Below are 72,089 nucleotides of genomic sequence, written 5' to 3' on the forward strand. Positions count from 1 at the left end.
GCCGCAAGGCGGGATGGACTTGCTGCGGCAGGCGACCCCCAGGTCGCTACCCCTGGCTTGGTTGCTGGTGTCGGCAGGCGAGGCGTGGCTGGAGATGGCACAGGCAATAGTCTGCAGATGAGAGAGCACGTGACAAGCTGGACACAGGAACAGGTGGAGTGACAGGGGAACAGGAACCAGGAACAGGGACTAGGGACCAGGTAACGGACAGGACTCAGGAACAGGGACTAGGGACCAGGTAACGGACAGGACACAGGAACAACAGGGAGCTGGGCCAAACGCTATGGGAAGCATGTAGAGGCTCCAACACAGGGGACAGGGCATGCTGGGATTTATAGGGGAGTGATTAGGTGCAACTACCAATTAGGAGCGCACTGCCCCTTTAAATCTGAGACAGCCGGCGCGCGCGCGCCCTAGGAGGCGGGGACGCGCGCGCCGGCCGGCACAGCAGGAGACAGGAGCGTGGAGAGGTGAGGCGCCCCCCGGGGCCGAGGTGATAGCAGCGCCGGGTCCCCGACTATGGACACCGGCTGCTGCATGGGGCAGGAAGCGGTCGCGGCGGCGGCCCGGAACGCGGGACGCCGCCGCGGCCGTGACACACTGCCACTTCAGAATTACAGAATACCAATGATGTTGTATGAAACTGACAGAATTTATAAGTGTCTAGCCGATAGGAATTTTTTTTAAATAATTATTTTACAACATGTGCCCAGATGAGAGTTAACTAGTTTTAGTAGCCCTGTTTAATTTTAATTCAAGAACTGAAAGAAATATTCCCTTTTATGTGGTTCACAGCTAAAAGATTCCTACACAACACAATACCCATTATTGTGTAAGTCCTAAGAATGTTTCACTGGTCTCTCTACAGTGAGTTAGGCTGGGTTCAGACTACGGAATCCCCGCAGATAAGTTCAGGTGGATTCTGTCGCCTGTACCTGTTCACTGTATCCGCTGGCTCCATAGACACCATTCTATGGCCGGGCGGATTCCGCATTCCACCAAAAGAAGAGACATTTTTTTCGGCGGAATGCAGAATTTAGTCTATGGGACGGGCTGAGATGCGCACCACCGTGAGCAGGTACATGCGACAGAATCTGCTGTAACTTATCAGTGCGGATTCCGTAGTCTAAACCCAGCCTTAGAGAGAAAAAGCTTTTTTGTGAGAGCCGTACCATTCCTCCACTATGAACACACACTCAGCTCACTTGCGCTTACCCTTGGAGAGTGGTGATTTCTCACCTCTCTATCCACACAACACGCAAAGTTGATTTAGCATCTGGTCTTTTCGATCCTTACGGCTTTCAGAAGTCCTCACTGGCATAGAATATATATATATATATATATATATATATATATATATATATACTGAAAAAACAAAGAGAGAATTTCTTCTTCACAGAGTGAATGTATCTATCAGACACCAATAGTTTCAACTCAAGCTGGGCACTCACTCTTGGAGGGGAGCACAGACACACTCCCCCTTCCAGCCCAGAACACTTGCTTCCGATCCTCCTTTGACCCGCCAGCTGCACCATCTGCCTGGGGATTAGCCTGGATTCAAATGCATCCTTTTTGTAGTCAACCATAGGTTTTTGTACGATAAAAGACACGGATGCGTTTTGATCCTGGAAGTTAATAGAAAAAAGGATCAAAACAGGTTCACACAAATGCATCCGTTTTACATCCATTTGTTCATCCGCTGTTTGTAAAAACAGGTGAAAAAACGGATTGCAAAAACATAGCGTGAACCCAGCCTTACTGGTGTATTTTCCTCCACTGTGGATCCTCCCTCACTGGACTCATTGACATTAATGTTGCATGGGACCATGGTGGCTTAGGGACATTTCTTTGTTTTCGCTATGGTTTTGATATAGAAAAAAAATGTAAACTGTTATCAGAACTGTTTCTGTGTATTTCAGTAAGGTGTGCAAAGAATGCAATGTTTACATGTGTTTTTGTTTCTATAGATTTGAAGATCTATGAAAATGACTAACTTCCTATACAACTACTGAGCCTTTCTTATCTAATGGCATTAGCAACTTGTGGGATAACAAGCAACATCTTGAGTGGCGGAAATGGCTCACTAACAGAAAAATGAAATATTCCAAATGCAATATAATATACACTTGACTAGACTTGACTTAGTTGTAGTGACATGAAGACAGTGATGGATTTATGGCTGGTTCGGTGTAGTGGGGCCCTGTCTAGACCCTGAGGTTCCCAGTTGTGAGGGCTTCAGTGAAGAGTTACCTACATCCATGGGTATGAACTTACGCCTAATGTTGTCTGTGGGCATGAGTGACACAAAACCAGTGATGTAGGCCCCACCTTGTGGGTATAGCTAGCCATCGGGGCGACCCCTTAGGAAACCTAGCAAGTTACATTTGAGTTTTTGGTTATGCACGCTTATCTAGATATTGTTTGAATCCTGTAATGATAAGGATGAAAGAAGAAAAGCTACCCAGTGTAAACAGGGTTGTTCCTTAATCCCTTTTACTGCAGCCTCAAGACCTTTAGTCACTTACCAGACATGGCTAGGAAGATAAGGCTTGTGGAATGAAATATAATCTTTTGCATTAAGTCTCGCAAATGGGTCCTGGCCTCTGGCCAGGGTCTGGTAAAATCTCTGCAGCAGACACTCTTGGATATAGTCTTGCTCATACACACCTCTGACTAGAATCACACTAACAGAACCTCTCTTCCAACTAGTCCTAACCCTACTATATGTATAGACTACTTCAGGGGGATCTAATTGGGCAAGGGGACTAAGATAACCCTCCAGGATAGGTTGGTGACCTCTGAAGTAGCTAACACCAGAGGTCACCAACCTATCCTGGAGGGTTATCTTAGTCCCCTCTCTTCCTGAACAGAGTACTGCATTTATGCACCCACATCTGCCCTGCTCATTCCTTCATGATCCCTGAAGTCTCTGTCAGCTCTTGTGTTTCCCATCCTCTCCATTCCTGCTATAATGTAACTGCACTTACACTCAGCCATTCACACTGCTGTATAGATAAGTTTCTGTCACTGTCCTCCTGCACAGCTCTGTGATTCTCACTTCCTGATTGGTCCATGCTGAACACTCACCCCTTTCCAATTGCTGTCATGTGACCACACAGACCTCTGACAAACTGATGCAAATTTTTGAGGTTTATCCACATACTATACATTATACTCCACATGCTGATTGCTATACTGTACAGTAACTTATAATATAAAATATTCAGCTGTTTCTGAATGTTTGTTTCATTTGTTTTACCACTGCATATATATAACTATAATTATATACACACAGTGCATGAAAAATTCATCTGAAATAACACTAAGAAATAATAATTCATAACAATAAAAAATGTAAATAATAATAATAATAATAATAATAATAATAATAATAATCATAATATACACATATTTGATATTTCCATCACCTTAACAAGATGTTCAGTGAAATAATAAGGTAACTTATAATTAGTGAAAAAGCTATTTTTTTTAGTTAATTTTATTATAAATTGAACTGTAATTCATATAAACTAAAACATTTACGTAAAGCCCAACTTTTTTTTTTTTAAATACTTCATATATATCCACCATTAAAATTAAATTGTTATTGCCACTGTAATACAAAAAGGCAAAATCAAAAGATGTTTATGCCCTGAAGGGTTAAAATTGTCCTCAAAGAAATTAACATAAATCAAGTTAGGCTTTTTTCTTCAGTCCGACAACATTGCCCACTATACAGCAAAGTGGGTTCCCGCTACATTTCCCGATTCTCCTCCAAAAAGCTGATTTGACATCTTTATTCTTGAGGCTGTATATAAATGGGTTCAGCATGGGGACAATTGCTGCGTTAAACAAAGAAAACCATTTTTTGGATACATTACTTGGTATAATATACTGAAAAGTTAAGGTGGAGTAAAGTAACATGATGACTGTAATATGTGAGGAACACGTGTAGAAGGCTTTTCTTCTACCAATACTGGAACGGATTTCCATTATGGATCGAATTATAAAGATATAAGATATTAAAATGAGAAGGAATGGAATAACGAAATATATCATAAGTCCTTCTGTATTGGACAGTATTTCCAGTATTGTAACGTCGCTACAGGCCAATTTCATGAAGGGCACAAGGTCACAGCAGAAGTGGTCAATAACATTTGTTGAAAAACAAGAGATCTTGGATACAAACCAGATAAAGGGAATGTATTGCATAAAACCAAATATCCAACAAAATGAGGCCAAGAGAAGACATATCTTATAGTTCATGATAATTTTATAATTCAGGGGCCTACAAATAGCTACATATCGATCATAGCTCATGGCCACCAATATGTAAAGTTCATGCGCTTGTAAGACTGAAAACATATAGTATTGGACCATACAGGCCAGATAGGTCACCTTCTTATCTCCAGTGATAATTGTTAGAAGAGTCTTATGTAGGGTGACAGTGGAAGACATCATGTCCACTATAGACAAGTTAGCAAGGAAGAAATACATGGGAGTGTGAAGATGAGAGTCCAGGCAGACCAGGGTAAAAATACCCATATTCCCCACAAGAATAATGAGATAAATGAGTAAAATCAGAATAAATATCGGAGCCTGGAGCTCAGGAACATCAGATATCCCCTTTACGATGAAATATGTCACTGTTTGATTTGACTTCATGTTTCTCACTCATATGACCAAAAAGTGCTGTGATGTTAGCTAAGGAAAAAATTATATGAGTATGAGATCTCCACCATGTAAAAATGGCCATACACCACCGATAACTGCTTAGGCAACAGTTCTCTCTCCCCCAACCTCCCCATTTGCATGGACATTCAGCGTGGCCTAACATTTATATTTCCTTTATGGGGTGGAGGGTGGTAAGCCCCAGCAGACAACTCTGACACCGGCTTATCTCAGTCATTTCTCTACATTAACACAATCTGCTAGGTCAGGAGTCTGCCATACATTTCAGAAAGTCAGGCCAACCCACCAAAGTCTATAGGTGGCCACATACCTTCAATAACTATGAGCTGAATAATTGTTTAGCTGACAGTTGTCTCCGCCATCCTCCCCATATACCTTAGGTGCTTTACACCCACCTACAGTATGGGGAGTTCAGCCTCCATAAGCATATTGTCGGACTATATAGATTTAGTATAAAGTAAGCCTTTTTGACTATTTGTCTGCTCTATGGGAAAGTATAATTAGAAAATGACCTTATGTTTAAATCAAATCGTTATGTTAAAGATACTTTTTAGGTGTTTTGGGGGTGTTTTTTTTTTTTTTTTTTTTCATTTTACTTTCTATATTTTAAAATAATTCAGAAATCCAGTTTTTTTTTTTATGCCACTAAGTCTAAATCTATGCTGAGCAAAACCCTGAGTAATATTTGCAAAATTTAAAGAGAAAAAGTAATGTCGAGTCATATATATCTATATTCATCCGCAGCTTATTTTTTAAAAAGCTATATACAGAAAAAATGTTAAGTCAAAGACACTGAGTCACTTACTATATAACTGTGGTGCATTTTGTCTGTTGATGTCATATCATGATAACAATTGGGAGCACTGAGGCTTTATATAGTATATTACATTACTGTAATTATTCCCATTGATCTTCCATGGTCCATTAAGGTTCATTACGCTTTTTTTTAAATTTTTCTGAATTGACTGTAACATTTATAGTTATTAGTTTATTAATATCTTCTGCATAAACATCTGGTGATGCCTCATTACGTCTCTTGCTTGTAGTTTTTGTATCTAGTATATGGGGCAGGTAGAGGCCTGTGCAATGTTCCGGCTACAGTCAAAAACACCATCAGATTGTTACTGCTATTTAACTCCTAAATATTTGTTCATCCAGTAGCCAGATACACCATGCCACACAGTGTCCAGATAAATGTCGTACAACTCGCCCAGAGAAATCACAGCAGCCCTAGAAATTTCCGTGCCTCCAAATTTATCATGCTTGGATGTTTGTAAAATAGGAAGGTGATGGTAATTTCCCTTATGGTCTAGGGTAGGTATTAACGGTCAGAGGGAGTTAAAGGGAACCAATCACCTGAAAAATCGATATGAGGCCAATAATCTGTGCTAATACACCCACTAACACACTTTCCACACATGTATGTATAGCATCTGCCCCTGCCCCACACACCCCAAAAATCATACTTTGATCATGTCCCCATTGTATGCTTATTCCAGTAAGGTAGTCATGTGGGCATTTGTTCAGGCCAAGAAGTCACGGCCTCGGGGGGTGGGGTTTGCCTGTAATCACGCCTCTATGGGTGTCATTTACAGCCCCCTGTCACTGCAACATCACCTGGTGGGCGGGGCTGGGTGAGCGTAGCTGAGATCCAGCACAGTAGCTCCCTATATCCCTCTGTACTGTATATGTGTGACCCGGCCTCTCATACAGGCAGCTGCTGCTTTACACACCCTCTCCACATGTGTTTCTGGTGCCACTCAGTCTCTGATGCTGAGAGGGAGATGGGAGATAAGGAGTGCAGTGGCCACACCGGAGGGGGGCAGGAGGAGGAAAGGAGAGGGGAGGGGGGGTCACTGCTGTCACAGGGTGATGGAGCAGCAGGGAAGCACATGCGGAGAGAGAGGAGGGGGAGGGGGGATAAGAGCCTCCCTGAATAAATCATTTAACCCTTTTGCAGCCAGCAGCACAGGAATAACACTGCTTTGGTTTATGCGTTGGCTGCAGCTGGGCTAAAATCCTTCATTCAGGGAGGCTGTGTAAAGCAGCAGCTGCCTGTATGAGAGGCCGGGTCACACATACACAATATAGGGGGATATAGGGAGCCGCTGTGCTAGATCTCAGCTACTCTGTCCCAGCCCCGCCCCCCCGGATGATGATGCAGTGAAAGGGGGCTGGGAATGACGTCCATAGAGGAGTGATTACAGGCAAAGCCCGCCCCCGAGGCCGTGACTACTTGGCCTGAACAAACACCCACATGACTACCTTACTGGAATAAGCATACGGCGGGGACAGGGTCAAAGTATGATTTTGGGGTGTGTGGGGCAGGGGCAGATGCTATAGATACATGTGTTAGGCCCCCTCTTGGACCCTATATATTAAAATTTTTAGTAATGGACCCCTGTCTTGCCCCGTATATTATTTAGCCTCTTTATGGCTTCATGTAGTAATAAAGTCTCTCATGTAGCAGGAGGCCTTCCTGGTAGTTTGTATCCCCAAAGTAGTCATCTTTCCTATAGGTTAACCTCTATAGTTAGCTACCCATTAAGTAGTATTCCCCACATTGGCATCCCTCTGTAGGTAGGACCCTGAAGTAGTTTTACACACCACTAGGTAGTATTCCCCATGTAGGCATTCCCTTCTAGGTAGTCCCCCACGGTAGTTACACCCACAAGTTTGTAGTATCCCTCATGTGGGTAGCTACCTAAGGAGAGCATAGCATTTAACTATAAGCACTTATTAAGTCCAGCCCTGTGCAGAATTTGTTGCATGGTTGATGGAACCTTTTTTTTTCATCTTCTGTCCTGTGCCACCTCTCTCCTGACAGTAAGGGGCACCGGCTGAGGCAGTCACTTCAACTGGCCTCATGGCAGAAGCCCCTTTGTCTGGTGCATACGCAATTGACACCCATAAGCATTTAGCTCTGTTTATTGTGTCATGATGGCATCAACTTAGGCCAGATGAAAAAGAAAAGGAAAAGTGAGAAACTTCAATCACAGAGAACACCCCCTGTGTTTTACTTAGAAAATACACCCCCTGTGAGTCACTTGAGGTTACTGCACTGTAATTACTTATATGGTGTGCAGAACTTGTACAGAGCTGGGATCTACCTTTATATTGTCACTCTATGATGTTGTTCTTAGGACGGGGACGACAAATAGACAGTGCAGTCCCTGCCGATGACACTCGCCCCAGCTGTCCCTGCCTGATTGCCACACTCTGCCCTAGGCGAAAGCGGACAACTTGGCGGCGTTCCCTCACCTGCAGTAAAGTGAGGCACACAAAACAAGACAAGACTAATACACACAATAAAGGGGTAGTCAGTAGTCCAAGTCAGCAACGTTCTGTATACTCAGGTACAAAATAAGAGTCCAAAAGAATAGTTGAGGTCCAAAAGTCAGAGGTCAGGAAAACAGGATAAACAGGTCAGAGGAATGCTAGATCAAGATACACTAGGGTTACTAGGCTCTTTCACAGGCAAGGAACTTGAGGCAAGTGATTGTACTTATAGGACTAGAAGTCCCAGCCCAGCCCAGATACTGACATCTGACTGGGAGAGTCAGCTGTCAGTTAAATCACTGAGATCACAAACACCCAGTGCTGATCTGCAGAGGGAATGCAGCACTGGACACTCCTACATCCAGGAATAGCAGAGCAGAGAAGAAAAAAATCAAAAGCAGCCTGACTGCTATGGACGCCGTGCAGAATGCACGGCTTGAGTCCTAACAGTTGTATTAGTCTTTGTACAGTGGATTTTATTCAGTACCAGAGAGGGGGCATTAGTCAGCATGTGCATGCCTCCAGTAATTAGTAGATCCTATGTTGGTAGCCAGGTGCCTCCCTTTTAGTATACCTACTTGGGGGAACTTGGCTACCTACTGGAGGCTAATACCAAGAGGGGCAGTATTACCATTTGTGGCACGTTGGCTGTGGGTAAAGTTTAATATGTGTTGAAAAGGTGGTGAGACTAAGATTTTTGCCTCATAGATTCTGTGGATAAAAGTCATGGATGGGAAAAGTCACCATGGCCACATGAGATGGAAAAAGAGTAAAGGAATGCCTGAGGTCTGAGAAAATACCTCTGTCAGTCACTGGCTGTAATAGTTTCTTATCACTTTTCCAGTCTGTAGAACCTGTGTATCTACTGCTATATTGTCACTGCATGGGGTAATGTTGGTTTGTGTATGAGGTGTTTTATTCAGTAACAGTATGGCAATATATTTCATAGTCATGCAGTATTATTGTCCCCGTATAGTGCCATTATTAGTAGGGATGAACTTGATATACTTTTAGTTTTGTTTAGTAACAGGATAGTGGTGTTATTCAATAACTGTGTGACGGTCACAAAATGGCTGGATTAGGTGTTATTATTGGTTAATCTTAGTATATTGCATTTGGTAAGTAACAGTATGGCCGTAATAAAGTACACACAATGGCCAATTCTAAAAATTCATGTGAAATAACAGTTACAGTTTAAAAAAAAAAGGAATATTAAATTTTAAAATGTAATTTAAAAAATAAAAATCTGTAAACAAAAACACTATTGCACATTTTGTAAAATAAATAAAGTTTAATATGTCCCAATAAACAATATTCATTATCTTGGTTATTAATTAATAAAATTATTCACAATAATTGGTGGACACAGTCACAGAATTGCTTTATTTATTAAAAAGATTTGCCTAAACTCTAATGATTTCGCACCAAAACATTATATTCACATAAAAGAAAAACCCTAAAAACTTACATCGACCATGAAGTAAAAAAAAAAAAAAAGTTCTGAGCACCTGAATGCAAAGAGGCAAAAAAAAGCAAAAAATACCCAATGAGGGAAATTTATCAAGGGCTTTGCACCAATTTTTAGATGAATAATTTAATTTTTAACCCATTTTTGGTCTGATTTATGGAACAATATTCGACGGGCAAATATTTTGCCTGTTTTGAGTATTTACCCAAAAGTTTGCATAATCCAGGATTAATGCCCAATTTATCATTTGACACTTTTCAAAAAGTCGCACAAACTGGTGCAGGATTATGTCTGGTTAGCACCAGGTGAATATGTTTACAAGATATTGGAACAAAATATACCCCAATCCTCATTTGAACAATCACACAAATAAGACTACTAAGTAAACGCCCCCCAATGTCTTCAAGACTGAAAAAAAAAGGTCTCAATATTCCAAGAAGCTAACATTTTCTGAACCTCCTTCTAAAAGCTGATTTGACATCTTTATTCTTTAGGCTATGTTCACACTATGTATGTGTGCGGCTGTATTTTTTATGTGCGGATGAAACTACGGCTGTGGGAAAAAATAGACATGCGGCTGAAAACATACGGTCATTTACTTTGAAATCTGGTTCAACTAAAAATAACAAATAAAATCTTAAGAAAGTGATGCAAACACCTCTGGATGCATCTGGGAAAGCAGGGAAACAGTTTACATGAATCGCTATTACCGGGGTTTGCAATCCTCTGCAGTATGCCGATGCCGATGCCTCTCATGGTTAATATATTGAATTAATAAAACACATTTTCGTTGTAATAAAGTCCCTTTCATTGTTCAATAATTACATTTAAACGATTCCATCATTTTTCAATTAAATATACTGTTAAAATAAATATATATATATATATATAAATAAATGTATATTTATATATATATATATATATATATTTTTTGACAGTATATTTAATTGCACAATGATGGATTTGTTTCAATTAAATTATTGAACAACGAAACTGATTTTATTTAAACGAAAATGTGTTTTATTAATTAAATATTAATTAGTACAGGAAGCTCCAGTAAGCCGTTAATTCATATTGCCGGCAATAGAGCATTCTGTACTAATCATCACTTTACTTTAATGAAAACATCAAATGTTTCTTCTAATTATGTTATCACAATAGCATTATTAGAAGAAACATTTTGAATTATATGTGCGCTCAGCTGATTGGCTGATCGGCTGAGCGCACATATAATTAGCGGGTCTGCAGCACAGTGTGCTGCGGACCAGCGATGAGACAACATCGGGGTGAGTATAGAGCTCTCCCCACCCCCTCCCCAGCACTGCACCCCTCCTAGCAAGGAAGGGGGGGTCACTTAACCCCTTGCTTGCTGGGATGGGTGCAGTCTGACATCAGTCTGGCCCCCAAGGGGTTAAGGGGGATGCAGTACATCCTCCCTTAACCCCTTGGGGGCCAGACTGTAAGCAGCGATCTGTAAAGATGCTGCATACTGTAAGGTGCACAACACCGCTCACAATGATGGGTGTTGTGCTCCTGTTTGTGTGTTTTTTGTGTGTTTCTCCCTTTTTGTTTTTCAGATATCGGTGTCCTGTGGATTACGTCGGATTACGTGGACTACGTCGATGACCAGCGGTTGTTTTTTTTTGTTTTTTTTTAATAAAATGGTCAATGAGGGGTGTGGGGGTGTTTTTATTTGAATAAAAAAAAATTTCACTTGTGTCTTGTCTTTATTTCTTTACTTTATAGTCTTAGTAGTGGAAGCCGTCTAATAGACGGAATCCATTACTAAGGCGGGGCCTAGTGTTAGCCGGTATAAAATGGCTAACACTAACCCCCCATTATTACCCCAGTACCCAATGCGACCAGGGCAAACAATGGTTATAAAAATAGGGGGGACCCTATGCGTTTAGTTTTTTTAAAAATAAATAAATAATTTAAAAAAACGCATAGGTTCCCCCCTATTTTTATAAACAGCCGGGTTAAAAACCAAACGATAGCAGCCTGGTAACACCAGGGTGGGAAGAGCCATTGGTTTAGGCCCTCCCCAGCCTAAATCTTACCAGCCTGCTGCCGCCCGGTCCAGGAGCGCCAATTTTGACGCTCCGGGACCACTGGCACCCGGCTCTTCCCAGTACCCCTGGTGGCATTGGGTACTGGGGTAATAATGGGGGGTTAGTGTTAGCCATTTTATACCGGCTAACACTAGGCCCCGACTTAGTAATGGATTCCGTTTATTAGACGGCTTCCACTACTAAGTCTATAAAGTAAAGAAATAAAGACAACACACAAGTGAAAAAATTTTTTATTCAAATAAAAACACCCCCACACCCCTCATTGACCATTTTATAAAAAAAAAACACCAAACAACCGCTGGTCATCGACGTAGTCCACGGAATCCGACGTAATCCACAGGATACCGATATCTGAAAAACAAAAAGGTAGAAACACACAAAAAACACACAAACAGGAGCACAACACCCATCATTGTGAGCGGTGTTGTGCACCTTACAGTATGCAGCATCTTTAAAGATCGCTGCTTACAGTCTGGCCCCCAAGGGGTTAAGGGAGGATGTATTGCATCCCCCTTAACCCCTTGGGGGCCAGATTGATGTCAGACTGCACCCATCCCAGCAAGGAAGGGGTTACGTGACCCCCCCTTCCTTGCTGGGAGGGGTGCAGTGCAGGGGAGGGGGTGGGGAGAGCTTTATACTCACCCCGATGTTGTCTCTTCGCTGGTCCGCAGCACAATGAAGTCACTGTGCTGCGGACCCGCTAATTATACGTGCGCTCAGCCGATCAGCCAATCAGCACATATAATTGAAAATGTTTCTTCTAATAATGCTATTGTGATAACATAATTAGAAGAAACATTTGATGTTTTAATTAAAGTAAAGTGATGATTAGTACAGAAAGCTCTATTTACCGGGAATATGAATTAACGGCTTATGAAGCTTCCTGTACTAATTAATATTTAATTAATAAAACACATTTTCGTTGTAATAAAATCAGTTTTGTTGTTCAATAATTTAATTTAAACTAATCCATCATTGTGCAATTAAATATACTGTCAAAAAATAAATATATATATATAAATATACATTTATTTATATATATATTTATTTATTTTAACAGTATATTTAATTGCACAATGATGGATTTGTTAGAATTAAATTATTTTTTATTACAAAGAAAATGTGTTTTATTAATTTAATATAATAACTATTAGAGGCATCGGCATTCGGCATTATTGCAGGCTATTTTTGAAGTACTCCGTACGGACCGCCTGTCAATCCACGGCCGTGAATTTGCACATTTCCAGCCGCAAACAATGGTCTTGTTCATTTTTTACGGGTCCGTTTACGATAGGGCCGTAGGTTCATACATAGTGTGCACTGTGCAGCCGTATATCGTATACTTTCAAGCGTACGCATCAACCTCAAAACTATGGGCGAATATTCGCGGCTCGCAATACAGCCGCACAGATACATAGTGTGAACATAGCCTTAATCTGTCAAAATGTTTTGGTTCTGCAAGGTTAGCCAAACCCGAATGCCCTGCGTTTGATTCGATTCAGCTGCATACAGTCTGTGGCTTTAACTATGTTTTTCAGAACTCCATAGGGCAGCATCCAACTTACGCAGCCCCAGGGAATCAAACACAGAGTGTTCAGGTTCGGCTAACGTTGCTGAAACCAAACATTTTGACAGGTTAACACAACACTACCTAGTACTCAAAGGGGCTAACATAAAAAAAAAAAATATTCAGATTTCAATAACACTGCCTAACAAACTTGAACAGAAGACATTATCTTTACACTTCCCGATCTGCCTTCTAAAAGCTGATTTGACATCTTTATTCTTCAGGCTGTATATTAATGGGTTGAGCATGGGGACAATCGCCATGTTAAACAAAGAATATAATTTCTTGGAGCTTAATATATCATTTGGTATTAGATACTGAAAGCCCAATGTGGTATAAAGCAACACGATGACTGTAAGATGTGAGGAACACGTGTAAAAGGCTTTTCTTCTTCCGCTACTGGAACGGATCTTTATTATGGTTCTAATTATAAAGATATAAGATGTTAATGTGAGAATAAAGGGAATAATGATAAATACCATAAGCCCTTGGGTATTTGCCAGTGTTACCAACATTGTGATATCACTGCATGCAATTTCCACGAGGGGCACAAGGTCACAGCAGAAATGGTCAATGATATTTGAAGAAAAACAAGAGATCCTGAACAAAAACCACATGAAGGAAATATGTTGTGTAAAACCAAATATCCAACAAAATGAGGCCAAGAGAAGACATATCTTATAGTTCATAATAATTGTATAACTCAAAGGCCAACAAATAGCTACATATCGATCATAGCCCATGGCTGTCAATATGAAAAGTTCAACTCCTGTTAAGGCTGAAAATATATAGACTTGTACCATACAGGCCACGTAGAGCACTGTGTTATCTCCAGTAATAAATGATAGTAGGATCTTATGTAGGGTGACAGTGGTAGACATCATGTCAACTATAGACAGATTAGCAAGGAAGAAATACATGGGAGTGTGAAGATGAGAGTCCAGGCAGACCAGAAGAAGAAGACTCATGTTTCCGACAAAAACAATGAGATAAATAAGTAAAACCAGAACAAATATCGGAGCCTGGAGCTCAGGAACATCAGATATCCCCTTTATGATGAAATATGTTACTGTTTGATTTGGTTTCATGTTTTCTCTCTAGTATAAAAAAAAAGTGCTATGCAGTTACCTAAAACAAAAATTGTCATCTCCATGATGTAAAGGTGGCCATACACCATTAATAACTGTTTGCATGACAGTTATCCCTCTATCCCTCCCGACCTTCCAACTTAAACACGTCATTTATGTTTCTTATATGGGGAGTATAGTCATCTGCGAGACTGACTTGTATTGGCAGTGACAGCCCACTCAGCTAATCACTTATACTTTATGAGCCCAGGGAATCGCTGTAGCACTACCATGCACAATTCTGCCGGGGACTGGAGAGCAGCAGTGCTACGGCACAGAAGTCAGCACAGGGATAAGTTAAAGCGTAACTGTCATTTCAGGGCCATTTTTTTGAAAACATTAAATATCAACAGTCCAAGCGATTTTAAGAAACTCTGTAATAGGTTTTATAAACCAAAAGAGTTTCCTTCTGGACTGGAAAAGCAATCTCCCAGCCTCCCCCCTCACTGCAGAAGAAGCAGGATTTCTGTCTCCATTATGTGGCTATGGAGAGGGGAGGGGCTGTTAGGAGTGACTGAGCACGGAGCAGTCCTGCACAGCACAACAAACTGCAATCTTCTCTCAGTAAGTTTATGGATAAGCAATGACCTTTCTGACCCCAGAATCCTGAGTTTTGGGTGCCCAGAGAGTCTACAAACAGCTGACCTTCATTTCACCTCTTCCTGCTCCCTCATCTCCCTCGGCCCCTCCCCCCTCCATAAGGATAGAATGGAGAGAGCATAGCCCATCTTCACTGGCTTCTCTGTAATGAAGACGTGTTTGCCTGATAATGCACAGATAAGAAGTCAGGGGGGGAGGCTGGGAGATTGCTTCTTGATTACAGAAGGAGGCTTTTTTGGCTGATCAAACCTATTACAGAGTTTCTTAAAATCGCTTATACTACTGATTTCTGCAATAAAATAAAAATATGACAGTTACGCTTTAAGTTTTTCACTTTCCCTTAAAAAAAACCTGGCTAAGGTTGAATAGGATATTTATCTGGAGGAGTTAGGCCCTATCCACAAAATAGGGCATAACTAAAAGATTTCTGCTTCACCCCACCCTGACTGAAGGAAGCTGCGTGTCACTGCTCTATTAATTCTCTACGGAGCCATCAAAGAAAGTCAAGGATGCATTCAGCATTATTCAGAGGCTCCATAGGGAATAATTGTTAAGATTTCTCACATATTAATGGATCTTAACAATAATGGGTCGGTATAAAGGGGCATTTAGGAGGTTGTGCAGTGCCTCTCTCTTCTGCCTAATCTGACATTGGGCAAGAGGATGAGGTGTTAAAGCAAATGTACTACTTCACAACCAGACGTGATTCTGAAGGAGGCACATCACCAAGAAGAAGTGGTACATTCCCTTTAAGGGGGGATGTTATTAAGGTGGCTCCAGTAGCACGACAGCCCACAGCCTATATGTGATGACACTCTGATTGTAGCAAGGCTCACTCAAAGACTCTGCAGTCTGCTGCCAGAAAGCTCCTGCCCCTGATTCACACTTATCACATTAGCCTAGGGGGGCCCCAGGGGAGTGGGGGCCTTGAGCAACTGCTCAGTTTGCCCATCCTAAACAAAAGCACCACCCACCTAACAGCGGCTCTGATTATAGAAACAGTATTATGTCAGTATACAGTAATTTCCATTGTTCCTCTCTGACATGGAAATGAGTGACACATGGTCCTTTGCAAGTTTTAACTGGCCCTGTATTAAAAAAAAAAAAAAAAACAGTGCGGACGATTTTTTCTTTTTTTTTCTTGTATAAAAGTCATAATAAAAAATATTAAAAACTAAGCAACTTCCTCGAAGTTAAAGGGAAACTGTCAGCAGCTTTTCTTTTTTTTTTTCTTGAAATAAAGCTGGTGGAAGTCACCAAGTCACTGAATATCCTTTCTATACATGTGTTATATGTCCTCCCAAGTAATATGTTTTTAGATAGTAAACTGTACTGCCTGTATTGTATGTAAATGTAAAATACCTGGAGTCTCTGGGATGTTATACAGCAACTCAAAAGTCAAGGAGTCATCTCTCTGCATTCATGTCTCCCCCTGAGTAATAGCTGCAAAATATCACAAAACAATGGAAGATCCAGTTATATATATACGTTTATATTCACATCTGTACATGCTCATCCACAGCTTTGTTTTACAACCCCGCACAGTATAAAGTTAACAAACTGGCACAGTTACAAGCACCAAATCACTTACCATACAAGTGTGCTGCATTTCTGTCCATGGATGTTATATCACAGCAACAACTGGAAGTAATGAAGCCTTATATAGTATACGACATAAGAATAATTAATCCCTTTACTCTTCCATGGCCCATTGGGATTCATTACACTTGCTTCAATTTTCTGAATTGATTCTTATATTTATAATTACTATTTTATTAATATCTTCTGTGTAAACATCTGGTGATGCCTCATCACGTCTCTTCCTTGTAGTCTTTGTAGACAGTATATGGGGCAGTTTTGGGCCTCTGTATTGTTCAACCTACAGAAATTTGAGATTCAGAAGACTAATAATCAAATTGCATTGCTTTGGAATATGAAAATACAACTGGGGAGAGGGCATAGCAGTGCACATCACTCCTCAGCCAGCCGAACATCCAAAACTTTTGCCTCAGAAACTGTAAAGAAGTAAAAGTGTTGGATTGATGGGACCATCAAGCAACAACGGGAAGGGAATTAAATATATACTCAAGGCAAATGGGTTGCTAAATCTGTTTTTACCAGTGGCACCACTAATTATTATTTTATTTAATTAATTTTTTTTCCAATTCACTTTTTTATTATTTTAAATATATAAGAACAGAAATACAAGTCAAACATAACTGTCAGCTTACAGAGGAGTAACAATATTGACTTGACATATAATGGGTATTGAAACTGCCCAATCAGAGGAACAAACAAGTCTAAAGAAGAGTGCCAATGACCTGGTGCCTAAAATACTGAAGCCGATGTCAGATCACGGTGCTGGGAGACATCAGCTGAAAAGTAGCATGCACTTATAAAACTAAGATGTAATAATGATCCAACGGTCGCTCAGTAGATGTTAAATGAGCATCTAGCCTCTTAGGCTGCTAGAACTGAGAGCTGAACACACCGGGGGAAAAAAAAAGGCTAGGCAAGGATATAAGTAGGGGTGAGGTGGGGTTGAGATAAAGAGGAGAAGTAAACTCTACATCAGCAAGTGAGGAAGAAAGGGAGAAGAAAAGGGAAAGTGGGAGAGCAGAAGATGGGAAAGAAAGAGCGGGTGAGTAAAGGAGAGGGGGAGGTTGGAAGTAAAGAGTAAAAGGAAAGGAAGGGTAGATGAGAGAGGGGAACAAGAGGGGGCATGGAAGGTAGAGTGGTCCAGGGATAATGTCACAGGAAAAACATCAACTTTCCAAATGAAACACAACAGCGTACACTACAACTCATTTGTAAGTGAGGCAGAAGGTTGAGGACTTCTTGGCGGTGAAGATGGGGGAGGAGACCATGCCTGGTAATATTGTGATCGTAGCCATGGTTGCCATATTTTAAAGAAACTGTTGTGTGTCCGACTGGCCCAACTTGAGAGCTCTTTGAAACTGCAAATTTAGTTTACTTTCCCCGTCCAATCCACTAAGGAAGTGGGTAACGTCTGCAGCGGCCAACATATGGCACAACATTACACTTAGGATATAGAATTCACTACTACTTTGTCCAAGTCAGGACTAGGTTCAAGGAAGTGACCGCATTTATGGCCTTTTCTATCTGTGTGCAAAAGGAGACTATAGCAGAGCAATCCCACCTGAGAGAGAGTGCCCCTGTGGGTAAGGCATCTCCAGCATCTATCAGTAGATGAGAGTTTGTATGTGTAAAGCCATTCCGGGTTTTGTACCATCTACGAAGTAATTTATAATGGTTTTCCTGCAGTAGCACACAACATGAATAGCCATGTGAGTGTTGAAGTATAGTTTTATCTTCAAGATCCGTGGGAGTGTTTAATAAGGAGCTTATATAAAGCCGAGATAGAGCGCTGTTTAACAAGGGAGGGCTCCTACAGATCTTCTCAAAATCCGTTAGTGCCCTAGGTAGCTTTCGGTCAAACAGCAGTGAGAAGCATTGCAATATATGTGCTTTGTGTAAGAAGGACAAATTTCATGGCTCCAAGAGTGACCATAGATGCTCCTCTTTCAGGGTTGAATCTGGTATGATCAAATCAGATAAGGGGACATTACCTAGGTATTCCCATATGTTGGTGTATATACTGTAGGTTGTACGGTGGAGATTAGCTTTGGGACTAGAGAGGTCAGCATAATAGGAGAGGGTGAAGGAGCCAGTGTGGGAGAAAGGCGGTGCCAGACCATGAGAGTGCCAGCAAACAGTGGGTGGGAAGAATTACCCGTATACAAAGGTTGTGCCGGTAACCACCAATCTCCCACAGGAAATTGGAACGGCAAGATCATGTTTAGAGGGAAGAGGAAAGGTGTAATTAAGCCAAACGTTCAAGTGAACCGCTTTATAATAAAGATGAATATCAGATAGGCCAATTCCACCTTTCTCTCTGTGTTGCATGAGTAACATGTGGGCAGTGCGGGACCTCCTGCCCTTCCGAAGGAAGTGCGAGAAAAGGCTACAAATAGAATTGTAGAAGGTGACAAAAAGCTTATTTATTATTATGTGCAAATTCAAAATTTTATACTTCCTTACAATGAGCCTTAATTTTTGATATTATGGGGTTTTGCCTAATTTTTCGTAATAACGTCTCAACCATTAGAACAAAAAGCGTGGGGGACAGGGGGTAACCCTGTTGAGTGCCATTTGAAATTATGAAAATAGGGGACAGGAAATCATTGATTTTTAGTCTAGCTTGTGGCCTATCGTATAGTGTGAATATGGCAGAGATGAACGTGGGTGGGAAACCAAACTTCTCCAGTGTGGCCCTCATAAAGCTTAAATCTACTCATCTATGCCGAGAAGGATTGATGATTGACAGTTAGTATGAGCTGCATGCAGAGCCCTGTATAACTTATATATGTTGTGGTGACCTTCCCTCCCAAAGTCATATCCTGATTGGTCATTTCTGACTTACTTGGGGACAAGCTTCTTTAAATGAGTAGCAAGGAGTTTTGCCCAAATTCTAGGTTAAGGAGGGAGATCGGCCTGTAGAGCAGAGAAAGCCCCATTGGGCCAGGACTCTTCCTAAGTGGGAAGCTATTGATAATATTGAAGACTTCCTTGGGGGTGATTGGGGCTATAAACTGTTCTACATCCATCACGTCTATGAAGGAGAGATTCAAATTGGTAGGTGAAGGGGAAAAGGGAAGAGGAGATAAAAGGGGAGGAGGGATGTATGTTAAGGTGAGGAGATTAAATCGCCAAGGGGGGGGGACAAGGGTAGTACTTAAACTTAATATCTGGAACAGCAATCAATATGGATAAAGAAAGGCAAAAAAATACAAACAATAGGAGAAGTCTAATGCAGTTGGGTGCAGGTATTGGAAGAGGGGGCCATTCCGCATAGGCTGGTTGCTGATATACAGACTGGTCGAGTAATGCTCATGCAGGAGTGGCCTCTTCTGACTATAAGACATAAGTTAATTCAAATGAATAACATCAAATAACAAAGAATACCAGAAGTATGTGAGCTATGCTACCGATTGGTGGTAAGTGGTAGCTATATGTGCATAACAAGGGTAGTAGGTCACCCTTGTGCAGCTCTCTGTATGCACATAAAGAATGCGCAAACCAAAGATTGTAGAAGGAAAAGTAACAGGTTGCTGAAAGGCGCTTCGGCTAAAGATAGGCATTTTAAAGCATAGCAGCAATAACATAGTCCTTAAAGTCCATGTAGGTTTTAGAAGAGACAGATGGAAGAGGTCCCATTAGGAATGAGCCTGGCAGTAAACGTGTCCGCTCAGCGCTGACAAACAGAGTATACAGTCTGGAGGTAATTTCTGGATAACCAGGAACAATAAAGAAACAATCTACACGAACTTAGAATCAGATTATGAGACTCAGCTATATACATTACAAACCAGGGGTCTAGTGAGAACCAGACCAGGGGGATAATCTCCAATCTTGAAAGGGGACTGCGCAAGTTCCTCAGAGGGATGTATCCACAGTTGGAACTCTCCCATCAGGGGTGTTTAGTTGGCGTCTTCTTGCTCTTCTGTGGTTTTGAACGCGTGGTTGTCACCCAGGGAGAGAAGGTTGTTAACTCGGGCAAGGGCTTCTCATCAGTGAACGGTAGCCAAGATGGAATGTCTACCTTTTGGAGCTCAAAGGCAGACAATGCCGCTTCCAAATCTCTTGGTGTATGAATCCCTATTTTCTTGCCATGTCTATTGAGCACATGACCAAAGGGGTATAGCCACACATATTGAAGATTATGTGCTCTCAGTATGTCCAACAAAGGCAGCATGGTTGGCGTTTAGCCAGGGTGGATGGTGCAATATCTTGGTAGTGAACTATTTTGTCATCCCGATGCTCTTGTGCGGCAGTTAAAATGACTGCCATATCTACAAAGGATAACAAGCCACATATCACATCCCTGGGAGGGTCTGTTGGTTTTGGCTTCGGCCTCACTGCACACTGGATTCTCTCTGGTGATTATGGCTGCACGACCAGCTCCCAGCAATCTGGAAAATATGTCCAAAGCAATCTTTGGAAGTGCACCAACAGCCCAAGACTCAGGTAGCCCTTTAAGCTGTATGTTCTTCCTTCTGCTCCTATTTTCTTGATCTTCTAGGAGGGTAAATGTTCTGTTGATCTGGTTTGCGTGTGAATTCAGGGTGTCCGCCATAGCTGCAGTAGTAAAATCCGTAACAGAGTTTTATAAAGTCTCGACCCTAAGCCTAGAGCTTGTACTTCAGCTTTTATGTCAGCTAATTCACTCATTACAGGCTTTAGAGCATGGGATAGTGTTTTTTTCATAAATGTCTTAAGAAAAGCAGAGGGAAGTGGCTCACACTGATAACTGTAAGCCACACTGTCCCGATCAGATTCATCTGTCCTATGTCCCATGTTGTGAGGCAGGGTCTGGCGCCATCTTGTGTTGCTCTGCTGTAGAAAACATGCCTTTCTTCAGAAAACTGGTGAGATTTCCTTGTTTGCCTTTCCTTGGCATGATATAGGGTTCCCAAAACAAATCCCTGCCAATGCTTCTCATATCGGGGTCTGTTATAAGGCTCTAAACGGCAACATCCTTGCACAAGCAGACGAAGCATAACTTACATGCGTCTGCCTTGGTGTGCAGCCAGGCTCCAACTGTGTCACCTGTAATTATTAAAACTTACAGTGTACCAGTCATTTCAGGTGACTTTTTTAGGAGAATGTCCTGTGTGTGTACATGAGGAGCTACACTTTATGAAATATCTTGCATATGGCCATGAAATATCTTGCATATGGCATTTTACAACAGATTATAGCTCCACAAGTATTACTTAGCAGGAATTAGAGATAAAACACATTACATGAATAAGGTAAATGGCAAACTGGAACATGGGAATAGAGGATCCAGCCAGTAGGGGCTTACAATCTACAAGGCAGAGGGAGGGAGATAGTAGGTAAGGCAGCTAGTCAAAGTGTGGTGCAGAGTTATTGTAGGATGTAGCCTTGTTGCAGTTGAGGTACAAAGAAGTGGGGAGTACAGAGGTCATGGTAGGTCAGAGGTTTCATGAAGGACAGTAGTAGGATATTAAATTAGAGATATGTGGAGGCTGTGGAAGACCTTGGTCAAGAACTTGAAATTAATTTGTTGGGCAATGGGGAGTCAGTGAAGTGATTGGCAGAGGGGAGAGGTGAAGGCAGAGCGAGAAGATAAGATATATTAATATGTTTTTCTTATATTTCCTTACACTTTGCAAGTTTGTTAAAATAACAGAACCGGTTTATTGTCTCTTAGCAAATGTTTAGATTTAATTTAGTAAAAAGTGTGCTTGTGGGTGTTCTTAAAGAAAGTCTGCACTAAAGGAGCCAGACATTATGGTAACTATGATAACAACTCACCTTTTTTTGTTCTGTAACGCTGCAAATTCATCTAAAATGGAGGTCCGGCTCTTGGGCAGTAGGTTAAGCATTATTTATTCTGGAGCAGAAGCTAGGGTCTCCTCAAACTGTCCTTGACTGTCCTCCCCTGATTGTTCCACCACACTCTTTCTCATCACAGAGGCTAACTCTCCCGTGACATATCATCATATAAGGAGAGCCTAGACAAAACCTCTCTTTCCTGTTCTCCTCTGTAGAGAGACTGAAACTAAGCAAACATCTTCTTTCCCTTGGGAATGTCCCAAGCATTTGAGTTAATATTTTATATATATATATATATATATATATATATATATATATATATATATATATACACACACACACACACCTTGGTTTAAGAGTAACTTGGATTAAGAGCATTTTGCAAGAAGAGATCACAGTTTTTTTAAATTGTAACTTGGTTTAAGAGCATTGCTTTGGTTTAAGAGCTCCCTGTACTGAGTGGGAGGGGAGCGTGGGAGGGGCATGGTTTGCATAGCGGGGTCTACAGCTCTGTACTCTTACCCAGAAAGTCTCCCTTAACTTCCAAATCATAGCAGATCCACTTCAGGCTGGGGCTTGCATCAGGGGACAGCACTGTAGAGGTAATCTCTCCATAACTGTAACCCCTCTCTCCCCGGACAGAGAGTGCTGCTATACTGAGCGCACATCTGTCCTGCTCATTCCTTCATGCTCCCTGCAGTCTCTGTCAGCCCTTGTGTTTCCCATCCTTTCCATTACTGTACAGTAACTTATAAAATCACATATTCAGCTGTTTCTAATTGTTTGTTTCATCTGTCCTACATGTTACTCAGAATAAAAAAAATATTATTTTGGGGTGTGGAACCAATTTTCTACATTTCAATAATTTCTTATGGTAAAATTTATATATATATATATATATATATATATATATATATATATATATATACACGCACACAGTGGCTGATTCTGAAAACCCATCTGGAATAACAGCTACATTAAAAAAAAAATTACATTTAAGATAATTGTTTTAAATATAAAATCTATAATAAAAAAAAAAAACATTTTTACAATAAATACAATTTATTAATAAATATTTATCAATAAATAATAGCCATATATTTGGTATCCCAATCACTATAGAAACATGTACTATGAATTAATAAAATAAATCATAATGATCAGTGGACATAGCAGCAGTATTGCTTTATTTCTAAAATTTTGTCAAAATTTTAAGGATTTTCTACAAAAACATAATATTTACATAAAAGGCAGATAACAAAAGCCTCATAAACCTACATCAACTAAAAATAAAAAGGGTATTACAATCCATATACAAAAAGGTAAAAAAAAAAAAAAAAGTCTTCTTGGCCTAAACATTGCTCAGCACTCAAAGGAACTAACAAAAGAAAGTTAAATCTCTTCTTTATTTATATTCTATTGATACAGCCCACTGTACTAGAGCAGAAGGTAGTCCCTTTACATTTTTTAATCTGCCTTTTAAAAGCTGATTTGACGTCTTTATTCTTGAGGCTGTATATACATGGGTTGAGCATGGGGACAATCGCCATGTTAAACAAAGAATATAATTTCTTGGAGCTTAAAATATCATTTGGTATAAGATATTGAAAGATGAACGTTGCATAAAGCAAAGTGATGACTGTAAGATGTGAGGAACACGTGTAGAAGGCTTTTCTTCTGCCAATACTGGAACGTATCTTCATTATGGCCCTAATTATAAAGATATAAGATGTTAATGTGAGAAGAAAGGGAATAATGATAAACACCATAAGCCCTTGGGTATTTGCTAGTGTTACCAACATTGTGAGATCGCTGCAGGCAATATCCCTGAGGGGAACAAGGTCACAGCAGAAGTGGTCAATGACATTTGTCGAAAAACAAGAGATCTTGAATACAAACCACATGAAGGAAATGTATTGCGTAAAACCAAATATCCAACAAAATGAGGCCAAGAGAAGACAAATCTTATAGTTCATAATAATTGTATAACTCAAAGGCCAACAAATAGCTACATATCTATCATAGCCCATGGCCGTCAATATAAAAACTTCATCTGCTGTTAAGGATGCAAACATATAGATTTGTGCCATACAGGCCAGGTAGGTCACTGTGTTGTCTCCAGTCATGACAGTTTGAAGGGTCTTATGTAGGCTAACATTGGAAGACATCATGTCCACTATAGACAAATTAGCAAGGAAGAAATACATGGGAGTGTGAAGATGAGAGTCCAGGCAGACCAGAAGAAGAAGACTCAGATTCCCGACAAGAACAATGAGATAAATGAGTAAAACCAGAACAAATATCGGAGCCTGGAGCTCAGGAGCATCAGATATCCCCTTTATGATGAAATATGTCACTGTTTGATTTGTCATTATAATTCTTATTGATGTACATAAAATGCTTTGGTACCTACAAACAAATAATAGAACATGAGATCTCCACTATCTAAGAGCCTCCAGTACATTATCATGACCCCAGGCCCATTTCACGCCAATCCGGCGCTTCGTCAGGCTGACGCATTCAGGCGAAGCACTGGATAGGCGTGAAACGGGCCGTTGCTGTACGGTGTACTATGCTCTTTTTGTACTTATTGTGGGCTGTCAGAATTATTATCCCTAAATTCTTTTCTTCCAAAGTCTTAGAGCTTATTCCCAAGTCCCGTAAATTATGGGCACTATGGACGGGGAAGCCCAGTAATTGAGTGTTTCCCCACCCAGCATGATGTATCAATATCATTCCGGGAGCAGGAAATGTTTGAATCAGAGCCTTGGCATACCCATTCTTTCTTTCCAAGAGAGTAAGGGTCATTCTTATCTGGTTAACCTTAAAGAGAATCTGTCAGCTGCATTTCAACTTTTAGGCTAGGTTCACACTATGTAACTGTGCGGCTGTATTTTTTATGCGGCTGTAAATGTGCGGATGAAACTACGGCCGTGGGAAAAAATAGACATGCGGCTCAAAACATACGGTCATTTACTTGGAAATCTGGTTCAACTAAAAATAACAAATAAAATCTTAAGAAAGTGATGCAAACACCTCTGGATGCATCTGGGAAAGCAGGGAAACAGTTTACATGAATTGCTATTACCGGGGTTTGCGATCCTCGGCAGTAATGCCGATGTCTCTCATGGTTAATATATTAAAATAATAAAACACATTTTCGTTGTAATAAAGTCCCTTTCGTTGTTCAATAATTAAATTTAAACTAATCCATCATTTTGCAATTAAATATACTGTTAAAATAAATATATATATAAATAAATGTATATTTATATATATAATTATTTTTTGACAGTATATTTAATTGCACAATGATGGATTCATTAGAATTAAATTATTGAATAATGAAACTGAATTTATTTCAACGAAAATGTGTTTTATTAATTAAATATTAATTAGTACAGGAAGCTCCATAAGCCGGTAATTCATATTGCCGGCAAAAGAGCATTCTGTACTAATCATCACTTTACTTTAATGAAAACATCAAATGTTTCTTCTAATTATGTTATCACAATAGCATTATTAGAAGAAACATTTAGAATTATATGTGCACTCAGCTGATTGGCTGATCGGCTGAGCGCACATATAATTAGCGGGTCCGCAGCACAGTGACTTCATTGTGCTGCGGACCAGCGAAGAGACAACATCAGGGTGAGTATAGAGCTCTCCCCACCCCCTCCCCAGCACTGCACTGGGGTGGGGCAATGATCGGGGACCACCCGATGTGTAAAAGTAAAAGCGATCAGCGGTATATACTATATACCGCTGATCGCTTGTTCCAAATGGTGCCAGCACTTTTTTACCCCCGTCACCAAAGTCAAGTTACCCAGATTACCTGTCACCCCAGATTGCCCGTCACCACCCCAGATTGCCCGACACCACCCCAGACAGCCCGTAACCACCACATATTGATAATGTTACTTACTAACTAATTTTTGTCATGTGACTTTCTTTTTTTAGAAGCAAAGAATTTAAAAGTTCATAAAGTGCAAATTTTTCTAATTTTTCATGATATTTTTATGTTTTTCACAAATAAAACACACAAGACAGTGACCAAATTTTGCCACTAACATAAAGTGCCATATGTTAAGAAAAAACAATCTCTGAATCGCTAGCATACGTTAAAGCATCACTGAGCTAAAGCGCATAAAGTGAGACAGGTCAGATTTTGAAAAATGAGCCTGGCCATTAAGGCCCAAATAGGCGCGGTCCCTAAGGAGTTAAGAGCTTGGGAACACCTTTATGGCTCCAGAGAATAAAATAATAAAAAAAAATGTTTATGCTATGGAAGCGCAGACAGATACATGAAAGGTGCAATGTGTTTCTTCAACTTAATAGCTATCTAATAGTTTAAGCCATTTGTAATTTGAATTGCAACTGACAGATTTTCTTTACTTCCTTCACAATTTCATTACAGCCCCCATTCGACAATTTCTTTGAAATTCCTCAATTAACAAAATAGTTACTTTTATAAAAATTAATAAAAATAAATAAACATTAAAAATTCAGATTTTTTTTTTAAATTGTTAAGATAATCTACCAGAAGTTTCATGAGTATTAAGTTGCCAATATTATTAATTAAATACATTTACATGATAACCTGGAACTCCTGGTAGGCTGGGATACATGGAAAACTGACCCAAAATCTGAAAGTAACAATTTTTTCTGTAATTTGTCTGTTCCAGAAGTTGAGATCTCAGAATGTACCTATTAAATGTTCCAGAGGAGTCTAAAAATGTAATAAATTATTCAATGTTACAATAAATATTGTTAATTAATAGGGGTGACCTGTTTATCTGGCCACAAGATACTGGCCTCATCTTATATAGGTTAAAAAAAAAAAAAATATATATATATATATACATATTTTTTTTATTTCTGATACCTAGAGAGTAATTATACTTGCAATCTGTTGCAATCCATTGGTGTCCATTGAAATAGACTGTGCTCTGTTTATCTGCTCTGTATGGAATCTGCAACCGAGCTTCTACTCAAATATAAACCTAAACCTAGCCTTAGTTTTTTACAATTATTGAATTATGGAGTCATATAGGTTATATAGAACTGTGTACACCAAACAGTCATCAATCATGGCCATGTAGGTTGAGTTGCTCTATGTCATATTTTAGGTGCATTATAGCAATAAAAAGAAAGGAAAAAAAAAAACAGTAACAAATCATACATAACAGTTATATACAAATAACCTCTTTAATATTTTAGGGAAAAGGTCAGCCGTGACAAATGTAAAGGAAAAGAAAACGGTAACTATAAGTGTTGCAGTGATAGCGGTGACACCAGGGCTCTGTTCCCCCTCTGGCACTGCTGATAGTATGTCTTACAGATTCTACGTCCGGGGGCCCAGAAACTTCAGGTTACACCTTTGCTTGTCCTAATCAAGGTAACGTTATAATGGTTTGTGTAATATTAAACAGTGCAATAAAAAAAAAGTTTTTTCGAGTACTACCTAAAACATAAAACTTTTAAAATGCAATCATACTGTGTATACATTTTCATATTGACATCCACCCATGTGTTCTTTTTAGCCCCACACAATTATTGACTTATGAACCTGGAAAGAGTCCCTTACCGTATAATGGCAGTACAGGATAGATAGGATATAATTGTAAGAATTAGGAGCTCTGCGGCTTTATATAGTCTATTTTATGACTATAATTAATCCCTTTGCTTTTCCAACGTCCACTGAGACTCATTACACTTGTTTGTTTTGATGAATTGTTCTAACATATATTTCCAGTATAATTAATATAATCTTTATAACCACCTGGTGATGCCCGATGTTCCCACATCTGTGTAGTCTTTGTAGCCAATGAATAGGGCAGTTATTAAAGCAATACTGTTACTTTTAAAAATCTTTTGACACGTCCCACAGATAGGCTTGACCCAATGCCAAAGACCACAGGTGTCAAAGTGCGGCCCTCCAGCTGTAGCAAAACTACAATTCCCATCATGCCTGGAGGGCTAAAACTTTGGCTCCAGAGTCATAATGGGAATTATAGTTTTGAAACAGCTAGAGGACTGCAGTTTGATATCCTTGACATAGATAATAGAGTTCATCTCCTGCAACAAGTCAAATTAGTAAAGGACGCAGCCACACAGTTCAGGACTTGTGCACTGTTACTAGTATCAAAAGTATCATATAAATGGGAGAGATTTATCAAAGAGGTGTAAAGTAGAATTGGCCCAGTTGCCCCTAGCAACCAATCAGATTCCACTTTTCATTCTTCACAGATTCTTTGGAAAATAAAAGGTGGAATCTGATTGGTTGCTACGGGCAACTGGGCTAATTCTACTTTACACCAGTTTGATAAATCTCCCCCATAGGATCCAAATAATCTCACATGTAGGCGCTAGATATATGGTACCATGCCACACCGCATCTAAATAAACAGTTTTAGGCTATGTTTATACAACGTTTTTTCAGTGTCCGTTATTTTGAGTCTAAAATAACAGGTGTCATTTAGCTGTCTGGCCTTCCCTTAGTGCAATGACGGCTGTTGGTACATTATTCTAGCTTGGGATTACTAATTGCCCTTTGGATGCGGCCTAATTGAAAAGGCCATTAATTTTAATAGTAAAAAACGAGAAAGAACGGTGGAAAAAGAAAAACTGTGTGTGAACAAGTAATAAAAAACATCCGCTGTTTGCAAAAGACGTCCAAAAATAATGATCATGATCATTTTTTAGCCGTCCGTGGTAAAAACATCTGTTATTTAATAGATTGTGTGCATTGGACGTCCGTCTTTCCATTGACGTCAATGCATTGCCATTGCAGTCAGTTAAATCGCGGCAAGAATGGACGTTATTTTAAATAACAAAAATCGGCTTCCTTTTCTCTCTTTTTTTACGTTGTGTGAACATAGCCTTATACAGATAAATAGTATATAATATGCCCTGATAAATCAAAGCAGCGGGAATTCCAGTGCCCCAATGGAGTATTTGTCTCAACTGGTGATTTGTGGGGTTAAGGGGGTGATGATAATTTTACCCGTCCTCTAAGGTGGAAAAACTAACAACAGGGTTTCCGGATAATCCATAGTTACTTTATTGGCTGGGTACCGACAACTGCTAAGTATCAAGACTAGGGCCAAACTTACAACAGGACAGGGCATCCTTTGCGTGGATGCCAAGAGTGGCTTATTTAAGGGCTCAGGTAATATACCCTCACCAACCTAGGCGGTATAGATCAATTAGAATCGGTACTAGAAACTAGTTATATACTCCTTTTTCCCCAGTGGTTAAAATGTAACTTTTATTTCATTTTTAAAAATTATCTATGTATAAGTTTGAGAAGTCCAAAATAAAATACCAATATGCTGAAGTTATAGTAGCAAGTGCGCTGCCGAATTACTCCATACCACAGTGCTATCAATAAATGTGTCAAGAGCAGACTATAGTAACTAAGGAACCACGTCCTTTACCAAGGAGATACAAAACAATGATATCCTGGATACATTGCCATTCGTTGTCCCCTGAAAAACTAAACTTACTGCAAAGGCTATGAATGCGCTATCTGCCTCCGGGCTAAGCAATTTGGTATACGCTCACCACAATCCCCTCCTTTCTGACTACATAGTATTCTCCATGCCTGTATTGCTAGTAAGCTAATTCTCGCATATTGATAGTTTAAAAACCATGCCTCAGACTGACATGGTTTCGTACGAATCAGATGAATATGACTTTATTCAAATTTGATGGCTATGGAAAGTGGGCATAACTCCCGCAATATATATTATCCACCCCTTAAGGGATCAGATCTGACAGCAAATTAGAAATTCGTCAATGTAAAAGTGACATGACGGCAGTCCATACAACAGTATATGTTCAGTGACTGGTAGTGATGAGCGAATACTGTTCGATCGAATAAATATTCGATCGAATAGTAAGGTATTCGATCTATCGAATATTATCGAATTGTTTGCCGAATATTCAAAAAATATTCGATAAGCGCTCAAATCCCCCAGCTTCCGGTTTTTGTTCCAATAGAGTTTTATGGGATCAAATATTCGACCGAATATTCGAATTTCGGGTGATATTCGTACGAATATTCGAATATTTCATTATTAGCTTATCACTAGTAACTGGCAAGATTACATCATCAGATAGGCTGGATAAGATGGTTACTTAGGTTGCTGACATCATCAGCCTTGTTTCAGGGAGGCGGGTTTCGCAGGTAAATCGACAGCCTCACTTTGGGTTATTTGAAATTAGCGGGTTTCTCTTTGCACATGACAGCGGACTCAATCAATTGGTGCTTGATTTCACTGCGCATGTGTCAGGACTTCGACATTCATCTGTTTAGTCTGTTGCGCATGTCAAAGGACTTAGACTATATTAAGATGTCTATACTCTTGCACATGTCAGAGGAATTAGACTCCACATAAAGATGGATATATTATTACACATGTACATGGTACACTCTTTTTGATCAAATAGTTTGCTAAGATCCTCATTTAAAAAATAAAATAAAATTATATTTTAATTTAATATCTCTACAGAGCAGGTGTTTACCGTGTGTACACTAGGAGGAGTATATACGGTAAGCCCTTGCACCTGTGGGTTGCTGTTGCACCTTCTGTTTTTTGTCTATACTTATAGACGTCAGCATAAATAGGTTGCAAATAGGAGGAAATTATTTATATGTTCTCGTTTTTACAAAACCTTTTTTGAATTTGGTTAAGGTTAGGGTCATCTTCCAACCTATCGATATTTTAGTATGGTTACAAAGAAAATTAGATCATTCCTAATTTATTTACAAATCTGGCTGTTTATTTGGATCTGTTGCCTTAAATTGCAATTTCTACTGATGTATTTTCCATTTTTATTTATAGAAATGGTGTATATGTGAAGCCTTTGTTAAGGCCATTGGGAGCAAAGGTTTTTAACCGGTGGCTCCATCTCGCTTTTTGTTGCAGAAGGGTTTGATCGAGATTTCCCTTCCTTTGACTTAATTTGCAGGTTTGGATCCCCAAGAATTTCAGGACTCTGGGGTCACCTTTGTGGTGAGTATTGACATGTTTTGCGACGCTAGTGTCGATTTTGGTGTTAAGATCACTTATGTGCTTACAGATTCTTTTTTTGAAAACTTGGATTGTTTTGCTTATCTATAATAGGTTGCATAGACAACCTATTATAAATTACACCTGAAGTCAGACAATTTGTTTATTCACGGATAGTGTGTTCTTTTTGATCATTAGGATTCACAAATGTTTTAGTTTTATAGCTGTATTTGCAGAACATGCAAGAGCCACACGGGTAAGAACCTACATTTTTTGAGGTAAGCCAGTTGATGGGGGTTGTTGTTGTCGCAGGTGTAAAATGACTATGGACCAAAGTGTATCTTAGATTTTTCTGTATGTGATACTGGGAGCTGGTGTTACTTCATCTTTAAGATCTGGATCATTATATGTGATTTTATACATTCTAATTAAATCAGTATTTTATATTGTTATTTTATTATGTTTCTTTACTAGAGATGAGCGAACCTCGAGCATGCTGGAGTCCATCCGAGCCCGAACTTTCGACATTTGATTAGCGGTGGCTGTTGAAGTTGAATAAAGCCCTAAGGCTATGTGGAAAACATTGGCTGTATCCTTGTTTTCCACCTTAGACAACCCTAGAGCTTTATCCAAGTTCAGCAGCCCACGCTAATCGAATGCCGAAAGTTCGGGTTCGAATGGACTCGAACCCGAACCCAGTTAGCTCATCTCTATTCTTTACCATATCACATAGGGCTGCTGTGACTCAGAGGACTATATAATTTTTGTTTACACTTCTTGGTACTTATATGCCACTATAAGTAGGGGCAGACCATATTTTAACCTCAGTCATTTGCACTTAGACCTGTGAGCGGCACCACCTCCCCCTTTCATTCTAGGGTTCTGCATTCTGCTTGAAATGATTCATTTGTTGAGCAATTGCGTTTAGCTCTTAAGTATTGTCCAATCAGAATACCTTTTTACAGTGGGGCAGGATGGTGACTTTTCCATTGTAAAAAGCTATTGGTTGGTCTTTTTCCTATAGATATCCGTGTGTAAAAAACCTGTGTCATCAATGGTGATAGTAAGATCCAGAAAGTAAATTTTTTGTGAATGTATTTCACTCGTAAAGCGCAATCTAATTTGATTGTCGTTCAGAGTAGTGACAAAGTGCTGAAATAGTGATCCATCTCTGTCCCATAGTATGAGGACATCATCGAAAAGAATGTGTTCTGTGTAGCTTTGTAGTGTCTCTGTGAATACATGTTCAGCTTCCAACCACCCTAAGAATAAGTTAACGTAAATGGGTGCACAACTGGTGTCCATGGCTGTGCCGGTGATTTGTAAATAATATTTGTGCTAAAAATTTTTTTAAAAAATTGTAAGTTAGAAGGAAATTGAGTATGTTGATGACAAATTCATTACGTTGTTTGAAAGAATTGCCTTTGGTGTTTAGAAAGTATTGAGCTGCTGTTAGTCACTGTTCATGTATAATACTCATTTAGAATGCCTCTACGAAGTGGCTTATTTTAGGGGTGGCACTGTGTGACTATAATTATATATATATATTTTTATTTAAAACATTGACATCTGGTAACAGTAAAAGGGAAGGGTAGAGAGTTGAACATTAGCATGGAGGTAGTAGTATGTTTGGCCTGACTGGCTTATCAACGGTATTCCTATAAGTGCAGAATGGCTACATAACACATCAACCTGCCTAACCACCCACTGAGATGCAGGCTAAGGCCAGGTTCACTCCTCTGTACAGCTGTCTGTGGCCGTAGATCCACAGCTATGGAGAGAACTAGGGATTTGTAGCTGTCAGAAATTGGACAGACTTATTCACAGGTGTATGGTGGTTCATGCCACAACTTCGGTCTGTACTAGGGCCTGCCAGCATTTTTTGTAGCACAATTTACGGCTCCAGCATGGACCCATAACACCTACAGGTATGTAAATGGGGCCAAAGAGATACATGAGTCTGTAATCTGTGCACAATTGGGGTACCACAACGATGTGTGAATGTACACTGACGATGGAAGTCTGATATGTATTATAGGGGGGCAATCAAGACTATTATTATTATTATTATTATTACTATATTATTGATGCTTATGCTTCACTAACCCATTGCTCCTTCTATCATTCTCTTAAAGATTCTGGACTTCTAACCTCTAACAAGGCAGATCTGCTCTAAAAGCAGTGGTCTGGCTGTTATATATTGCTATAGATGCCTTGTGATATAAGGGGAGATTTAATGTGCTGTTTTATAGTATAATTTCCTTTGTTTTCCATTACAACCAATCATAGGTCAGCTTTCAGCCAGACCACTGCTTTTAGCGCAGAGTGGCAGTTGGTAACCTAGGCAACAAACTATCAATGCTAGGAGGGCAAGAGCAGGAGAAGGCATGTTTGCTAAATGATTGTATTTGCAAAAATGATTAATTTGACAAGCCCTACAGGTAAAATTATATTAGTTTTTATGGAAATACAACTTTAAAGGGGTTATCCAGCGCTACAAAAACATGGACACTTTTCCCCTACTGTTGTCTCCACTTTGGGGGGGTTGAAACTCAGTTCCATTGAAGTAAATGGAGCTTAATTGCAAACTGCACCTGAACTGAAGACAACAGTGGGGGAAAAAGTGACCATATTTTGTAGTGCTGGATAAGCCCTTCAAAACCTCAACAGACAGGTGTATAGTACTAAAATGCAAGATAAAGTTAGTAAGGCTGTGATTAGGGATGGTCCGAACTCTCCGAGGTTCAGGTTCGTATGAACCCGAGCGCTCGGCATCAGATTCCCGCTGTCTGCCAGCTCCGTGGAGCGGGTGGATACAGCAGGAGGACCGCCTGGAAAACTGGGATACAGCCTATGGCTATGGCTGTATCCCAGTTTTCCAGGCGGTCCTCCCACTGGATCCGCCCGCTGCACAGAGTGGGCAGACAGCGGGAATCATTACCGAGAGTTCGGGTTCATACGAACCCGAACTGAACTCGGTTCGGACCATCCCTCGCTGTGATCACACTTTCAGTAACGTAAGGAAAATGCAATGTGAATTCATCATTTAACTGCAGTATATGATCATTTAATAGCAGTCCAGCTTTAATGCAATGAAACTCCAACGTATGAACATACCCTAAGGCTATGTTTATACATAGTGTTTAATTAGTGTTAATTATCGCTAATTTGCCCCTAATGAAACTCTCTGTGAATATAGCCTAACGGTCTTTTTACATGGAGCAATTGTTATTCGAATCTTCCCGATAATCATCACATTTGAGCGATAGTCGGCTCGTGTATACACAGTGAACGATCAAGCGACAAGCGAGAAGTTGTTCATTTTGGTCTTTCAACGTGTTCTCAAATACTCGTTGGTTGTTCACTTCACTCGCAGTTTGTATGCACAGGGACCTGCCAGGACCTTACCTCGTAGCGGATCCCGCTGCAAAACTCGCAGCGAGATTTCCGCTGCTAGTCGTCCTGTGTGAACGTACCCTACTAGTGATAAGTGAGTATACTCGTTCAAGCTCACTATTCTCTTGAACAGTACTTGAAAGCATTTGATACTCGAATGAATACCATGTGATAAACTAAAGAAATTGATGGTCTCCTCCCGCATATATAGTATGGCAGTTTTAATCAGTCAATAATCAATTGGGAAAGGGACTGGGGGGTCCTGCTACATAGCAGCTATGTTGGTTGCTGTCATAGCATTTATTAGCCGGTTGCATCAGGAAAATACTTGACTCGAGTAACAAGCATTCAAGCATTTTGGTACTTACTTATCTCTACCCGATATACAGTATATATATATATATATATATATATATATATATACAATTTATCACTCCTTTATTAAAATTACTGAACCATGTGCACCCTTGTATAAACAACTGAGTGACTGTGTAAAGATAGTATGAGGAAGAATTGTTTTCTTGTAACATTCTTCATTAAATTTTGCATTTGTAACCTTGCGTTATTGATAAGCTCAAGATGCATAGAAATCCTACTTTATCCAGTTATTTTATCCAGTTATTTTATCCAGTTATTTTTTGTCACATTACTAGTGATGAGCGAATACTGTCCGATCGAATAGATATTGAATATTCGATATTTGTACGAATATCCCGCAAATATTCAATAAATATTCAATAAGGGTTCAAATCCCCCAGATTCCGGTTTCACCCTCCAAATGGTCAAATAGATGTTTTTCACTAATCGAATACTTGTTCCCATAGACTTTAATGGGATCGAATATTCGAATATTTGCGGGATATTCGTACGAATATCGAATATTCGAATATCTCATTATTCGCTCATCACTACACATTACCATATTTTTTCTAATTGACATGCATACGGTATGCTTTAATTTCTATTCTAGCCTAAAGTCCTTAGTTTCTGATGGGCAAGTCAAGCACTACACTACAAGTCATAACAGCTGTTCTTTTTAAAGTCAGTGGTCATTAATTTCTGGCGGATGTAAATAATCATCAGAACCATTTTTAATTGCTGTCATGATCTGGCAGTTTTTCGACTAAAAAGACAGTGTGTGAACATAGCCTAAGAATAAATATGAACTTTTTTTTTTTATTCATTCTTGTTGTGTGACAAAAATTGGTTAATTGAAAACTTTTGAAAAAAAAAATCACAAAAACCATCCTTGTGGTTTAGTGTTTGTGCTACTCTGGCACGTTTAGGCACTGGTAATATATCTCAATTCTCCTACTGTAAAGAAGAGTCAAAGAGGATTTGTCATTTTGTGTTCATGCTACTCTGTTGTGCTGGCCACGCCTCACCACTCCTACCTCCTCCCCCCTCCCTCTTCTCTATGAATATTCTCTGCTGCACATGCACAGCTGATGCCAAGGGCCGCGTGAGCTGTCTTTAGGTGGCGAATGCAGGAAGCGTGCATCTTCTGACATCAACGGCGCATGCGCAAACTTGAAAGATGCCACAATCATGCAGGACGCCAGGCAGCAGAGATTATTCATAGAGGAGAGTGAGAAGAAAGGAGTGGTGAGGTTTGCCAGAACATGACACAAAAGCTAAACCCCAATTTTGACTCTTTACAGTAGGAGAATTGAGATTGCACACCATTGCTTCCACAGACACATTACCTAAAGGTAATATGCTCACTAAGGGATTGCCGCTTATAGCACACTGTCAGCACCTCAAGTCGGGTTGGAGTGCTGAAAGATTATCTTTAAAAGGATTAGCACATAGCAAATTAAACTCTTTTTTTCATTCCAATGGCATTGCCCATAATTATATAGCAGAATGCATCTGCCTTACACTTCTCAATCCTCCTTTTAAAAGCTGATTTGACATCTTTATTCTTGAGGCTGTATATGAATGGGTTCAGCATGGGGACAACTGCCATGTTAAACAAAGAATGCAATTTCTTAGAACCTAAACTGTTACTTGGTATAAGGTACTGAAAGATGAAAGTTGCGTAAAGCAACACAATGACTGTAAGATGTGAGGAACACGTGTAGAAGGCTTTTCTTCTACCCATACTGGAACGTATCTTCATTATGGACCTAATTATAAAGATATAAGATGTTAAAATGAGGAGAAAAGGAATGATGAAATATATCATAAGTCCTTGGGTATTTGCCAATGTTTCCAGTATTGTGAGATCACTGCAGGCAATTTCCATGATGGGAACAAGGTCACAACAGAAATGGTCAATGATATTTGTGGTAAAACAAGAGATCTTGGATACAAACCAGATAAAGGGAATGTATTGTATAAAACCAAATATCCAACAAAATGAGGCCAACAGAAGACAAATCTTAAAGTTCATGAAAACTTTGTAGTTCAAAGGCCAACAAATAGCTACATATCGATCATAGCTCATGGCTATCAATATGAAAAGTTCATGTGATGTTAAGGATGCAAATATATAGAACTGTACTATACAGGCCAGGTAAGTCACTGTGTTGTCTCCAGTGATGAATGTTAAAAGGATCTTATGCAGGTTTATAGTGGAGGACATTGTGTCCACTATAGACAAATTAGCAAGGAAGAAATACATGGGAGTGTGAAGATGAGAGTCCAGACAGACCAGGAGAAGAAGACTCATATTCCCAATGAAAGAAATTACAAAAACAGATAACACCAGAACAAATATTGGAGCCTGGAGATCAGGAACATCAGATATCCCTTTTATAATGAAATATGTTATTGTTTGATTGGCCTTCATAATTGTTTGAAATCTAATGTTATCTATGATGTTACCTACAGCAAACAAATACTAGTTTGAGATTTAAGATAATCTAGTACATGATCACATTAAACCTGTTATAAATGTCATCCATAATAGGAATCTACCTACCTAATGAGGTTGACCTTCTGGTCCCATTCCTGTCTACTTTTTTGGGGAATTATCTACTGGATGAAAATACCTGTTTACGGAGTGGATCTACTTAGGGGGGCCTACTCAATGGAGTTCCGACCTACCAGGGAGCCTACTTAATTAATTACTACCTATTGCGAAGACCTAACAACCTAATATGGATAATCTACCTACCAACAGTCATACTGTTCAGTACTTTTTAAAATTTTGTAAGTGAAGATCTACAAAACTACTTAGTGGATGAACCTACCTGTCCTCCTCCAACTTTTATTCAATGAGGCACAAAAAGGGGGACCATCAAGGAGGAAATTATTAGAGTTTGGGACACTATGGATTGGAAGTTTTTCTAAGTGGAGTATACAGTAGTTAGATAAGATACTGTAACAGTGAGAAGCATAGAGCTATGTGCAGTAAATTCAGCAGATTGAAATTGTGGCTGGAATAAGTCTCTATGGTGGTCTGGGCTGAATAGAGAAGATGAGACAAACGAGCAACTCTTAGCAAAGAAGAAACCCCCTCTGAGTCAGTGGATGTATTTGCACGGTAATCCATTGGCCTGCAGAGCCTGTGTAGAGCTTGTACCTGTATTTCCCCACTGTATTTACCCGATAGACTGGAACTCCTGTTTGACTGGTGTCCATGGTCCAAACCAAAATCTGAAAACAACAATATTTCTACAATGTTTATGGTCCAGAAGTTGAGGCTGCATGAAGGCTGGTAATCTGCAAAAAGATATTATTATTAATATTATTAGTAGTAATAGTGTTAGTATTAGTAGTTTGTATAATTTAGGCATTTTACTCAAAGTTAAAATTACCTTCCGTTATGTATACACAACTTCTAAGCAAACTTATACAGGTATGTCTCAAAGTTTACAGATTACAAACAGAATTCACTTTTTAGTACTACAGTTATTTGTTGCTTCATTCCTTCCACATCTTCTCTTTTAATGGCTTTTAACTAATGTCAAATGTTTTACTACAGACCCATATATTCTGTATACAATATGGTGGAGAGCAAAATACAGAACAAATACAGTAGTTACAAATAACTAATTTATGCCACATTCACATGTAGTATGACACCGGCTGTTCTGTGACCCGGCCGTGTCACAGAACAGCCAGTGATGTGTCAGTGAAGTTTATCCCAGCCAGTACTGCAGTACCGGCCGGGATAAACTTTAATTCTATTAAATTGGGATGCGGGCGCATCTGTGTGCCCCCGCATCCCAATTCACTATTGAACACAATGGAGAGTGCAGCCAGAGCTACACTCTCCATTGAGGGACCTGTCAGAGTTGTGCAGCCGCTATTTAATAAATAGCGGCCGCTCAAAACTGACACATCAGTTTTCCCTGTGGCCGCTAGCGATCCCGGCTGGAGTGTACACTCCACCCATGATTCCATAGATGACAGCACAAAATAAATTTTGCAAAAAGGTATATACTAGGAGGCATGGCACTACCCCCCCACCACCACAGAGATAGTAATGGCCAATCTGGCTCACCTGGACGTGGTTCTGAGATCTACGGTGCTCTGCAACCAACAAAGTGTAGTCCTTGAATAACGGCACTGTAAGAATGAAAGTAGTGCGGCACTCGTATGCGATCCAAAGTATGATTTATTTAGCCATACAGGACAGAGATGTTGCACACAAAATAAATTTTCTATTAGTCACGGCCGTTGTTGCAAATCGGCAACAACGGCCATGATTAATAGGAAATTTACGTTGAGTGAACGTGGCTTTAATATGTAAAAATAATAGCTCAAAAATAAGAAAAGCATCACAATATGGGACCAGTGACACACCAGGGTCCTTGCACTTACATTTGCCCCTCTGCCACAATTTTATTATGCATGATACATGACAATTAAAGAGTCTTGTTATAGATTCTGTATTATGGTCCAGAAGCTTAAGTGTAATTCTCTTCTTATCAAGGACATTGAAGGTGACTTTATACTTTAGTGCATGAAAGTACCATTTTGAGTACCATCTACCAAAAATATACATATAATTTTTTTTTAATCCAACCATATATAGAAATGTATATTGAAATCCATACATACATATTCATTGTATCTTTAAAGCCACATATAAATCTTAAAGTATCTGTTAACATTTATATTGAATGTATCAGTTGTCATACGACTGTTGTTTCATTCTGTCCGTAGATGTGATAATCCAGTTAGAATAAAGAGTACTGCGGCTTTTTATAGTATAGTTTATGGCTATAATAGATCCCTTTGCTCTTCCAAGTTCCACTGGGATGCATTACACTTGTTTCTTTTTTTTATTGATTCTAAGATTTATATTTACTGTATTACTTACATATTTTACATAATGACCTGGTGATGTTGTTCTTGTACAGATGTAGTCACCACCAACTTTCTTGGTGGCAGGCAACTCTTTTTATGTGCTATGTTATGCTATTGGCATGGCACATGTTAGGAACCGGACAGCAGGACAAGACAAACAGTGAGCCCTAAGCTCAGCCCCGCCCACTGTCCTCTACCTATTTTCCACAATCCGCCCTAAAATGGCGGCGAGCAACTGGGCGGCAGTCCCTGCGCTGGCTAGGTGGGACACAAGGACAAGACAGACAGACAAAACACAATAACGAATGGTCAACAGTCCGGGTCACAACAAACGGGGAGCAAAAGTACAAAATCACAATCCGAAGGCAAAGTCAATATACAGGCAGTATGGTCAGGGGCAAGCAGCAAACAAGAATGGTCAGAAAGGCAAAGCAGGGTCAGAATCAACAGAGCAAGAATAGAAACACAGAACCAGGCAGAGACAAGCTCAATATCCGGCAATGAGAGCACAGACTGGGTTAGTTATATAGGAGGCCAGGATTCTGGTCCAGAATGTAATTGGACCATCCCCCTGATCTCCAAGCACAGACACCTGAGAACAAGACAGATCCACTGGCAGGATGACCTGTCAGTCACAGCAGAACCCAAACACAGATTAACCATGACATGGCCAGACAGAATTCAGCAGGTGAAGTCGGGTGTGTCTCCCAACAAAGGTGAGCATATAAACCAGTGTTCACACACTGCAAACAAAACACAGAAACAGGATACAAGAAAATCAGTGCCTTCTCGGCCGAACAGCACGAGCCGAGGGGCGCATAATGCTCTGCAGAGATACCATCCTGACAGTACCCCCCCTTTTACGAGGGGCCTCAGGACCCTCACAGGACTCAACTTCACTTAGAAGATTGCCATCTGACTCCCATTCATCAGAAGAAGAGTCCATGGCATGGAGAACAGGCTTACTGACAGGACGAGCAGAAGAACATGATAAATTGGCATCAGATACAGTTTATTTCGCCGGAGGGAACCTGTGCGCCCAAGTGACCTTCCTGGGAGTCACCTGAACGCCGATGATCTGGGTGCAGGTTTTCTTGCCGCTTGGGACGCTTGTGGCAGAAACTGATGAAGTGGCTACTGTCACCACAGTAATAACACAGACCGTTGTGTCTACGATGTTCTCGCCTGGTCCTGGCGTCCAATTGTCCCAGCTGCATGGGCTCGTCCTCATGTATATCAGGGATAACAACAGAGTGTTTGACAGAGCAGGGGACAGAGGTCTTAGAAGGGTCAGAGTCTATTTTCTCCCTATGTCTGTCACGGAGCCTACGGTCTATGCGAATAGCCAAATTCATGGCCTGCATTAGGGTGGAAGGATCTGGGTGTCCTGTCCAGGCATCCTTAATGCCATCAGCCAACCCCTGCTTAAATTTGCATTTAAGCGCAGGATCGTTCCATCCGGATGGAACGCACCACTGGCGGAACTCGGCACAATACTCCTCCACTGGTCGCTTGCCCTGTCTCAAAACTGTCAACTGCCTCTCAGCTGCTGCTGCCCTGTCAGGGTCATCATACAGTAATTCGAATGTGGAGAAAAACTGATCCACAGAAGACAATTCAGTGGCATCTGGAGGCAAAGAAAAGGCCCACTCCTGCGGAGGTCCTTGTAAGAGTGACATAATAATGCCCACTCTCTGGCTCTCATCGCCAGAGGACCGGGGACAAAGTCTGAAAAACAACTTACATCCCTCTCTGAAGATCCGAAAGGCCCTTCTCTCGCCCTTGAACCTATCAGGAAGCTGCACTGGAGGTTCTGGGGGAACAGCAGCAGATAGCATGGCATTTTGGCCCAGGAAAGACTCTACCTGCTGCACCCGTTGCGTAAGGTCCAGAACAAGCTGGTTGAGACTTTGCATTTGCTCAACCAGAGCTTTCATGGGGTCCATAGCAAGATGGAGAGAGAGAAGAGAAAGAAAAAAAAAATAAAATAAGGCCGGATATTCTGTTAGGAACCGGACAGCAGGACAAGACAAACAGTGAGCCCTAAGCTCAGCCCCGCCCACTGTCCTCTACCTATTTGCCACAATCCGCCCTAAAATGGCAGCGAGCAACTGGGCGGCAGTCCCTGCGCTGGCTAGGTGGGACACAAGGACAAGACAGACAGACAAAACACAATAACGAATGGTCAACAGTCCGGGTCACAACAAACGAACAGCAAAAGTACAAAATCACAATCCGAAGGCAAAGTCAATATACAGGCAGTATGGTCAGGGGCAGGCAGCAAACAAGAATGGTCAGAAAGGCAAAGCAGGGTCAGAATCAACAGAGCAAGAATAGAAACACAGAACCAGGCAGAGACAAGCTCAATATCCGGCAATGAGAGCACAGACTGGGTTAGTTATATAGGAGGCCAGGATTCTGGTCCAGAATGTAATTGGACCATCCCCCTGATCTCCAAGCACAGACACCTGAGAACAAGACAGATCCACTGGCAGGATGACCTGTCAGTCACAGCAGAACCCAAACACAGATTAACCATGACATGGCCAGACAGAATTCAGCAGGTGAAGTCGGGTGTGTCTCCCAACAAAGGTGAGCATATAAACCAGTGTTCACACACTGCAAACAAAACACAGAAACAGGATACAAGAAAATCAGTGCCTTCTCGGCCGAACAGCACGAGCCGAGGGGCGCATAATGCTCTGCAGAGATACCATCCTGACAGCACACCACAAAAAGAACTAAAGGAGCCTTTCAAAGGCCAGACACCTTGCTCATATATACAGTATGGTAGACAGACACTCACTTAACTTTTTTGGGCCTGGCTCAAGACCACTCATATCAGTGAATTTACATTATACTTGACTTCGGCATATGGTATTGACTATCACTTTCCTCTTAAACAACTCTAAACATGTACTATTTTTGGTGTGAATATAGTCATAGCTTTATTTAAATAAAGATTCTTAAAGAACTAAAAAATGGGGAGCCATGCTCTTACTTGTTACTCTAACAGAGCTAATGCATATTAAGAACCCCAGTGAACCTAATAAAGATCCTTACACCTGTGCTTAACCACTAAACCCATACCCGAATGATACCTCTCTGATGTCAGAACCTTCCCTTCCCCCTCTACATAAGGTGATTTGTTTCCGGAGGTGGCCAATCATCTGTGTGTGGAGAGAGCAGGAGGGCAGCAGGCAGTTAGAGCAGAGCAGGGAGAGACTAACAGAGCGATATAGGGACAGAGGGGAGGATAGGATAGAAGGGCTGATTGTGGATAGATTATGGGTTGTTTTTTGATGGAGCTGTCAACCCAGTGTCCAGTTTACCAAGTAACTGGGTGCCTATAGGAATTCACTGGGACCAGTGAACACACAGTCCATATTATTCACTCACTGGGCACTGTAAACTCCTATTGAGTTATACCAAGCTACTGTTATACTGGTATACTAGAACACAGTAGGAGTGGAGTGCAACCACTGATTATAACACACTGCCTTGGTGGAACAAATACATCTTCATCCCCTGATGATGATGACGACATTTAGGGGACCAGATTCCAAGTGGGGTCTGTGACATCACCATTGTAGTCTTGGACGAAGTTTTCTTCACATAACCTTTCTTCCTCCCGTGGCATACAGTACGATCCCATACTTTTGACGTAGGCTGCCTCAACCCCCCCCCCCCCCCCCCCCTTCCTTGCTATCCTGGCTACTTTTTGGCCTTTAAACCAGTGCAGTCTCAATGGTTCCTTCCAAATGCTGACTGACCTGACATTCCTCCAAAAGATCTGAAGGGTGGGGTGGCTGAGACTCTGGGGGGAGTGCTAGGCTTCACAGAAGCTCTCATGCTAATAAATCCTTCAAAGCTTACTTGTGGCCGAGACTGAGCAGAGGAAATGTCCTGTACTTGCCATGAATTGATGTTACTTTGTGAGGACCCTTCTGATGATTACTGGCTCCGGGATGACTACTGACTGTCATTGAGCTGGAACTTTGAAGGATCTTTCCCAATACCAGCCTGGCTAGTATTCGCCTGACCACTAGGTCTTACTGGGACATGCAACCTTCATCCAAGCCTGTTGGGACCACCCTGAGTCTTTCCTGAAGGCTGTTAATTGAACTGTTACCAGACTGCAGCTCATGCTGGGTCACATTAAAATAAAATAAAAAATCAATTAAAATCAAAATGACATTGGCACTCATATTTGTGCCACTTAAACTACATGGGGATATAAAGGGTGCCGCATAAGTGGAGGTGAAAGGGTACTTGGAGCGGAATTGGAAGGTGTTAAATGGTTAATGAGAAAGTATATATATTTTATGCCGCTATTCCACCAAGGTCCACTGCTGTCCATGGCTGATTCTGAATGAATGATTGACTGGTTGATTGACTTTTTTTTTTTATATTGTGTTTTTCTTACAAGAACAAATTTATTATTCTGTAATAGTCCCAGTATTGTAGCTACTATAATTTGGCTGTTCTATTGAAATTAGTAATTTGAATTGCAAATCTTAATGGGTTTGACCCAAAATTCCAGAACCTCAGTAAATGAATTTTCGGTTGCTTCACTCCTCTCTACTGGCCACTATTGGTTAAAATCAATCAACCAAACAAACAGTAAATTCTCTTCAACTTTCACCTGACTCTTGAGGTGCCAAACCAAAGCTTTGACTGTGTTTAAAACATGCCATGTATTTTTTATTCATTCATTATTTTTTGTACACATAATAAAATATCATGGACATCTAACTTAAAGGGGTTCTCCAGAGAATTATTATTTATTTATTTATTTATTTACTAATATATGACTGTTGTTTTGTTTCTAGGAGATGAAATATTACACGTAGTGGGAACCTCTAGGTTTCCACAGGGGAAGGATTGCCCTTCCTCTTAGTTTAAATGGTTAATATCAATAAATTAAAAATATAATTGTACATGATACCAGAAAAACATGGCAATATCAATCAAATAGAAGATACAACTATAAAAACATTGTGAAGATACATTTTGCTTTTTGTCTTTTAGTCCAGGATTGGAGAATTTGCTCATGAACCCCCCTGGCATTGGCATTTTCTTCTTAGACTAGAGATGTACTGATTAGTTTCCTTACTGGTAATCATGCTACTGCACGCATGCCTTCAACCAGTATATTGCTACCCAAGTACCTTAAAGCCAAATTATTCAGTTAACCTGCTTTTTGCAGTGGCCTTAAAGGTAAAGTGACCAAACGTTGTTATATAATACGGTTAGTTTATTGAACTCATTTTGTTCAGTAAAGTCCAAAGTTGTTTCACAGGATCCTAGTGTCAATCGTCTGCATTTTTTCTCAATGAAACAGTTAGCCCTGCACTAGACCTAGCCCACACTTCTGCTTCAACTGCTCGTGTTCACCACAGATTTCTAAAATACTCCTTTAAAAAAAAATGTGAGCCTACCATTAATGATTAGCTCCTGTAGGCACTAGAGAAATGTTCATATTCTTTCCAGTCAGAGACAGTGGGAAATTTATCAGTGGATTCTGAGTAGGTTTTCGGGGCAATCACGTATTTGCACAAAAATGGGCTGTTTTGTGCAAAAAAATTTCTATGCTACTGCCCTGGACATTTCCTGTTAAGCACAAAGGTTGCAGCAGAGAGAACTGGTAAGTATTAGACTTGAGATTTTAAACAGAAATGTATACCAGCTAATGTGAAAATTTAGTTTTTTCTTGAGTACCCCTTTAAAGTTTTAAAAAGATATTTGAAACATAAAATTTGTAAAAATTCAAAAGCACATTTAAAAAAAAAAAGAAAAGCATTAAGTCCTACTAAGTAATATACAAAGACTTGGCCTTCCAACCACCATAATAATATACAGATGCAGCAGAGTTAACAGTCAGCCCTGGTGGTTTAACACATCTACTCCATGGCTCTGACTTTTCACTGGTATAATGTACAATATAGTAACAAATAGACATAACAGCAATAGATTATTATTAGCAACCATATTGATCACTGGGATTCTTTGTTTTTAGAACTTTACCCAAATTAAAATGTACATAAATTGTAAAGCATATGTTCCAAAGCATTTGCTTAATGATCAACTCCTTTAAGATTTTTTTTATATATAAATGGTGATCAAAAAATATTAAAGTTATCAATAATTCAAATAGAGAAAATAAAAAAATATTTATATCTTCTAGGCCATTAATATCCCAGTCCTCCGTTCACACAGAGCAAAACTGGCGGAATTCCCCAGCCTCCCTGTCATAGTGACAGACTATGTGAGGCTCTGCGCTGAAGAATGGACATGTGCATTCTTCAGCGCAAAGAGAGGAGGCGCGCGAGCCTCCAATAGATTCTCATTATGACACGGAGGCTGGGGAATTCCGCCAGTTTCGCTCCGTGTGAATGGAGGAATAAGTTAGATTTTTTTCTTCATTGTGATTAGACTGCTCACAATTGTGCGGCAGAAATCAGCTTTACACTTCCTAATCCTCCTTTTCACAGCTATTTTGACATCTTTATTCTTAAGGCTGTAAATGAATGGGTTGAGCATAGGGACAATAGCCATGTTAAACAAAGAAAACATTTTCTTGGAGCCTAAACTATTGCTTGGTATATGATACTGAAAGATGAACGTTGTGTAAAGCAACATAGTCACTGTAAGGTGTGAGGAACATGTGTAGAAGGCTTTTCTTCTACCAATACTGGAACTAATCTGAATTATGGACCGAATTATAAAGATATAAGATGTTAAAATGAGAAGAAAAGGAATGACAAAATATAACATTAGTCCTTGTGTGTTTGCCAGTGTTTTCAATATTGTGACGTCACTGCAGGCGATTTCCATAAGAGGGACAAGTTCACAGCAGAAATGGTCAATGATATTTGTAGAAAAACAAGAGATCCTGGATGTGAACCATATAAAGGGAATGTATTGTATAAAACCAAATATCCAACAAAATGAGGCCAACAGAAGACAAATCTTAAAATTCATGAAAACTTTATAGTTCAAAGGCCGACAAATAGCTACATATCGATCATAGCTCATGGCTATCAATATGAAAGCTTCATGTGCTGTCAAGGATGCAAATATGTAGAACTGCACCATACAGGCTAAGTAGGACACCGTGTTATCTCCAGTGATGAACGTTAGAAGGATCTTATGAAGGTTGACGGAGGAAGACGTCATGTCCACTATAGATAAATTAGCAAGGAAGAAATACATGGGGGTGTGAAGATGAGAGTCCAGGCAGACCAGGAGAAAAAGACTCAGATTTCCGACAAGAGAAGTGACAAAAATAATTAGAACCAGAACAAATATCGGAGCCTGGAGCTCAGGAACATCAGATATTCCTTTTATTATGAAATATGTCACTGTTTGGTTTGGCTTCATGCTTCTTAGTAGTTGAAATAAAGTGCAATGATGTCACCTAGACAAACAAATACTAGACCATGAGATCTCCACCATTTAAGAGCCTCCAGCATATTATTTTGACCACATGAAACCTAATAAAAATGTCATTCTTGGTGGCTTATCATAAGCATTTATGAATAAATTGGCAAGGCCAGCATTAGAGTGAGGAAAACCTGAAATTGGCCCTTGCCCTTCATTTTCAAGACAGGGCTCCTCCAGTGATCTAGGACATTGGATTTTTGTCCTGTTGTCCATGATCAGGGACACAATGATAGCTCACTAGCCCTTACTCTACATCCCTGGACTTTCAAGCGCTGCTTTCAACAGTATCTGCATCATTAAGGCCTTATGCACACGTTCAGTAATTTTTTCTGGTACTGAAACAACCCGCTAAAAATTACGGAGTGGACATCCATATTGCATCCGTATTCCATCCGTATTGCATCCGTATTTCCGTAAATCCATTTTTACTACTCCAATGCTTTTCAATGCACTTAATCCGTATTTTTTTGCGGAAATACGGATGCCAACATGTTACAATCCGTAAACATTCCGTAAGCAATTAATTTCAATGAGAGGATCCATAAAAAATCTGGGTCCTCACCGGGTCTGTACTAGGACATGTCTTTTTTTTTTTTCAGGACTGATTTTCATCCATTTCTGCTACTGATAGTGTGAATAGCCCAATAGACATCAATGTGCACTAAATTACGGAACGTGTGCATAAGGCCTAAGACACACATGCAGTTAAAATCTGTGAGAGAGAGCAGAAAACCATTGGCTAACTGCCCTATCAATAACAAGAAATCAGATCAGTTACTGTCACTCATAGTGTGTCTCATAGAAGAGGAGGAAAAAGTCTATTGTGCCTATTGTGGCATCAAATAGAAAATAAGTTTATTTTTACTTATGTTGGTACAAAGGGGGGCATTAATAAAGGTGAAGAGGACATAATCACTTACCAGGCAGGCCTACCTAAATACTTAGGGCTCTATCTACCTTATCAGGGGGATCCACCTACATATTGGTCTAACTACCTATCTTCTTATCAGTGGAGATTACCTACATATTGGGGACCTACCTAAAGGCAGGGCCTACCTACCACAAGTTTTAAAACTACCAACCTAGTGTGGGGGCCTACTTAAAAGGGGGAGTCCAACCTACTGAAGTAACATTCCTACCTAATGGGCCTACCTTACTAATGAAGGGGGCCTACCAACTAGAGTCCCTTTTCTGCCTATTGACTTGGGGGGGCTTATCTACTGGGGGAGGCATACCTATTTACTGGGTGGACCTACCTACCTAGTCACTGGGGCCCTATCTACGTAATACAAGGACCATATTAAGGCTCTACCTAATTGAAGGACCTACAGACCTATTGACCTACTAGGGGAAGCCTAATTGGACCTAGGAAAGGAGCCCTTCCTAATGGGGCACACATAACTACTTGGGTCCCATACTTACCAACTGCTAGGACCTACTTACATAGAAGGGGTGACCCACCACAAATCGGGTCTACAACGTTTGTAATAGAACTGCCAGCGTGAAATGCAGCAGCACTGTTATCTGCAGAACCTGTATACAGCTGGTATCTACCACTTTAAGATCTATGTATAAAGCATTTGAGGTCCCACTTTTAATTTTGCCCAGGTCCATAACTTTTCTAGAAACTGGGTAAAATATTACTTAATCCATCTCTTCCCCTATTTTTATTTTAGGGTATACTAAACGTAGGTTTAGGTTTAGAGTTTAACATCTTTCTCAGGAGCCTCCATGTATTTTTATCAGGTCCTCTACAAAAGTCAATATAAAAAACTAAGGCAGGGGAGAGATTTTTCTTTAGTCATATACATCTTTGCATAAATGTTTTTTTCTTCCTCGGGTTCTACTGTATTTTGAAATCTCTATGGTCCTGATTTAACACTCTGAATCCAGAACTGTCTGGTTTTGTCCAGAGCACCATTCAGAGCTCACCATGTACACCTTAACTAGCTCTGGTACAATGAAAACTGGGCTGTGATTGGTTGCTGTTGGAAAATAACAGACAGATTTGCTTTCAGGTACATTGACAAATCTGGGCTAATGTCTTTTACATTGCCATTATTATTTGGAACAATGTATTTGTCTTAGAACCTGAAAACTCCTGTTTATCTGAAAAATCGGATAACAATTATTTTTCTGAAATGTTTATGGTCTAGAAGTAGAAGTCCCAGAATTCATCCGGCAATCTTAAAATGTATTAATTTTGACAGATTTAAAGCAAACTATTATTATTATTATTATTAATACACAGTGAGGCTATGTTCACACATAGTAAAATAATACCAAATAATATTACCGTAATTTTCACAGAAAATCAAACATCTTAAGTCTATGATCCTACAATGTCTTTTTATGCAATTGAGGGCCATTAAAATGGTCATGAACATTATTTATGGCTTTAATTATCGAACATAGGCCATTATTTTGCTGGGGGAAAAAAAAATTGACGGTCATAAGGAATTACGGCCGTTATTATATATTGTGTATGCACTGGCCGCCAAATTCCCACTGACTTCAATCGAACACATTATTATATTGAAAATATGACCATATTTTAAACCTTAAAATTCTTAATATTAATTTAACCTTAATATTCACACATAGTATTCCTGTCAGTCTTTTTTAAAACCAAAACCAGGAATCAATTAAAAAAAAACTTAAAAACAGTGCAAATCATTCCATTACACTTTTGCCCTGTCAGTTCCACTTCTGGATTTGTTTAAAAAAAAAGGCTGACCAAAATACTGGCGGAAATACTATCCGCCTTTTCTATTTAAAAAGACGTCTGTTTTTGCTGCAATTTTATAGACTTCAATGCAATACACTGAAGTCAACGGGATGACGGATGTCCAATTCACACAATGTATAAAATGACAGATGTCTGTGTGGATGACGAAATATTGATCCCATCAATTATTTTTTGACCTGTTTGACAAACAGTGAACGTTTTTTTTTTTGTAGTTGTTTACTAACAGTTTTTCTTTTTTTCACTGTCCTTTCACCGTTCTTACTATTAAATTTAATGGACTTTTTCAATTAAAGACATACCCAAAGGCCAAGTAGTCCAACTAAACTAAGATTATTTTTTTAAATTGATTAAAATCAGCTACCATTGTAAATACACAGCTCCTAAGCAGACTAATGTGTCTCCATGGTTACAGACTACAGATTCCAGTGTGCAGTCTGATGCTACAGTGACTCGTTCTATCATTCCCTCTGCCCCCTCTTTTTAGTGGCTTTTAATTTACCTCACATTTTCTATGCAGGTTGTTGTTTTTGTAATTTTGGAGTCATAAAGGTTTGCCTAAGAGCTGTACAAAAAAAAAAAATCGGTGGCTGTACAAATTGTTCTGTCTTTTATTTTATGTGCACTGGAGCAATTAAAAAAAAGCTGTACAGTTATACATACCCATTCATTTGTTTCTATGTAGAAAAACAAAAAAAGCAGAGCTATAAATCAAACAAAACAAGAAAAGCTCAGAAATTACAACTGAGAAGGCAACAAAAATAGAAGTATATGGGGCAGTGATAGCAGACACCCCCAGGCCCTGGCACTTGCATTGGTCACAGCTTGATAATTGATACATAACAGTTGATGGTTTCTGTTATGGATTCTGTATCGGGTCCTAGAATTTCAGTTTAATCCTCTATCGTGGATATTGAATATGGCTTCATGTTATAAAACTGAGCAATATCTGCATAAAAAAATATCAGTTGTCATAACACTGCCGTTCAATTCTGATTCTCATAGATTTGAGATTCTGGTAAGAATCAATAGAAAGAGTACTGTGGCTTTATATAGTATGTTTTATGTCTATAATAGATCCCTTTGCTCTTCTAAGTTCCACTGGGATTCATTACACTTATTTTTTTTTCTGAATTGATCCTTAGATTTATATTTACTGTATTCCTGATATATTTTACATAAGGACCTGGTGATGTTGTTTTTCTACAGATGTGGCCACCGCCAACTTGATTGGTGGCAGGCAACTAATTTATGTGGTACATTATTATATTGGCATAGCACACCACATAAAGTACTACAGAAGCAGGGACACCTGTCAAAGCCCAGACTCCTTGCTAGAATACACACTATGGTAGAACAACACTACTCAGCATTTTCCTGGGCCTGATGCAAGACCACCCAACTCAGATAATGTACATTACACTTGTGTGTTTTCATATGGGATTGATTGATTTCCCCTTAATCAACTGCAAATATTGACTATTTGGGGTATCACAATAGCCATAGCTTTATTGAAATCATAGAATTAAAAAATAATAAACCAGGTGAAGTGTTAGGCCCTGGCAATTTACAACTACTGTGGGATACCCAGTTGTCTTACATACAGCATTCTTAAAGCTGGTACCTAGAGATGAGGGAAAATTTAATAAATTTGCTTGGCAGGTTCGCTAATTTGTGGCATAAAATTTATGAACTTCTGAACCAAACTTTGTCGAACTGCACTAAAGCAGTTGAATAATTGTTTAGCTGTTTTGGTGTGGTTCAAATGTTCGCTTATCAATACTTATCTGTCTCCACTACCCTGGTGTCCTCAGTTTCCAAAATCCCACTCAGCCAATTACTGAGGGATAGCACCAGGGCCAGTGATTGGCTGAGTGGTTTGTCAGCTAATCACTGGTCTCGGCGCTGTCCCATCTCAGTCAGTCAGTCATTGGCTGACTGAGACGAGACAATGCCACAGCCAGTGATTTGCTGAATGGGTTGTCATTTTTGTTTCGAAGAGTGCAAAAATTCACTTCACTCACCCCTACAGGTCACTTTTGTTTAAGATTAGTCCACCACAACAGGAAAATAGGAAGTGCTATTGGACCATATCAGCTTGTGCACCACTTGCGAACATTATGGACATTTGATAGCAGAAAGCCTGACCTAGAGTTGGCATCCCTACCTAAGCCCCTGGGGGCCAGACTGTTCTCTGTTTGGGGGGGGGGGATTTACTTACCCTAGTAGTTGGGTATTCCACTATGATCACCTGTCTGGCTAACCCTGAACTTCTATTCCCTTTCTTACTAGATCATATATTTGTGTGGCTGTCATCTGCTAACTTAGCAAACATGTTGAGGTGTGCCAAATCAGGATTGATCTCCCTGGCGGTATCCAGATACAGTAGCAGTTTTATTTTTCTGTAGTTTTTCTATGTTTTTTATGTTACTATAGTGCTGGATAGAGATGATCGAAATGTGGTTCTATCGAACTCGAACCTAGCCGAACCTTCTGCATTTCTGCATTCCTGATGCCTTCCCGGTCTGTGGGGAAGGAGGAGACAGCCCGGGGACCGCCTGGAATTCCGGGATTCAGCCTAGGTAATAGGCTGTCTCCTCCTTCCCCACAGACCATGAAGGCATCGGGAATCAAATGCAGAAGATTCGGCTAGGTTCGAGTTCGAAAGAACCTAGCATTTTCTGCTGTTCGATCACTTTCTAGCGCTGGATATACAACATTACTACTTAGAACTGTTGCATACTGTCCTTCATGCTGCTGCTACTCCTTCTTAGGGTATGCTTCAGAACTAAGCACAGTATTTCTTTTTTTTCTGTGTGCTATGTGTTGCAAATTTCACACCTCAGCTAGTTTCCATACATCCTGAAACATAAGTCTAAAAATGGAATGGAAAAATGGAAATTAGAAATAGCATGTGCAGAGAAAAACTGTTGAAAAACTGATTAATTAAAATACATGGCCCTAGACAGATAATGGCGGGAAATGCAAAATAACTCATAAACACATATAATATTGGTTCTGAAAATTCACCTAAAATGACAATTACACTGGATAATAAAAATGCATGTTTTGTTTTTATTACAATAAATATTTTTTTTAACTCATTGCAACAACAATATTGTAAACAATTATTGTGATGATCTATGGAGCTACATATATAATGTAACTTAAATGGTAATGCACATGTACCAGCACATGATATTTCTATAAAGAACATGTAATAAAAAAAAACAACTACACCAACTAAAAAAACATACAAAATTGTTACTGTCAGAATGTTGAGGCAAATATAAAACAATCCCTTAAGTTAAAAACTGTAATCTAATTTCTTTTCTTCTTTCCGATAACACTACCGATCATTACAGAGCAGAATGAGTTTGTGTTAAACTTCATGATCCGTCTCCTCAAAGCCGATTTGACATCTTTGTTTTTAAGACTGTATATAAGTGGGTTAAGCATGGGGACAATCGCTGTGTTAAACAAAGAAAACAATTTTTTGGAGCCTAACACATTACTTGGTATAAGATACTGAAAGATCAAGGTTGTGTAAAGCAACATGATGACTGTAAGATGTGAGGAACACGTGTAGAAGGCTTTTCTTCTACCAATACTGGAACGGATCTTCATTATGGCCCTAATTATAAAGATATAAGATGTTAAAGTTAGGAAAAATGGAATAATCACATAGACAATCAGTCCTTGTATATTGGACACGTTTTCCAATGTTGTGATGTCACTGCAAGCAATTTCCAGGAAGGGGACAAGGTCACAGCAGAAGTGGTCAATGATATTTGTGGAAAAACAAGAGATCTTGGATATTATCCAAACATAAGGAAATACTTGTATAAAGCCAAATATCCAACAAAATGAGACCAAGACAAGACATGTCTTATAGTTCATAATAATGTAATAATTTAAGGGTCTACAAATAGCTACATATCGATCATAGCCCATGGATGTCAATATAAAAAGTCCATGTCCTGAGAGGGATGCAAACATATAGAATTGTATTATACAGGCCAGGTAGATCATTGTGTTATCTCCAGTGATGAACGTTAGAAGAATCTTATGTAGGGTGACAGTTGTAGACGTCATGTCCACTATAGACAAATTAGCAAGGAAGAAATACATGGGAGTGTGAAGATGTAAGTCCAAGCAAACTAGGGAAAGAAGACTCATATTCCCGACAAGAGAGATGAGATAAATAAGTAAAACCAGAACAAATATTGGAGCCTGAAGCTCAGGAACATCAGATATTCCCTTTATGATGAAATACATCACTGTTTGATTTAGCTTCATATTTCATCATTGTTATAGTGAAAATACCATGAAGTTGTCTATAACAAACAAATAAAATAGACCATGAGTTCTCCACCAAATTAGAACCTCTGGCTCATCATCTAAAAGGGATAATTTCCCCAAACTTGCTCACAAAGTCCCTCTGAGCATTTTAAACCATCCTCCGTCTTTCTAGCTTCTGTCTTTCCTGAGTTACAATATTTTCTAAAAACCTGTCTATATCCAAGATGGTGCCAGCTTGGAAATTACATTTCCCATCATGCAGTGCATCACCCTGATTGGTCCAGATAGAGGAAAGCGACCGGAGACACACCAGTAGTGCCTGAAATAGGGTGGTGTGGCGTAAGGTTCTGTCAGAGAGGAGAGAGACTGGAGACACACAAGCAGTGGCTATGGGAAGGAGAGAGGCCGGAGACACACAGTGAGGGAGACAGAGGGAGACGGAGACACACATTGATCTTCAGCAGCTGTCAGGTGTCCTTCGTCACTTTAGTGGGCAGAGTTATAATCCCTAACCCAGCCCATTGAAGAGAGGGAGGACATGTGATGAAGGAGCGTGTCGGAGGACTCCATTGAGCTCATTTTTCGCATCCAGAGGGGGTGAGTCAACAGAAAAAGTGCCAAAAGCATGGACACATCAGAGATTTCAATCAATACAACATACTAAATATAACATATAACATAAATAAAGTTATACTGATTCTTCTCCCATCAATCTGCTCAGCTTCTTCTGGTCTATAACATGATGCTGATAGCTTATATAGCATTTTCATGTTAACGTATTCCCTTTAACACAACTACAATAAGGTGTTTATAGTATATAATAAAGGTATGGATAGTCCCACTGCCTAAATAGCTATGTAGCAGTTTTTATGCCCTTTTTATTTTCAGTTACCCTTTAAATTGCCATCATTATTCAGTCTAATCTATTTACCTGATAATCTGAAATTTCTTTTAGCCGGGTGTCCATGATAAATGAACCCGAAATCTGAAATTAACAATTTTTCTGCATTATTTATGGTCCCAAAGTTGATGCCCCAGAATGTACAGTACCTGGTAAAAGTTTCAGGGTAGGACTAATACATTACTTCATTGACTATAATGGAGAGAATCAGTCATACTAGATTAAGAGCTTCACCTGACTATATTTGGTGATTGCAGTTGGTGTCAGGAGTAAGTTCCTTTGTGATCTTTAACTTTTGACATGTCTAATGAATTTATTTGACAAAAACACTTTAAAAGAAAAAAAGAACTCCAAATTTAAAAATCATAAAAAAAAAATACAACTTTATGTTCACAGTACGTAAGTTTCCGGACGTAGCGCGTTCCGTGAATAAGCAGCCGGAGATTTACGTACAGTAGTTTGCATACAATGGAAAGTATACGATCTACGGCTGCACAGTTCACACTACGTAAGAACTTACGCCAGGTAACCGTAACCGTACGCGGTGCCGTAAAAAATGAACCAGGCCATTGTTTGAGGACGAAAATGCCGTAACTTTCGCCCGTAGCGTAACATGCAGTCCCGTACGTAGTGGTGATTTCTTCATTTTTGCACTTTTCTTTGCCGATCCAAAAGGTTCTGTGGGGTGTCCGGGGCTAGCCGAAGATTTCCAAGTAAATGACCGCTGTCAGATCGTTACGTAGGGCGCTCGGGAAGCGTAAGTAGACTACGGGCGTAAGTTCGCGCTCCGTACGTAGCCGGACATATACGTAGTGTGAACATAGCCTTAATTTGTAAGATACGCAATTTTAGAAAACGAGGAAAGCAGTAATTATAGAGGTGACACTATACAGACCATAAAAATTGCTGTTTTGAGGGATATTACAAAACATAAGAAAAAATGGAACTCTGATCCTTGACTTGATCATTGACAATGCAAAGACTTTCATAGTTTATTTACAGCTGTATAAATACAGTATATCACATTGTAAACATTGAAAGGGTCAGTTACCATACACCTGCCATGCAATGCTTTCCATTGATGTTATAATGTGGAATTGACTGGAAGCACTGCGGCTTTATATGGTTTATTTCATGAATATAGTTATTCCCTCTGCTGTTTTAAGGTCCACTGGGATTCATTATGCTCAACTAATTTTGCTGATTTATTTCTATCATTTATGTTTACTGTAGTATTTATATCTTCGGCATATGAAGCTGGTGATACCCAATGTCACTTCTTAATAGGCTTTACGGTTAGTAAATGCAGTAGTTCAGTGATTTTGGGACTGATAAGGGATGGCTTTTTTTATTTTTTTTTATTTTTTTTGTTTACTTTGTATAGGACATTTCAAAACAGCCAGTGTCATTCCATTTTACAGCTGAGTTTAAGTAAAACTAACATTAAGAAATAAAAAGTGTTCAATAAAAAACTGCAGGAAAAGTCACAGGGTGATGAGAAATAGTTTTTTTTTCTTGTGTTTTTTTTTTTTTTTAAACACAATTGCTGATGCTGGAAATTTACCTGTTCAGTTACTATTAGTTCCATTTTGGAAGAAAAATTTTTTTAAATGTCATTTAACAACTTATTTCACAAACAATGTTGATAAACCTACCTGTGTGTCAATTTCGCCTTAAATCTAATCTTATTTTAAGCCTTTCACAAGAACTTGAGGTTGTCACCTTCCCCCAGCATGTACAGTATAAACACTATGTAGACTATGAGGAGATAGAGAGATTGTTATCTAAATGGGAATTCTTGAATTTTCTTCTTAATATGTTGGGATTAGGGACGGTCCGAACCTGCCGAGGTTCGGGTTCGTACGAACCTGAACTCTCGGCAATGATTCCCGCTGTCTGCCCGCTCCGTGCATCGGGTGGATGCAGCCGGAGGACCACCTGGAAAACTGGGATACAGCCATAGCCATAGGCTGTATCCCAGTTTTCCAGGTGTTCCTCCGGCTGTTATCCACCCTCTTCACGGAGGTGGAAGACAGCGGGAATCATTGCCGAGAGTTCAGGTTTGTACGAACCCGAACCTCGGCAGGTTAGGACCATCCCTAGTTGGGATATTGTGATGAAAAGCTGTTAAAAGATACCACAATCTATCACCCAAAGGGTTACTCTAGCTAATTAAAATTATAATATATTGCTGCCCTTGCATAGAATGCAACATAGATCCTATTCTCACTTAACCATGCTCTCCACACATCCTCCTTTGGAATCTTCAGGTCCCCCCGCCGAACGCTCCTGGCACTACTTCCGAGATCAGTGGCCAAAGTAGGAGAGGGTCACGGCCTTTATTTGAAAGAGTGGGTTGTGACTCTAGAGACATCTTGGAAGTAGAGGGAACTGATTACTTCACAGGAGGACCCCGGGGGAATGTGGAGAGGTAAAAATAGAATCTTTCTCATGTTTTATGCAAGAACAGCCATATATCAAACATTTTAAATGGCCTTAGCAACCCTTAAACTTATAGAAAGGTAAAGTTGGATACATCTGTAAATTAATCGAAAAAAAAAAATCTCTAAACAAAATACATTAAGAAAACACCAAAGGCCCACTCCTCATACTCAAACAAGTTAACACATAGTAAACTATTATTTTTTTCTTCATTCAGATAACACTGTCCACCATTAGTTTAAACCTCCTGATTCTTCTTCTAAAAGCTGTTTTGACATCTTTATTCTTAAGACTGTATATAAGTGGGTTGAGCACTGGGACAATTGCAGTGTTAAATAAAGAAAACAATTTTTTGGAGCCTAAGCTATTGCCCTTTATAAAATATTGAAAGATCAACACTGTGTAAAGCAACATAGTCACTGTGAGGTGTGAGGAACACGTGTAGAAGACTTTTCTTCTACCAATACTGGAACGTATCTTCATTATAGACCTAATTATTAAGATATAAGATGTTATAATGAGAAGAAGTGGAATAACGATACATAAAATCAGTCCTTGTATATTGGCCAGTCCTTCCAATATTGTGATGTCACTGCAAGAAATGTCCATGATGGGGATAAGGTCACAGCAGAAGTGGTCAATGACATTTGAGGAAGAACAAGAAAACGTGGAGACAATGCAGATGAAGGGAACAAATTGTATAAAACCCAACATCCAACAAGATGAGGCCAACAGTAGACATATCTTATAGCTCATAATGATCTTATAATTCAAGGGTATACAAATAGCAACATATCGATCATAGCTCATGGCCGTCAATATGAAAAATCCATGTGCAGTTAAAGAACCAAACATATAGAATTGCACCATACAGGCCAGATAGGACACTGTGTTATTTCCGGTGATGAATTTTAGAAGGATCCTATGTAGGGTGACAGTGGAAGACATCATGTCCACTATGGACAAGTTAGCAAGGAAGAAATACATGGGAGTGTGAAGATGGGAGTCCAGGCAGACCAGGAGAAGAAGACCCATATTCCCAACAAGAGAGATGAGATAAATAAGAAAAACCAGAATAAATATCGGAGCCTGGAGCTCAGGAACATCAGATATTCCCTTTATGATGAAATATATAATTGTTTGATTTGACTTCATATTTCTCACTGGTATGAATAAAGTACTAAAAAATTACCTATAGCAACCATGACCATGAAAAAAACTGTGTAAGCAACTACCGACTAAACTATTTTTACCATTAAGGAACCTCCACCACATCATTTTGACCATATGCAGCTTTCGCCTTACATCCCTGGTGACACCAACATGAAACTGTAATGTTATTTCTCACCATATGGTGGTATTATTTTACCACTATATTGCGTTATTATTTGGTCAGTATGATGACAGTATAGTTCTCCATTTTAGTCTTTGGAATTGAAGAAGATAACATCTCAGGGACCTCCATGTATTTTTCATTACCCCTATACAGAATTCGACAGAAACACAGAAACACTAGGTAAACAATGCTGCTACAGTCCCTTGATGATACACTGAATCAAGACCATTTTTTTTTTTTAAACATTGTAATACTGAAAACTTTTGTAAGGTAAAACAAAAACAAAAAAATAATAATAATAAATAAATAAATAAATAAATAAAATAAATAAATAAATAAATAAAATAAATTTCTTCATCATTCTGCAACCCCATAATGACAAAGTGAGAACCGAATGTTAGAAATTTTTGCTAATTTGAAGGGAAAAACTATCATTTACCATTATGTCCGATCCATTACTCAGCACTTAGCTGAAGCCCCTTTGAAAGCGATTACAGTGATGTGCCGCAAATATAAGTTTAATATTAATGTTGGGTATTTCCATCTTGTAAATTCAGATTTCTGGCCCCTTCACCCTGCGTGCATCTGGTAGCTGAAGTTGGGAAGTTGGGAACTCCCTTTGACATTTTTGGGACCACTTTTAATCATAAAATTACATGAACCCCAAAATGCTTCCCTTAAAAAAGTACAAATTGTCCCACAAAAAAGCAAACTCTCATATGCCAGGAAGCTGATTTTACAAGAAAAAAAAATACTTTAACTGTTTTTTTTTTTTTAATTGCTTTACCATACAGTAAGAAAATTATTGAAAATAATTTCCCTTGGTCAGTGCAATCATAGCAAAACCAAATTTACAGTTTGATATTTTGGTACCATTTTGGGGTACACATACCTTTTTGATGACTGTCTTTTTTGAGAGGTAGATTACAAATGGAGAAGCTGTAATTTTTATTTTGATTTTTTGTTGTTGTTACAGATGTGCTGATACCAAATATGTGTAACTTTTATTTTATTTTTTATTTCATGTAAAGAGTATTTTGTAAGGGGAAATTCCTTATTTTGGGCGGTATTTTTCCCCTAATATCCAGTCTATCATCTGCCATAAAAACTTATAGGCACATGGACCATGTAAGAGGTATATTTGACTAGTAGCCCGTTTGTTGTGCAATAACCAAGCTCCGGCAATTAGAGATGACAGTACAAACAAAGCAAATGGCTTTGTTAGCTGAGCATTGAAGTCCGTGATGCTCCACCTCGGGTGGATAGAAAAGCTGAATCTAGTCCTGGGAGAGGCAAAGAGCAGCATGGACTTCAAAAGCAGCAGGCTGATAAGCAGATTGCCGATCCAACGGAGCGATTTGCTTTGTTTATACCGTAAATTTACTCATCTCTACCTGCAATACTTTCTGGGCTATTCTAGCTGTACTGTAAAATCACTGCAGGCTATAATAGAAATTTTAAAGGGGTTATTCAGCGCTACAAAAATATGCCCACTTTCTTCCAGAGACAGCGCCACTCTTGTTTCCAGGTGTGGTTTGCAATAAAGCTCAATTCAATTCAACAGAATCCCATTGAAAAACCTGCACCCTAACTGAAGACAAGAATGGTGCTGTCTCAGGAAGAAAGTGGCCATGCTTTTGTAGCCCTGGATAACCTCTTTAATGGCTGTGGTAAAAAGGTGTATTGGTGGTCAAAAAAAAGTTAAACAAAAAAAGAAACATTAAAATAACAATCATAAAAAAGAAGTATGTATGTATGACAAACTTTATATCTACATCCATACTTATTTACAGATTTGTACAATCACATATCAGTATTACATTGTAAACAAAGAGTCAGTTACCAAATAAGTGTGGTGCAGTTCTGTCCATTGATGTGATATTACAATAATACCTGGGAGCACTTGGGCTTATATAGTATATTTTATGACTATGATTAATCCCAATGCATCTCTAAGGACTATTGGGATTCATTATGCTTATCTCTTTTTTATGAATTAAATCTAACATTTATACAGTATTTACTAATATTATTAATATCTTGTGCATAAGCACCTAATAAGGCCCATAGTTTCCATAGCTAGTATGGGGAGGCACATTGTTTCCATTACAGAGATTTGGCATATGAAATAACTAGAGATGTGCAAACTTAAATGAGCAAAAAGTTGCAAAACAACTTTGGTTCGGGAACAAACAGAATTTTTTTTAAAGTTTGCACAAACCTGGTCAAAAACGGCAGCCACATATTGTACATTACATTATCAAAAGTCCAGTGCAAAGGGTTATGCTTGCAGCCGGGCACAAACACCCCCACCCGCCCATTTCACGCAACATCACACTTTTTCCTTTACGATATATATTCAAGTGAGCTCCTTTACAGCTTTAGGCTAAGTTCACACTGCGTATATGTCCGGCCGCATATTTTCGCGGCCGGACATATACGCGGTAAACTCCGGCCGGAGATTTACGCTACTTGCGGCCGGATACGTACGGACCGCGAACTTACGCCCATAGTCTACTTACGCTTCCCGAGCGCCCTACGTAGCGATCTGACAGCGGTCTTTTACTTGGAAAGCTTCGCCTAGCCCCCGACACCCCACAGAACCTTTTGGATCGGCACAAAAAGCTGCAAAAATGAAGAAATCACCACTACGTGCGGGACCGCATGTTACGCTACGGGCGTAAGTTACGGCATTTTCGTCCGCAAACAATGGTCTGGTTTATTTTTTACGGCGCCGCGTACGATCCGGGCGTAAGTTCGTACGTAGTGTGAACTGTGCAGCCGTACATCGTATACTATATATTGTATGCAAACTACGTAAGTCTCCGGTCACTTATTCACAGAACGCGCTACGGCCGGAAACTTACGTAGTGTGAACATAGCCTTACAGTGAACTGAACACATACATATTGTACATATCAGGGATAAATAAAAGATAGTGTGAGGGTAGTAGTTGTGTAGTTGTCAAATCTCTCATGTCCTGTCACTTTGTGTGTCAGTACACAATGTCCAGAGCTCTCCTGGGGGAAGTTAATCCTGTGAGTCACCTGTCAGGTTATGTCAGGTTGCCTGTTCTGAATCCTTGTCTGGAAGCAGAATAAGTGTCATTGCCAATGACACTTATTCTACTGCAAGACATGGTTTCAGAAGAGGCCACCTGATGCAAATGGACAGGTAACTCACTGTTTTACTTCACCCTGGAGAGTTTTGGACATCCGTGTATTACTGGCATACCATGAGTCATTATACACCAATGATCTACTGTGGTCCACAACTGTTCTGGATGAAGTTAACCCTGTGAGTTACCTGCCAGATTATGTCAGGTGGCCAGCAACCGACTCTGGCAGCAGAATAAGTGTAATTGTCAATTACTCATTGTACGTTAGTAATCAACCAATGTCTACATAGAGCATGTAGATGTTGAAGTGGCAGCCAATACTGAAGAGGATACCCTTATGGCTCAGGGAAATTAATGCAACTACAGGAGAAGGTGAGATGGTGTCTGCCGACTTGGGACTTCCACTGGAGGAAAAGGTGAGATGGTGTTTCACGACTTGCGGACTACCTCTAAAACACAAGATGAGATGGTGTAAACCAACTTGGGGACTGCTAATAGAGGAGAAGATGAGACATGGGGAGTCCTTTAAAGTAGCAGGGACTGGCAAGGTGGATTCAGCTGTTGCAGGATTTGCTTCTGCTTCTGCCACTGGTGTCAAACACAGACCCTCAAGCGTGTCCAGCAAGCGTGTCCTGCTGCTGATGAATGAGTTTCTGGAGGCAACACACCTGGCCAGGTGATGGAAGCAGCCCACCATCTGTATGGCCCCCGCATGTGTACTCCTCCTCAATTCCGGGTACAAGGTTGTGCATGTGCCAATTGAAAAAAAAAAAGAAAGCCTATTTTGGAGATTTTTGACAAAGCCAAATCGCTTTAGTAAATTATTGGGAGATAGCTTATCTCCATTCTAGAAACTGTTCTCCCGGTTCCGGTCATCCCAGACGCCTTTTTCCCTCATCCAGCCCCTATAGCTCTGAGGTATACCAGAGGGAGTAGGGTCTGCCACAGAAGGGGGTGTCTGTCTCTCTGACAGCACTCTGGGCCAAAGCGTGGTTTTCTTTTTAACTCCCTGTCCAGGGCAGCAAGGGTTCTTGAAGAAGGCTCTGGCAAGCCTTACAGCCTCAGTGGGATTGCTGCATGCTTAGTATAGTTTGATGGCCTACTACACTCTAGTCAGTTATTTCAGCTTCTTTGCCCAACACTGGTTAACATTATGATGGTGGTGGACTGTGTGGAACTGTCTCTTGACTGTCAGGACAGGGGAGGCAGGGACAAGACACAACAGTGAGCCGTGATGCTGAACCCACCAACTGTCCCTACCTACTTGCCTCTATCGGCCCTAGGCAGCCATGGACAACCACAAAGACGTTCCCTATACTGAGTACGTGAAACACAGAACAAGACAGACGTACAAACACAATATAGAATAGTCGAACTGGCAAGGTCAAAAACCAAGCAGGCAGCGCAGTACAAAACAAGTAGCAATCGGATAGTCAAAAGTCAAAGCCAGAGGTCACGTAACACAGACAAGCAAGCAGAGGGAGTTAGGATGGGGAGCGCAGGAATAGACAAGGGGTAGCTGGGATCCGGATGTTAATCTAAATAGCCAGCGCTGGGACTCAGTCCCAGCTTTGTTTTATGCTGACCAAGAGCCCGGTCTGGATCCCCATTGGACCAGCGCTCTGATCTTCCAGGTTAAAGACAGGCAGAGAGACCCATCAATCACAGAGACCAGACAGGTGCAAAATCAAGTCCAGAAGCTTCTCAGCTTAACTCCTGCATTGCCGGAAGCTGAGAAGCAATCGGGTGTTGCACACAAAAGCAAAACACCAGGCCCAGTTCAGACCAGGCTACTGCAGATTCCTGACAATGACTTAAAAGCCTCCAGGTAGCTGTGTGGTGATGACAAGGTTGCAGCTTGCCATGACACCATATCTTCCTCTTCCTCAGGCACTCGTTGACGTCTGGATTCCAGGTTAGCTTCTCGCTCACAACCACCTGCACCACGTGGCCAACCTGTCACCACCTTTCCAACCTGTGGCCATACTTTCCTCTGCTGTAGCTTTCTTTTCATGCAGGGCTGGAAACACAGGACCAAAGGACCCAGCTCCCCAGGGGTGGAAATCGGGATAGGTGTAGGGATAGAGTTGAGCGTATTTCCCGTCTGAATTAAGTGAATAGCTTTGTTTGATCGGCAAGCGGGTTATCAACCACCTGCCTTTCATTTCTGTTCTGCTCCCTGCTACTCCTCCCTGGGTGCCAGAAAAAGCTGAATCCAGTCATGGGAAACATCTCCCAATATCCCAGGACTGGATCCAGCTTTTCCCAACACCCAGGGTGGGGCGGCTCGGAGCGAAACAAAGTTGAAAGGCAGATGGCTGATAAGCCGCTTGCCGATCAAACAAAGCGGGTGTCTTCGTTTAGACAGGTGATTCGCTCATCTCTATACAGGGACATAGACGTTGCTTTCTATTGGTGTTTAGCAGGCTTATTTTTTGTAGTTTTGAATTGTTTTTGGAGGAGGGGTGGGTTGGTTATGCCACGAAAGCACAAGCAGAAAACGCACAAAAGCACAAGCAGAAATTAAGTATTGAAAAATGTGTGTGTTTTTTAATGCAAAAGAGCCACAATAGTCCCACTAGTGTAGCTTCCATAATTTGGCTGTTTTAATGCGGTTTATTTAAGGTTCAGACGACCCCAATTTTATGCCAAAATTCAGCGAACTTGCCAAAGAAAACTTTTTAAAAGTTTACTTATTTCTAGAAATAACATTAACCCCTTCCCACCCGGGCCAATTTTCGTTTTTGCATTTTTTCCTCCTTGTGTTTAAAAGGCCATAACAGTTGCATTTTTTCACCTACAGACCCACAGGAGTCCTTATTTTTTGCGCCACTAATTTTACTTTGCAATGGCAGGCTTAATTTTTGCATAAAATATGCTGCAAAACCAGAAGAAAATTATATGGGCAGTGAAATTGAAAATATAAGGCAAGATTTCTTATTTGAGGGGATTTGTATTTACGCCATGCACCCTATGGTAAAACTGACATATTATTTATGTTCCTCAAGTCGATACGATTACAACGATATGTAACTTGCATAACTTTTATATTATTTGATGGCTTTTAAAAAATTAAATCCTTTCCAAAAAACTAAATGTTCCTTAAAGCGACTCTGTAGCCACTGTGGAACCCTCCCAAACTACTTATACCTCGTGGTAGCTTAAGGCCCTATTCCACGGAACGATTATTGTCCGTATTCGGCCGATATCGGCCGCTACGTACGAAAATCGTCCCGCGGAATAGAGTGCAACAATCAGCCGACATCGTTCATGTCGGCTGATCGTTGCAGTCGCTTGTTTTTCAACATGTTGAAAAACAAGCGACTGATACAGCAACGATCTGCTGCCGTCGCTCTGCTGAATAGGAGCATCGGCAGCAGACGCTGCTGTATCCTATGGGCTGCCCGGACAATCAGCGATTACCTGGGCAGCCCCCCCGCAGGTCCCCGCTACCCCTCCTGCACTCACTCGCTCGCTGCAGCCGCTTTGAATAGCTAAGAGCGCTCGTTTGCTCCTCTAGATGACCAGTGAAATAGGGCATTTAGGCAAAGTCCTTTCTGGTGGTATGTTTTATAAAGCAGGTTAGGCTTTCATAAGGGATAAGGCAGAAAATCCAACTTTAGTAGCGGGGCTGCTGTGTCTAAGAGGCGGGCCGAGAGCGTTCGTACCCTAGTGTAGCGCCGCCTTTGTGGTGTTGCTGGTCGTCTCCCCCTGCCTCCCGTGCCACCCCCTGCCCGTTTTCACAGGGTTCCATGTGAATGCGCATGCAGCGTTTTTTTTTTTAGCTGCTGTAGTGACGTGGCCGGGTCCGCACCGCCTCTGTGGTGTCTCCTCTGCCGAAGCGACTGATGCGACCGGCTAGACTAGTTTGATAAAGCCGGTCGCGTCAGTGCGCCTGAGCGAGATCTGATCCCAAGAACTCTACAAGATGACGTAGGCAGTGTGCACCAACATGAGATGCGATGGGGCGGGGTGGCCGCTGACAGGCATGCGAGCCGGGGCTGGGCCAAGAGCGTCACTAAACAAGGCGTGGAAGACGGGCAGAGTAGACACCACAGAGGTGGCGCGGACCCGGCTATGTCACTACAGCGGCGCCAGAGCTAAAAAAAAACGCCACATGCGCATTCACATGGAACCCTGTGAAGGCGGGCAGGGGGCGGCATAGGAGGCAGGGGGAGACGACCAGCAACTAAACAAAGACGGCGCTACAGTAGGTCACGAACGCTCTCGGCCTGCTTCTTAGACACGGCAGCCCCGCTACTAAAGTTAGATTTTCTGCCTCATGAAAGCCTAACCTGCTTTATAAAACATACCACCATAAAGGACTTCGCCTAAGCTACAACAAGATATAAGTAGTTTGGGGGGGTTCCACAGTGGCTATAGAGTCACTTTAAAATTGCTCTATTCCCATGCTTAGAGCGCTTTTATCCTTTGGGCTAAGTAAGGTGTAATTTTTTGCGCCATGATGTGTACTTTCTATCGTTACCTTACTTGCATATATGCAACTTTTTGATCGTTTTTTATCACAATTTTTCTAGATTTGATGCAACCAAAAATGCGCAATTTTGCACTTTGGATTTTATTTACGCTTACGCCGTTTACCGTGCGAGATAAGGAATGTTATAATTTAATAGCTCAGGCGATTACGCATGTGACGATACAAAACATGTTTATTTATTTATTTATTTTTTATTTATAAAATGGGAAAAGGGGGGTGATTTAAACTTCTATTAGGAGAGGGGATTTTTATTATTAAAAACACTTTTTTTATTTTATTTACAGTAATTAGAAACCCCCTGGGGGACTTCTATATACACAGCACTGATCCCCCATTGAGATCACTGCTGTGTATATAATTGAGCACTGATCCATCAGATCGGTGCTCTATTATAATGGTCTGCAGCAGACCATATCTATGGAGTGCTGAGCCGGGATCAGCGTCATTCCGACGCTGAGCCCTGGCTGGCTCAGTACACCGGATCCCCCCCTCCCCCAGCAATCGAATCACGGTGGGGAGATCTGGTCACTAGACACCAGGGAAGGGGCTGAAAGAGATAGTTAGATGCAGCTTTCATGTTTGACAGCTATATCCAACTGTCCTAATTAGTGGGCGCGGGCGATCACCGCGGTCCCGTGCTGCAGTAAGCAGCCGGGATCACGGCAGTTCAGTGCCGGGCCGCGGCCCCTCTCTGAACCTCCCCACCCCCCTGTAGGACGTGCCAGTACATCCTGCGGAGGGAAGGGGTTAAATAAATATTGTCACAGAGCACCTAGTAGATAAAGGGTTCTTCTTTCAAAATAAATCAACTGATCGGCAGGGTGCTGACACCCGGCATTCAGGCCGACCAGCTGTTCGGCACCTTCACTAAGTAGTGAGTGTTCACTGTGTAGCGGTGGCAGCCTGTTCACTTTAATAGGTCATGAGCTGCAGTTACAGGTTGATACCGTTACACAGTGATTGAAATGTTTCCTTCCCCATTCACTGTCTAGTGCAAGACAGACTGATTGACAAGGTGCCACGTGTCACAAACCTGCAGTTGAGTAGTGGTGAGTGGACCCATTTATGCTTGGGTTCGACCTAATTTGAAAAAATTATCCAGTTCGGGTACCTGGGCTTGACCCAAACCATGGAGACGTAAAGACTCGCTGCAACCCGAAGAGTTGGATGTGAAGGAGCAGACGTCCTAACCACTGTGCCATATTAAACAACATTTTGGTTGTTTAATATAATAAAAGTTAGGCCCTACTTTCCTCAACTCGAAATAAACCAAACTGTAGCCTAATACTACAATCTTGCTGCAGCTCCAGACCTAGAGCATCATAAGTTCTGTCGATACCTAACTGTTATCACTTACCCTGTGGAGGTGAGTAGTGAGATAAAAAGGAGAGTTAGCATTATCCATTTACAAACAGTAGGCCCTATTTTGGACACTCGGATGGACACTCTCAATAAGACAACGTCCACTACCAAGCCACAGATAAATAAGAAAACACACACACTGGTTTTAAAAAGAAAATAGTGAAATAAACCCAGAGACCCTTGTTAACCCTTTCAATAAAAAAAAGTTTATTCATTTTTGTTTCTTGATCCAACAAAATCTGTCTTCCTAATGAAAAAAACAAACAAAAAAACTAAAACTCGAATTGTCTCCAGTTTTTGCAAAACTACAACTCTTATGATGGCGGGAAGGCATCATTGCAATAGTTGGAGAACCTACTGTATTTGTTAGCGTTGTGGTCACTTGACCAGGCAGAACAAACGAGACCACAATGTTATTAGCGCATGCATCAATTACATCATCATTAGAGATGAGTGAACCGGCTGTGGTTCGGGTTTGTATGAACCCAAACCATTGGCATTTGAATCCCACTGTCTTCCCATTCCATGGGGAAGATGGAGTCCAGTCTGGAAAACAGGAGTATAGCCTAGGTCATAGGCTGTATCCCTATTTTCCATGCGGGACTCATGCTGTCTCCACTTTCCCCATGGAACAGGAAGACAGAAGGTTTCAAATGCAGATGGTTCGGGTCTGTAGGTACCCGAACTTCGACCCGGTTCGCTCATCTCTAACCATCAGGCTCTAATTGGTGCATATTATGGCCATAGCCAATTACCTAAAGGGTAAATTGAGGTTCAGAAAATGATGGCTGCATTCTTACAGAAACCGCAATTTTTTTGTCTTAGGTGCTGCGGTTATGAAGCTCAGCTCCATTTAATTGAATATCGCATCAAACCTAAGGAAGGGTTGATGCTGTTTTTCCAAGAACATAGCTGTGCTTTTTCTTATCCTGGATAACTCCTTTAACCATACATTTTGGTATTGGACACTATTATTATTGCTTGTGATATTGGATGGACTTATGCTACGTTTACATGGAACGATTATAGGGCGAATTTTCGAGATAACGATCGCATTGAGCGATAACTGTTCCGTGTAAACGCAGCGAACGATCAAGCGATTAGCTAAAAATCGTTCATTTTGATCTTTGAACATGTTAATAAATCGTCGTTGATACTTCGCAAAAAATTTGCAGATCGTTCCGTGTAAACAGTTGTTCAATGATTTTTCCTATGTGCGAGATAGGCTTAAGCGATTGCAAAACGATCGAATTTTCTATACGATATATCGTTCCATAAAAAAAAAGAAATGGAAGAAGTGTCTGAACTTGAGAAGCACAAAGGATTCAGATGCTGAGTAACTGGCATGCTGGCGTGTAATACTGCAGAGTTGGTCACCTTTCAATACAAGCAGGGACTGAGTGGTGTGATACAGGTGGTCGTGTGAGAGCCAGAGAGTTAAGGTTATAGTTTTTTAAATACCACCCCTTTAAAGTATGTTACTTGCTTGCCAACACATAGTAAGTATTCTATTGCATATGTGCTTTATGCAATCAAGAGCAAGAAAATGACTGTAAAACACAACCACAGCTTCACCCTTACAGCAGGGCCGTATTAACAGCTGCTGCTGCCCTAGGCACTAAACTTGAAGATGCCCCACCACAGGATTGGTAGATTGGTAGGTAATAGCGCCAGGGTCCCATTTAACACCACCATACCAGACCTGACCAATACCACCATACTGTGACTGGATAACACTGCTATACCAGTCTCCCTCACTCTACTATGTAATCACGCCTGTGCCCACTCTTCCATCCCCCCCCCCCCCCCAGACTGGCAAGTCTGAACAGGAGGTGGGAGAATACAAAAAATAAAAACAAAAAATAGTTGTTTTCTTTCCCCTGCTCCCTGGTGCTGCCCCCCCTGCAAGGTGCTGCCCTAGGCACCGGACCACGGGTGACTAGTGGTAAATGCGGCCCTGCCTTACAGGAGAGATCAGAAAAACTGTGATCCTTGCCACTTAAACTTTGTATATTGCAGTTGATTTTACCTGTGGCACATGAAGAGAAAGACTAAGGAGGACGTTCCCTTTTTAATTGTGTCATGGGGAAAGCATGTATTCGGGGCCAGACAGATTAACAGACAAAATCCTGCTGCTTTTAGCAAATAAAACACTATTTCTGGATTTACAGTAACATTGCTGAGTACTGCTGTGTAATGTCTTAAATGCTGCTGATGATGATGCTCCGAGGGTGTGCTGCAGAGAGATCAAGAAACAAATCTAATCTTTTCCCTGTGTATTTTGCATTGGGGCTGCTTTCAGGGAAAACTGACAATAAATATAAAGCCAGTAATTGGTTTATTTTTTATGCACATACAATACAATCTTAAAAAATTTAATAAAAAAGCTAAATTTTTACAATAAATAAAATTTATTAGGACCCAATAAATGATATACATAACACACAGTATACTTAACATCACGCTCAAATAAACAACAGGAGCAATTAATTTATAAGATCATGTATAATGATTGATAGAAGAGCAGCAGAATTGCTTATTTATTTTTATAAAATTTAGACAACAAACTCGCCAAAAATAACAAGTTATGAGTATAAAGAGGTAAAGACAAATGAATAAACAAATAAAATAAAATAAAATAAAAAATCGGGACCTAAAGGATAAAAATGGTCCAGTCCACAAAGGTGTTAACATAAAGTAAGCTAGATTTTTTTCTTCGGTTTGATGACACAGCAGAACGTATTCACTTTGCACTTCCCAATCTGCCTCCTAAAAGCTGATTTGACATCTTTATTGTTAAGACTGTATACAAATGGGTTAAGTACAGGAACAATCGCCATGTTAAACAAAGAAAACAATTTTTTGGAGCCTGAAATATTGCCTGGTATAAGATACTGAAAGATCAAGGTGGTGTAAATTAACACAATGACTGTAAGATGTGAGGAACACGTGTAGAAGGCTTTTCTTCTACCAATACTGGAAGTTATCCTCATGATGGACCGAATTATAAAGATATAAGATGTTAAAATGAGAAGAAATGGAATGATGATGAATACAATTGGTCCTTGGATATTGGACACTTTTTCCAATATCGTGAGATCACTGCAAGCAATTCCCATGATGGGGACAAGATCACAGCAGAAGTGGTTAATGACATTTGAGGTAAAACAAGAAATCCTGGAAACAAGCCAGATAAAGGGAAAGAATTGCATAAAACCAAATATCCAACAAAATGAGGTCAATACAAAACATATCTTAAAGTTCATAATAATTTGATAATTCAATGGCCAACAAATAGCTACATATCGATCATAGCTCATGGCTGTCAATATGAAAAGTCCATGCCCTGATAAAGAACCAAACATATATGCTTGTACCAAACAGGCCAAGTAGGGCACCCTGTTATTTCCGGTGGTGAACATTACAAGGATCTTATGTAGAGTGACAGTTGAAGACGTCATGTCCACTATGGACAAGTTAGCGAGGAAGAAATACATGGGGGTGTGAAGATGAGAGTCCAGGCAGACCAGGAGAAGAAGACTCATATTCCCGACAAGAACAATGAGATAAATAAGAAAAACCAAAACAAATATCGGAGCCTGGAGCTCAGGAACATCAGAGATCCCCTTTATGATGAAATATGTGATGATTGTTTGATTTCCTCTCATATTTCTCATTGGTTTGAATGGCGTGCTATGATCTTACCTAAAGAGAACAATAAAATTATAAACCAGGAGATGTGATTAGAAGAGTAAAAAGGGTAGAGACTCTGCAGCCAGACCACTACATCTCCCCAATGTTAATGTTTTGGAGCCATGGACTTGGGTTAGCCATTCTTTTAGTTTCTCATATCTCTGTGGAGTGCAGCTTTGGATCAGAAATTATTTCTAAACTATTCCGCAAAACCTATAGGGTTCATGGATCTTTACCACGCTTTCTCTTCACCATTTTATCACCAGTAAATTCCATGGGTGCCCTTTTATTGTCATGTTATATATATATTTTTGTATAAGTTAAAAAAAAAAAACAACATGTTGTTTTTACCAATAAGCACTTACAATGGTGACTGAACACA

At 40.2% G+C, this 72,089-nt stretch overlaps 5 protein-coding genes across 5 annotated transcripts; all 5 read right to left on the reverse strand.

Annotated features, from left to right (window-relative positions):
* Positions 1–3,696: 3,696 nt before the first annotated feature.
* On the reverse strand, positions 3,697–4,665 carry LOC138766504 (olfactory receptor 5B12-like). Its single transcript, XM_069944093.1, has one exon. The coding sequence runs from the start codon at positions 4,663–4,665 to the stop codon at positions 3,697–3,699; it is 969 nt and encodes a 322-aa protein (XP_069800194.1).
* Positions 4,666–13,200: 8,535 nt separating this feature from the next.
* Positions 13,201–14,046, reverse strand: LOC138766505 (olfactory receptor 5B12-like). Its single transcript, XM_069944094.1, has one exon. It carries the CDS (start codon positions 14,044–14,046, stop codon positions 13,201–13,203), a length of 846 nt encoding a protein of 281 aa, XP_069800195.1.
* Positions 14,047–36,417: 22,371 nt separating this feature from the next.
* Positions 36,418–37,275, reverse strand: LOC138766506 (olfactory receptor 5B12-like). Its single transcript, XM_069944095.1, has one exon. It carries the CDS (start codon positions 37,273–37,275, stop codon positions 36,418–36,420), a length of 858 nt encoding a protein of 285 aa, XP_069800196.1.
* An 8,996-nt stretch (positions 37,276–46,271) lies between these two features.
* On the reverse strand, positions 46,272–47,246 carry LOC138766507 (olfactory receptor 5B12-like). Its single transcript, XM_069944097.1, has one exon. It carries the CDS (start codon positions 47,244–47,246, stop codon positions 46,272–46,274), a length of 975 nt encoding a protein of 324 aa, XP_069800198.1.
* A 6,130-nt stretch (positions 47,247–53,376) lies between these two features.
* Positions 53,377–54,354, reverse strand: LOC138766508 (olfactory receptor 5B12-like). The gene has a single exon (XM_069944098.1). The coding sequence runs from the start codon at positions 54,352–54,354 to the stop codon at positions 53,377–53,379; it is 978 nt and encodes a 325-aa protein (XP_069800199.1).
* Between the last annotated feature and the right edge of the window lie 17,735 nt (positions 54,355–72,089).

This window comes from Dendropsophus ebraccatus, chromosome 10, assembly GCF_027789765.1.
Source record: "Dendropsophus ebraccatus isolate aDenEbr1 chromosome 10, aDenEbr1.pat, whole genome shotgun sequence".
In the NCBI taxonomy this organism is placed as follows: domain Eukaryota; kingdom Metazoa; phylum Chordata; class Amphibia; order Anura; family Hylidae; genus Dendropsophus; species Dendropsophus ebraccatus.

Bases quoted from the DNA above. Each gene is read 5' to 3' on its own strand.
- LOC138766505 (XM_069944094.1), bottom strand. From the start codon at position 14,046: ATGAGTCTTCTTCTTCTGGTCTGCCTGGACTCTCATCTTCACACTCCC.
- LOC138766504 (XM_069944093.1), bottom strand. From the start codon at position 4,665: ATGAAGTCAAATCAAACAGTGACATATTTCATCGTAAAGGGGATATCT.
- LOC138766506 (XM_069944095.1), bottom strand. From the start codon at position 37,275: ATGAGTCTTCTTCTCCTGGTCTGTCTGGACTCTCATCTTCACACTCCC.
- LOC138766507 (XM_069944097.1), bottom strand. From the start codon at position 47,246: ATGAAGCCAAACCAAACAGTGACATATTTCATAATAAAAGGAATATCT.
- LOC138766508 (XM_069944098.1), bottom strand. From the start codon at position 54,354: ATGAAGCTAAATCAAACAGTGATGTATTTCATCATAAAGGGAATATCT.